This window comes from Triticum urartu, chromosome 4 (genome assembly GCF_003073215.2).
Source record: "Triticum urartu cultivar G1812 chromosome 4, Tu2.1, whole genome shotgun sequence".
Taxonomy (NCBI): domain Eukaryota; kingdom Viridiplantae; phylum Streptophyta; class Magnoliopsida; order Poales; family Poaceae; genus Triticum; species Triticum urartu.
In genome coordinates, this window is record NC_053025.1 from 349,943,519 (window position 1) to 350,015,607 (window position 72,089).

Below are 72,089 nucleotides of genomic sequence, written 5' to 3' on the forward strand. Positions count from 1 at the left end.
ATCATGCATTGGATGGATGCCCGGGCATTGAGAAGGAAGGACACTTTCAGAGGCGGAAGGCCATGGGGAGAGATTTTTCTGTGATCCATGGATCTCCGATCGGGAAACCGTATCCAAGCTCTGTGGCTAGTCTGCGCTCTTTGGACTTTTCAAACTTAGCGAACTGAAACATCTGAGTAGCTAAAGGAAGGAAAACCAACCGAGTCCCCGTTAGTAGCGGCGAGCGAGAGCGGAACAAGGCTTTTCATCAAAAGAAATCTTAAGCGGTTTCATTCGATTTGCTGTGGATTGGATGATGGAAAAACCAGCAAGCAGCAAGCATAGTTAGAAAAGTTGCCGTAGCGCGCCCTACGGAGTTGTACAATGTCAGCAACCATTTTGGGGCGCAAGCATAGGCAACATAGCCCTGCTCATTCATTCCCATGGTTCGATCCTTCCTAGTAAAACGCGGCGTGTTCGAATGATGATCGCTTTTACGCGAGAAAGGGGACCACCCTCTAAGCCTAAGTATTCCTCATTGACCGATAGCGTACAAGTACCGTGAGGGAAAGGTGAAAAGAACCCCAATCGGGGAGTGCAATAGAGAACCTGAGATCCGATGCGAACAATTAGTCGAAGGAGCGGAGCATGGGCGCACTCACTCTAATGATGTACCTTTCGCATGATGGGTCAGCGAGGAAATGGGAACAGCAGCTTAAGCCATTAGGTGTAGGTGCTTTCCAGATGTGGAAGATTTACGTTCTTCCTATTTGACCCAAAATCGATCGATCTAGCCATGAGCAGGTTGAAGAGAGCCCTAATAGGCCTTGGAGGACCGAACCCACGTATGTGGCAAAATACGGGGATGACTTGTGGCTAGGGGTGAAAGGCCAACGAAGATCGGATATAGCTGGTTTTCCGTGAAATCTGTTTCAGTAGAGCGTATGATGTCGATGGCCCGAGGTAGAGCACTCAATGGGCTAGGGTGGCCCCCATTTCGCTTTACCAACCCTAGGGAAACTCTGAATACAGGTCGTCATCCTTAGTACAGACAGACTGATTGGGTGCTCAGATCCAAAGTCGAGAGGGAAACAGCCCAGATCGTACGCTAAGGTCCCTAAGCAATCACTTAGTGGAAAAGGAAGTGATCGAGCGATGACAACTAGGAGGTGGGCTTGGAAGCAGCCATCCTTTGCAGAAAGCGTAATAGCTCACTGGTCTAGCTCCATGGCATCGAAAATGTCTCAGGGCTCAAGTGATTCACCGAAGCGACGAGACCTTGAAAGCAACTTTTTCAAGTGTCAGTAGCGGGACGTTCTGTCAATCGGGGAAGGTTTTTGGTGACAAGACCTGTAGATATCAGAAGTGAGAATGCTGACATGAGTAACGAGAAATCCTGTGAAAAACACGATCGCCTGCCAGTGGAAGGCTTTCTGCGTTTAGTCAATCTACGCAGAGTGAATCGGTCCCTAAGGATACCCCGAAAAGGGCTGCCGTCCGATGGGTACACGAAAGTGATGAAGTTGCTTTGACTACTGAACCATGCCTGGATCGTCGGAGCGAATTGGATGATCGGGCCGAGGGCTGCCCCCTCTTCCCCTCGCTCTCCATAAACCCATGGACGGGCAACCGCTGCTAAACAAGGATCTCCATCTCTTTGAATAAAAGCCATCCTTTCCATCGACCGGCCTACGAGCATCTTCGGTACTATAATGAAGGATGTTGACACTATCCCATTCTACGTAGCAGGGGTAATTCCATAAACATCCTATCTAAAAATCATTTAGAGATAAGTTTATATAGAAAGATAAGCGGGTGTACAAATGAACTTTCTTATGATACTATGATACTCAGATACCACTCATTGGATGGGACCAGTGGACCATTGATCGATAAAAAGTAGTAAATAAGTCCTTTTCTCGCAGGTACGAGAGATTGCACGACCTTGCCTTGAACACTTGAAGCTCTAAATAAATATGAAGAGTAAGGCCAATTATATCATGTCAGCAATGGTACTATCCTGGGCTATAGACTGTCACCTGCTTCAAGGTATCTTGCTTGTGAAAGCCGAACAAAGAAGAAAAGAACGAAATGGCGGTTCATCAGTAGTCAAAGGTGTAGACTTCATTCTTTGTTTCCTTCATCCTCTACCATTACGTTTTGCTTTTTAGGACTACCTAAAGGAAAGGAATAGAATGATCCATAGTCGTACCTACTTGAGGGCACCGAATGCATACAGCTTATGCCAACTTTATATATATGTATATATATATATAATTATTGATTCCATTCACACCCTTTGGGAACAGGAAACGGAGAACTTGTTGCTTTCTTCTATTTTTGCTATAGCTGAGGACAACTTAGATTGAAATGATTGACTTGATCTAGGTACGTGGTCCAAACGGATAGGTAGAATTACCCAAAGGGAGCCCTAGTTTCGAATGTAGTAGTGTTTTTGGCTTTTCAAATGTAGTAGTTAAAAGGAAGAAGTCACGTCCGCGCGGTTCGCCTTTTCGAATGTAGTAGTGTTTTTGGCTTTGGCAATACCAGCTAGCTAGCTACTTACTTGTGTGGGAGTCCTATAAAGAAAATCCTGAGTTATATACTAACTAAAGAAATCCACCTAAGCCGTAAGTTTTTGTTACAGCTGGCACACCTGCTTGCAAACTAGAAAATCTGATTCTAGTAGAAAGTGGACTAAGTCTTCAGAGAGATAAGCCGGTCTTTATACACTGGCCCTACTTTGAATTCAGTCAGTGGCTAGATGCATTGTAAGCAATTCCAGTCCCAGCTGCTGAGGTGGCATAGTCAGCCCTACCTAAGTATTGAACAAAACCAACCATTTGTATAATATTATCCTATGTTGCATATTAATTAAGACCACTTATTAGATCAAGGTTGGCATACATAGCATAGGAAGGTGGAGATCTGAAGTAATCTATATGTCCCTCAGCCAGTCATCCATTTCTCTGGATATGAAGTTTACAACATCAAAAAAATGACCCTTTTCATAATGAAATCCATTACATGCCATCCAAAGAACTCTGATCTGAATTACCAGCTTTGGGGTGGAAGGACAGATCGATCGACCAAGCAACAACGATCCCTTTAGGATGGTCAAGTGCGAAGGTCCCGATCGGATTGCCGATCTGCCAGTGTTGTTTGACTGATTTTTTGCATCTCAAAACCATTGATGCTGACCTGTCACTGCTCAAGTGATTTTCTTGAATGGTTCTAGGAACCAAAAGAAGACTTTGGGTAGGTCAACGATAGATTCTATGTCTATAATGGAACATAGGTTCTTTTTAGGAGGAAAGTTTAGAAGGATTCTTTACAGAGCGTAAGAACCATCGAAGAGCATGGGAATGGTATTGCTGGCAGGGACTTTAAAGTGAGAGCTTGATCACTAAACCCCTGCTGCTTTCGATCATTCCTGCTAAAGTAGTTGGCAATGACTCATTGGAAACTTCTATTGGATCTGGGAGAAGAATAAATCCAATCAATGGGTAGGTAGTCAATTTCTCGCTAAAGCACAAACCTTTTCTCTTACTTAAGGCGATAAAATCCATTCATTTCGATGATAATCTGTTTGAGATGTGTTTTACCGAGAAGGTATATGGTTTACGGTTCTAAGACATTGAGTTCGTGTTTTGGTAGTTGTTGTTTTGAAGGATGGCAGATCCAGAGTTGAAGGATAGTGAGGCATACCAACGCCATGCCAACAAGAGGAACCATCCGGACTTAAAACAGCCGACCTACCCCCTACCACTTCTTCCTCTAAGTCAAGTTGATAGATTTCTGTAGGATTTTTCAAGTGCCATCTCCAGTCTAAGCGGCTGAGTTCAGTGATTGTATCGAACAAAAGCCCCCTCCCGGGGAAGGTACGCGACTATCTCTCTTCCAAAGTGTGATCATCTTCTCCAGTCTCCCGTTTCCACCTATTTAAAATGGTTAGCCTGTGCGACATCATTTGAATTTGAATTCTAAAATAAAGTAGACTTCGGTGAAGGCACCTATTCTCTGGTATCTGCTTCGGCCATCTTATATGGTTTCGGCCTTCTTTGTGAGCAGCTCCTAACTCACTCGACGGGGTATGATCGCTACTGTTGATAGGTCGATCGGAAAAGAATAAGTTCCAGGACTGAACAGAAAGAAAGTACTCTAACACTTTCTTCGCCATTCTTTTCTATGAGGAGCTCTATTTTGCTAATACAAATGTAATGCTACCTCCCTACAGCGATTCATAACTAGAAGAACTCGTTGGCACAACTGGACCTTGTTAAAGGCCTCGGCCGTCTGATCGACTGAAAGATCTTATCTTGGAGTTCTAGTATGGGCCGTCGTCCCTTTCTCCTCGTCAGTAGGTGCAAACCATGGTTCTTTAAATGATTATAACTGCCTTGGAGCTAGATAAGCAAACATTCTTCTGTTTGAGTATGATGGATGTTACACCCACTGCCAGATACAAGCAAAAGCTTTCCAACTAAGCTAGGAGTCAGAACGAACTCATGAAGCTATGCTTCTTCTTGGATCTCAAGATCCAAATGGAATTTTATCACCCCGGATTTTGGCTTTAATTTCCACTTTATACTTGAGTTAAACAAGGCACCAGCATGGGAGAGAAGATAGCCGCTCGGGATTGCTTACGAGACGGCCTGCTTGATTTATTTATGAGGTATACAGATGGCACTGCACCAGCGAGGGAAAGGGAAGCTGATGAGAGGTAAGGGAAAAGTCCATTTAATGAATAGGTTCACTACAGACTGTACTATCTCTAGACCCCCTCTCTATACTCCCTCATAATATATGGATCCCCCGGATAATATTGATCCTCCAACAGCTGACATATCTTATCTAAACTCCCGGAAACCTGGGCATGGATTTTTCGAACTTAGTTGATTTTGCAAGAAGCAACTTGAAAAGCACAAAGACTACATCTAAACAAACCTAATGTCTTTGTTCGGCTCATTCTTCCTTGTCTCATCCTATTTCCTTACTTTAGCTTAGAAGTAGGCATATGGGAAGTTACACAAAGATGACTTATCGGTTGGCCTAAGCTTACTCGATTCCATTATTTCCAATATCATATATGCCTAGTGAAATGCATATATCTCCTATCCTCCCCTTCTTTCTTTTTATCCATTTTATATACCTAGTCGAAGACTACTTTAGATTATAGGGCGGGCTTTTCTACCCACTGACCGGGACCGATCACTTTGTTTGACAGCTCTTGGTATTCAGACCTTGGACTTTTTCGCTAGGAGCTGATCCATTCTTTAAGAGCTCTATACATAAAGAGAAGGCGTATTCACTTAAAGGACTGTGAAATCTACCCTATGCCCCAAAAAGTCTAGGCACCTAAATAAAGTAAAGATGGGATCCCTGACTAATAGATTAAGCTATCCAATGAGTTAGGAACCTTTTTTCTTCCCCCTTCTCTTCTCCGCTTTGCTCGAGGGAATACGCCGAGCACTCATCTCCAGCATTCAGGTGGTCCTATCATCTCTATTTCCTCCCAACATTTCCTTCTCTAGTCAGGGAAGCCATAATCACTCAGTAAGAAGTATATCTATAGGGAGTTTCTAATAAGAGAACTGGATGTGCTAAACTTGTGTCAAGAGGGGTGTATAAAGGAGAAAAAGCATAGTTCAAACTAGCCTCATCACAAAAAAAGCCCATGATCAAATGTCTTCTTTGAGGTGGCACAAAGACGAAAGTAATTAGTTCAACAAGGCCGATGATAGAAGGGCTGGGCCTAATTAATTGTTCTGGTATAGAGATGGATGAGAGGGTGGAGATAGCGCATTGAATGGTTTGAGGAAGTAGTTAAACAATGATAAAATTTTGCACAGATAATGCGGGATGAAAGTTTGATATGTTCCTAAAAATATGCTAATTTGAATGGTAGGAATTTTTATGGTGACCTATGAAATATGAACTCGAAAATGCCAACCTCGAGTGGAGTAGGCGATCTCACTGCGTAATGCGAAAGTGCCTATCTGGTCGAAGTAAGAAATAACATTAGATACTGGTCAAACAGCAGACCCGAGAATATGGAGGACAAGTGGAAAGTGGATTCCAGGTTCGAGAGGTTCCTCCGTCTTCCTCGGCTCCAAGGCGGCTACCAAGCTCGTAAGAAAGCGGTCTGTTAATGATACTTAATGAAAAAGAGATCGGCTCTTGGATGATATATTTGGTTATAATAACACATTCCTTAGGTTAGAAACCGATTCAATCGACTACTTACTAAAATGAAATAAGAACCCTCTTTGGGAGAAGTTCTCATTGTGATTAGAATGACCAGCACGAAAGCAGTGATCTTCTAGGTATGGCTCATAAATAGGCCTTGGCTCCGCGGCAAGTCCTTCTTAAGCATGTGATGGAGCACAAAAACGGCGTTGGGCCATGAGGGCAACTGATGACCATTCGTTCTATTGATAGGGCAGTCACTACCGAAACCCCTTTCTATGTCCTTACGAAGATGGAATAAGATCTTAAACTTAGACGAGTTGCTAACCGAAGGCAAAAACCAGGGATTTTTGGAGTATGCACCTCGATTTCCAACGGGAAATTCATATCTAATAGAGGACTAGATCGATGCTTTAATGCGAGGGCAGGGTATCTACTCGCTTTCTTGCCTTATCACGAGCTATTGAGAACGGATCTAAGGGCATCCCTACCTACAATCCTTCCTTGGTGCCCCATTCCTATCTTCTTTTCCAGCCATCAAACTTGTTCAATTCATTTTCTTGAGATCTGTGGAATAGTGATATCATACTTGAATCCACATTCCCAGTATTTGAGGAAGAAGTAGAATCTTAGTCCTTTCGAATTTCTAAGTTGGGAATTTGATATCAACTAAATCAAGAAACTCGATTTCACTATGATATGACCACTGAACCCTTTGATGCAACATTTCTTGTTTCCAGAAGATCTCGGATGGTTTCTGAAGCTTCCTTGATCTTGTAAAAGAAAGGAACCCTTTCTATAAGTCATGAAGACGTGGACCAAAAGACTAAGAAACTGCACAATCTATTGATTGACTGAACAACTCAAGCTGAGTAACTTGCTTGAATGATCGCTCCGGCTCTGGGCCGTCTGATCTTCGGGATGCAGAATAGGGGATCGCTTGCCAACCGTTAGTTAGGACCAGTAAAAACCCACGCTTGGTGAAGGCGAAGTTCAGTTTGGAGATCTAACAATTCCTTATGTCGTGTATCCTCGATTGATGCAGCCTCAGATGCTTAAATTGTATATTTGAGTATTGAGCGAAAGGTTACACCACCTATAGGTTCTGTATTACAGGCCAATCCTACCGCACTAGTACCAATAGGCAGCATAGGGGAAAAATAACAACACCTAGGAATAGGAATCAACAACACAAAAACTTTCTGAGAAATTACCTAGCAAGAAAACGTTTGCGCGTGGGCGCAACGGATTTTGCTCCCGTGCACTCATCCCTTGCTTGTTCTTTCAGACTAGCACTCTTTCCCTCTCTTTGAAGTAGATTTCTCAGCTCCACGAGTCAAACGAAATAAGGCGAAAGGCCCACTACTACTTCATTCATGGCTTATTGATTTGATTGATCCCCCTTTTGTATTCATTCGACCCGAGGTGAGGTTCGAACAAGAGTTTTCATAAAAAGAATGGTTCTTTTATGCAATTATGAACGGGAAGGCCTCTTGTGGATTCCTCCAACTCTATGAATGAAGGAGGGAGTATGAGGAAGGCCGATTTTCTTTCTATATGAAGATGAAAAAAGGATCCGGGTCAAACATTTCTTAATTTTGTTGAGTATGACTGAATGCGGAAGAGCTCCTTATGTGGTATCACTTTACCACCATCTGAAATGCGCGAAACTCCGATTGGTGGAAGCCAGTCCATGAAGATTCTCCCTTCTCTTACGTGAAATTCCCCTCTTTCGGTAAGCATCCAGTATCTCAGCAAATGAACATTTCTCTAAGCTTATCCTGTAGCTTATACGTCATTTGAAAGATGCTCCAAGGATCCAACGAATAGCTAAGGTTTGTTGACGATCCCTGGTTACAATCCCAGGAACATTATAAATAGTACCTGCGACTCCTACTTTGACCACTTCGCATATTGGCTTTATATTATATACGGCGTCAACCATAACTTTTTATTACATCGCGTTCAGTTCGAGCTAGGCGGTGAAAAGTTTTATGAACAATAGCACAAACTCTCGTTCTTTTACCATCAATCATCCGAAAGTTTACCAATTTCTAGATCAATTCTTTTTGCTCACCATCAAAGTCCCCCATATAGCTGAGAATTTCCAAGCAATTGGAAGCCACTTTCGATGACGAGGCCGATAAATTGATATTACGCGATCTTTACTGTCCATCTTTTTCAGCTCTGCTCCCGAAAAGAGAAAGGAAAGGAGACTGGTCTTGACGTTGGCGTTGGTTTTTCCAACGAAACGAATATTTTTAGAACAGAACTTCACACTCAACAATTAGAAACCTAACTAGATCAACAGTGCCATTCTCGAATGTTTGACATATCTTCCAAAACCAATCTTAAGGATAGGATCATTTAAATGATCGAGATCACGAATCACACCTTTCTGCTAAGCCCCGGCCAAAGCGATTGTAGCAGCACCCGCACCTATTGATTTAGCTCCTTCTAACATGTAGAGTCGCAACATGACATTGTTTCACGAACTTCCATGACAAAATGCTAGTTGCCTTGTAACGCATACACTGGAGCGTTTGTCCCATCGACGAAGGCTGCTATACACGTTTTCTGATGAGCAACATTCTCTTATAACCAAACATCGCAAAGACAGAAAGGAGTATCATGAACGTAAGGCCAATGGCTAGCATACTTCGCTGAACACTCGCGATATTCAGCTAAAGCTAGATGCATATTAGATTAGATTATATTCTATTATATCTTGCCTTGCTAGAGCGAAACTTTGAACCCAACACAAGCAACTCTCCCGGTTTAGTGATATTGATGGGTTCCAGCCTCATTCCACTAGCCATAAAAGCATTCTAAATATATAAAAGAGGGGGAATGGATTCTAATAGAAAAGGCGGGCAAAGGTAGTTCAGGGGTCAATTCTTGGAGCGTAGCTCATTTCTAAGTCCCCAACCCATCTCGTGCTCGTGCTGTACGCGATCGAATCTTGTGGCCGGATAGAGCAATGGAATCACCGAGTCGTATGAAAAGAGGGCTCTTATTTTTAATCTTAACACAAAGGCTAGCTCCCCTGGGGGTTTTCATATTACAATCATTCGTATTACATTCCTACCAATCCTGAACTAGCTATGACCCTTATAGCGAGCCTCGCTTTACCGTTTTAGATAGAAACATATGGCACTCCTAAAGTCGATTGGATACTTTCTTTTTTATTGAATTCAGCCAAGCCGTGGACTTTCTCGCGTGAAGAACTCCTTACGAGCTCATGGACTTGATCAATGCTAGTTCAAGTTCACGTCATATAAGGAAATTAGTTCATTAATTCGTTTATTTGCCAACGAAGAAGCCTTGCGCTACTCGGAAAGTACTGACTAGAGGGGGGCGTGTGGATCCACAGTCCTAGCCATTCTCACAATGGGATAATAAAGCGAACAAAGACCATGAGAAGAGATTACAACATCCAGAACGAAGCCTGTCAAGCCATCCTTCCCTCACTGTGAAAATGCAACATCCGGCGTACTCATTGGCTTTGACCTCAGATTCATTACTAGCTAGAGAAGTAGTTTACATAACTGTCACAACTCCAATGCGATAATCTTGTTAATCAGCAAAGTAGCTAGCCTAAATAAGGAGTTTACAATCGCTTTACTATAAAGTAAAGAGCGGCTAATGGGAGATTGCTTGAGTAGGCTCAGTAAGGCATTACCCGTGGGCAGGGTGAAAGAGCTTTCATTAATAGTATGAACTAGTGGATCAGCAAGATAGCTAGAGCTCCTTAAAGGAAAGCAAAATCCAATTCTATATTATATCAAACTATAAAGCAAAGTTGAGGAAGGTGCGCCTTTACTTGCTCGAATTAGAGGAAAAAGGGGATATGAAGAAATAACAGCTTTTCTTTTAATAGTAAGTAGGAAATACCCATTAAAAAGCAGTATCAGATTTTCTATCATACGCCTGAAAGTACCTGCGGGTTTCGTGTATAGGGAAGAGGGGGGAGGCTAGCTAGGGCTTACCTCTAACTCCCTTTTACTCCAGCAACTCAAGTAATACTATAAAATATGTGCTTGCAATAAACAGAAGCTAAAGGAAGAAAAGCAATAAAACTAATTCACTTGATTCTTGGGATCGATAAATGGCTTTTTTTCATTTGGGACTGCCCTCTTCCAAGAGTTCATCCACGAAAGGAATGGGATTTATTAATGGTAAGGCTATTTAGTTTCCTGTAGTCTATACACAATCGCCAACTCCCACACATCCTACCTACAGGTAAAGGACTTGAAAAGGGCAAAGGGCTTGAGCTTGGCCTAATCACAGCAGCTGCTAACATTTCATCAACCAACTTTTCAATGGTTGCCTTTTGATCGTGCGAGTATCTATACGGCCTGAGATTAATCGTCTCAGCTCCCTCCAGAAGAGGTATTACATGATCATGGGTTTGGTGGTAACTCTTTTGGCTCATTGAAAATGTAAGAGTCTTGGGTAAGTAACTTATTCATACTGTTAGGTATTCTGGTTTCTTTGCTGGTGGCATTCACTGGAAAAGCTTGCACGAGCATACAAATCTCTCCTTGTTGTAACTGCACCCTTCCTCTTTCTACTGACCTCCTTGTCTGATCCTGAATTCCCTTTCAAACTACTTTCTTGCCTTCCTTGACCAATTTTATGGATGGTGCACTGGTTGAGAAAATAATTGGCCCTTCCTTCTTATAGCAACAAAATCGAATCTCCCCCTCATACGAACCTACCTCCATGACTTTCATGTCAAACTAAAACTCCTTCCCTTGCATTACCCATAGCATGCCATCACATTTGTGCTCACAATACATCTTAGCGCCATTTTCTACTATGATTTCCATAGGTTTATACGGAGTTGAGTCATAACCGCCCGCTTCACAATCTTTGGGGTCTACAAAACAGTGCGTGCTGCCACTATCAACCAAGGCAATCACTGGCACTCCATTTACCTGGTATCTCTGTCCATAGTCGTCTCCTATTTTGGAAGACTGAGACTTGCGACACAGAAGCAATATTATTCAAATAACTTGTCATTCAAACGCAGCGCGCCTTGTTAATTGCTCGTCACGTAAGTGAATTTACGAATAGGGAGCCCAGGTGCCCAACAAGTGAACTATTTCCTCCTCCAGGATTGTTGCTTTCCTTCTATAGCCTCACGTATGAAAAACGTGTGCCTTATAGAGGGCTAGGCCACAAATACATAGCATAAATAACAAGTGTTTCGCCAAAGAAGACGCTCAAGCGAAACATTCCACTTATCGAAGAAGGGATACAGGTATTTCAAGTTCAAGAAGTAGGCATTGATCCCAAAGAATGTAGTGAAAATCTAGGCTAGGAGGAATGCGTCAGAGCCGAGGTCAGGCAAACGGTTGCTAGATCTTTATGTTGGTCGGAAGTTATTTCTTTTCAATGAGGTTCAATGTTCTCTACATTGCTTAGAAGTAGCCTGCCTTACTCGAGCCAACTAGGATCAGAAGGTGTTGATAGGGCTATATTGTGATAGCCTGGCTTATTAGGGATGATAGACTACTCATATCAATAAGGAATTCCTTTTTTTCCGGGAGCCCATTCGGATAGAACTCCAAAGTTAAGCGTGCTTAGCTTGGAGTAGTGTCAGGATGGGTGACCGACCGGGAAGTTGCTCCCGGGTGCACATGAGTGAGGACAAAGTGTGAAGAAAAGACTAGTATTGATCTCTGGGGCCAGTCTAGATCCCGCTAGGAGTAACGACCACCGGCAGGTGTGTCCGGGGCGTTACAAGTTGGTATCAGAGCTGACCCTCGCGGTTACACAGATGGTTGCGGACAGGTGCGTGGTCATGTTTTTCATGACGTTTGTGACCCGTCATGGCACCCGGCATGGAACATGTACACGACTGGAAGCACAGACATTTGTGCCAAGAGGGAACGTTCCTGTGGCCCGACGAGGACGTCGATTCCTCTGAGTGGGAGTGTATGTGATAGCCTGGCTTATTAGGGATGATAGACTACTTATATCAATAAGGAATTTCTTCTTTTCCGGGAGCCCATTCGGATAGAACTCCAAAGTTAAGTGTACTCATCTTGGAGTAGTGTCAGTATTGGTGACCTATCGGGAAGTTGCTCCCGGGTGCGCATGAGTGAGGACAAAATGTGCAGAAAAGACTAGTATTGATCTGTGGGGCCAGTCTAGATCCCGCCAGGAGTAACGACCACCGACGGGTGTGTCCGGGGCGTTACATAGACTTTCTCTCATGGGCGTGACCATATTAAATAAAGGGTCTTTTCATCGCTTTGGCCTGGAGCCGAGTAAGTAAGGACTTTGCTAGGTTTGAACTCCAAAGTCATCTATGCCCAGTATTTCCTTTGATTCTTATAGCCTTCGTGTCAAGGAGCGATGCGAGTGGTCCAATTGCACATCAATAGCAGCTGCTTTTATCTCCGCATTCACTAAACGAAGTGCTGAACCCATGTTGGTAATTCCCTCTGTGCTCTACTGTCTTGAACTATTTTCTTTAGTTGACATGGAGGCTTTAGTGCCACGTTCATGCTAAAAGCTGTGAAAGCAAGTCAAGCAGTGCTAGATGATGATAAAATAGCGGCGCATCCTTCTTTTGAAAAGTGACCAAATGGGACTTTTCAGCATAGTATCAGATACCTTATTTTGTTAGTTAGGATCTCCTTCTCACTCCAAAGTATGGTTGGCGTATACTCGGCCTTTCCCACTATAGTTTGGAGCTCACCCTTTATTTACACCGACCCAATCTACAATCAACAAAATGTAACTTTATAAGAAAGAAATCAAGCGAAAGCTAACTGTCAGCTATAAATAAATGCTTTTGATTTCTATCCAGCAGCTGATGCTTTATGTAGAAAAGAAGGAAATTCTTGGAGTTAGCACGGTACTGAGGTCTCTGGAGCGAGTGACGGATTATATCTTTTGGAACATTAGAGGTTGTGGACATCACTCATAGCTCCTCTATTTCTCAAGGATCTATGCTTCCTGTTTGCACTCTTTCTAGGTCCAATGCGATAGAGAAGCACGAAGTGAACGGATTCATCTTGCAAAAGTGGGCATACTAAGAGCTCTGGCTTGTCCTTGCTTCATGAGGTACATACTTCTTCTGGTCTGCTCTATTGCCGAGCTTCCATTCTCGGACACCTACATTCCCAAGAGGCTAGGGCAGGGCAGATACATGAAGTCGGAATGATTCCCACACCTGGATTGAATGCTCTGCCAAAGTAAACCTAAACAATTAATTGAAGGAAGTGTAGCCCGGCATCGATTTCATGTGTCGGTTGCCCAACCCAATAAGTAGTAGTTTTTGAATGATTCGCGTTAGCCGGGAGTTAGAGATGTACTTTCTATTTCAATGAAGTAACCAACCAAAAGAGAGTGCTAAAGGAGTCATTCAGAAGTGAGTGAAGGGGCGCAGAAAAAAGCTGGTGAGCAAAGAAAGCTAAAATTGTTAATTAAACGGGCCTTGTTAATGAAGTATTTCGTTACCTTCCTTTATTCTGATTTTGACCATTTAGTTGAACTGACTCTGTTAATTCGCTCTCACGGTAATTGGATTGTGATTTCCTCTTGATTCAATCTCAATGACTGCTAGGATTTCTTTCTACTTCTATTTGTGGCATATAGAATTTTACGATAGATGAAGCGGAAGAAGGAACAAGGCTTGAAGGCAGATTAGCAAGGGAATGAATCTGATGAAGTTGTTCCTTCGCTAGAATAAGGGGGGCATGATCGCTGATTTGACCGGGCAGACCAGATGAGTGAGATTGATTGAAAGCGCTGTGCCAACTTGCGTACAAGATTTTTAGACTCCAGTAAATCCTCTTCACAAGTTATTTCGTACAGGCTATTCAAGGTCTATTGGCTTTATTGCTTATGTGGTACTTCGACCGCGAAGCCTCGCTTATGCACCGAGAAAGATCTTAGATAGGAAAGATCAGTTATGCACCAACGACGGCCCCTTCTCTTTACCTTTATCGTCTCATACCTCAGTCCATTGCTGGCTTGAATGTTGTCACTCTTCTTCTTTGCTCGCGAGAGTGAATAAGAGGACGACCCACCGGGGGGAGGATGGAATGAGTCGGCAAGGGGATCAACCATCTTCTTTTAGTAAAGGCCCACGCATTATCCTTAATATTAGGATAAAAGGACTCTGAAGAAGAAACTCTCTTCCCGTCTTGCGTAACTGACCACTGCAAATCAAGTCGAAAGTGCTTATATGCTTAACACGTTTTTGTCTCAATGACAGGCCGCTTGAACATTTTCTGATTTTTTTAAGAGACTCGATCTTATGTATCTACTTATTGTGTTTTTGCCTTTGCTCGGTAGTTCCGTAGCCGGTTTTTTCGGACGTTTTCTAGGATCTGAAGGAACCGCTATAATGACCACCACGTGCGTTTCATTTTCTTCGATCTTATCTTTTCTTGCTTTTTATGAAGTCGCACTAGGAGCTAGTGCTTGCTATCTCAGAATAGCTCCATGGATCTCATCGGAAATGTTTGATGCTTCTTGGGGCTTCTTTGGCGCCCGTGAAGTCAACGGATGAATTGCCAAGTAGATAGATCAGATCCGGACGCTGCAGTTGTTCCACGGTGATACAGACTCGACCCGCTCCTACCCACCCTGGGGTATCATAGCATGTCGGGAATCGAGGGGGACATACTGGACGTAACTACTCCCGTCGGTTGGGGGCTCTGCCGCCCTGTGTTTCGATCGATACACAGTTGAGGAGGCCGATCACGAACGTGACAGGTGTGGGAGCGATCCTGGGAAGGCAAGGCTAAGACGGCGCCTTGCATATGGGTAGCAAGAGGGCGCTTATGCCCCGACGGTGGGGCCTTATGGGGAAGGGCCCGGCCCAATAGGGATAGCACACCCCCACTTTAAGCGCATCTCTGTATCGACTGAATAACTCTATCTAAGGGTGACGTCGGTGGAACCGGTGAACCACGCGAGCTGGTTAGATGCGTGGGGCAGAGGGCTTGTAGTACCCCCCTTTTCTTGATCCAGCCTTTTCTTCGCTTCGGTAGTTAATCACCTGAAATCCAAGGGAGGCTGGCCTGCACGACATACCTATACCCATATAGTGCCAGGCAGGCGACAGACTCATTTTTGGATTAGGGAAGGGAAGAAGGGGCCTAAGCACGGCAGATACCGTACACTTCAGTGGCAAAGGAAAGCGAGACCGTACTTCTTTTGCCAGGCCTGTTCTGACATAAGGTTCCCGTAGAAGATCAAGTTGGTGAGCCGTGTGATGGGAAACCATCCCGCACGGTTCGGAGAGCACTGAAGACGAATGAGAGGTTCACCACCACATCACTGCAAGGGGAGCTCGCTCGATTCGCAGATTGGCCTGACTCGTAATTCACTTTTGACTCTGTGTTCGATAGCCTGACCATAGTGATGTTAATTGTGGTTACATTCATAAGTAGCTTGGTCCATCTTTATTCCATTTCATATATGTCTGAGGATCCGCATAGCCCTCGATTTATGTGTTATTTATCCATTTTTACTTTTTTTATGCCAACGTTGGTGACTGGAGATAACTTTCTTCAATTATTCCTGGGATGGGAGGGAGTAGGTCTTGCTTCATATTTATTAATTCATTTCCAGTTTACATGACTTGAGGCGGATAAAGCTACTATAAAAGCTATGCTTGTCAATCGAGTAGGTGATTTTGGAGTAGCTCTTGGGATTTTTGGTTGTTTTACTCTCTTTCAAATAGTAGACTTTTTAACCATTTTTGCTTGTGCTAGTGCTCCAATAAATGAATGGATTTTTTGCAATATGATATTGAATGCTATAACTCTGATTTGTATTTTACTTTTTATTGGTGCTGTTGGGAAATCTGCACAGATAGGATTGCATACTTGGTTACCCGATGCAATGGAGGGCCCCACTCCAGTATCTGCTTTGATTCATGCAGCTACTATGGTAACTGCTGGCGTTTTCATGATAGCAAGGTGCTCCCCTTTATTTGAATACTCACCTATGGCTTTTATTGTTATTAGTTTTGCAGGAGCTATGACGTCATTCCTTGCGGCAACCACTGGAATATTACAGAACGATCTAAAGAGGGTCATAGCTTATTCAACTTGCAGTCAATTAGGCTATATGATCTTTGCTTGCGGCATCTCTAACTATTCGGTTAGCGTCTTTCACTTAATGAATCACGCGTTTTTCAAAGCATTACTCTTCCTGAGTGCGGGTTCGGTGATTCATGCCATGTCGGATGAGCAAGATATGCGGAAGATGGGGGGGCTTGCCTCCTCCTTTCCTTTGACCTATGCCATGATGCTCATGGGCAGCTTATCTCTTATTGGATTTCCTTTTCTAACAGGATTTTATTCTAAAGATGTGATCTTAGAGCTCGCTTACACAAAGTATACCACAAGTGGGAACTTTGCTTTCTGGTTGGGAAGTGTCTCTGTCCTTTTCACTTCTTATTACTCCTTTCGTTTACTATTTCTAACATTTCTAGTACCAACTAATTCATGTTGGATGATGCACCCATTCCTATGGCCATTCCTTTAATACTTTTGGCTCTCGGGAGTCTCTTTGTAGGATACTTGGCCAAAGTGTGACCTGTTAGCCCATAAGTCAGTACTATGATGAAGCGGCTATTGCTCACCCGATACGATCGTATGAGGTCACAATTTACCCAACACGATCATCTAGGGTGAACAAGAATTGGGGATCGGATGTGGGTGAAATTCCCGCCAATGGTTGAGATGTCCAGTCGACTCCCTCCCCCTTTGTGGGGGTCTGGACCCCTACAAGTGAGCAGAAAAGGGAGGAGGAAAGAGGCCCTGGTGAACCGTCATAATAAGTGAACAAGTGTAAGCTTTGCTGCCCGACAGTATGGAGTACTGACCACACCGAGGGAGGCCCTGAAGCGAAGGACAGGGACGAGCGGAATCAATGTGTTCCAATTTCTGGCCTTGCACCGACCATCCAAAGGACCATGGACTAAACGGCCACTGCCTGAAAGGACTATGCTATGTCCAGGGGACCGCCGCCCTCCACAAGGAACATCTTGCGCCTATGGGCCACTATAACTATCCAAGAAGACACTCAAAAAAGGAAGGATAAACAAACCTACTCGGTAGATTGCCGAGCTACAAGTCTTACGACACAGGAGCGGGATTCTCTAAAAAGCCAAGGTCTTAGGTGGCCAAGAGGGCCCACTTGGAGACTTGGGATCTCAGCAGGAAATGTGAAGGTTGTTCAAAGCTGGCCGATAGGCGAAAGAGAATCCAAAAGTTTTGTTCTGATCTGAGTAGACTCAACATAGGGAATACCCTAACCCTGGGATCCAGGGCATATAAATCCGCTTATGGCATTCACCCAAGCATACAGAGATAGATGGAATGAAAGAAAGAAAAAGTAGCTCCACATCTCACCCAGAAGAAGAAAGACCCACCGCTAACGATTTGGAATTCCCTGGTGGGCTGGGCCTGAAAGACAAGTGTGTGTGGATTTCCACATCCTTGTCCTTACTTTAAGACACAACTCTTCTCTTTCTCGGTCAAATGACTTGCGATAGTCTACCTTGAGTAGGACCATAGGGATCTTATGTTTGTGGCGAAAGATAAGTGGTTCTGTCAGAACCAAGAAAGTTTCTATGAGTTAGCGACCCATGATAAATGCCGATTGATACGTGTCAATGTCAATAAGTGGATGAGTGTTGTTAAAGACAATGTTTGTTCCTCTTCTTTGAAACGATTTTCATGAATCTCGAGATGATACTGATTGGCCTGAAATCCTCGACGGTGTTGGCATCTTTTTTCTTTGGGAGGAGAGTGATGGATGCCTGGGTTAGCCTCCAAACATAAAGGCCATTGCTATGAAAGAGCTACAAGAGAGAAAGCAGTTGCGGGTGGATGATGTCCCAGAAGGCTTGGATTGCACAGATTATTTGATGGAGAAGAACTGGAGAGCTCAGCTAGAGCTGGAGGAGGTGGTAGTACCTGTTCCCTACTGGTACCAGTGGTGGCTTGATCACTTAAAATTGGAGAGACTATTGGGCCAAATTCTCATATTGTAAAAAAAGGTTTTCTTTTCTGATATATCGGAGGTTTTTTGTGCAGGGGCCGCCAGGTTGAAGTTGGATGTTGCTTTTGTAGTTCCCAGTGAAGGATGATGCTGGGTCTATGATGCATTTTATTTGGATTTTGGCTGATAGTTTTCGATGAAGCCACATATACTACTCTTGTCTGAGACCTGTTGGCTTCATCCAGAGGGAGATGTGTTCTAGGGTGCCAAAGTACTCTTCAGCTGAAGAACTCTCTTTGGGACAAGGGCATCATCAAAGCAAAGAAATTAGAAGAAGAAGCAGTCAGTAATGCAATGCGAGACAAGTGTCATGTAGCAAGGTGCCTGGAATCTATCGTATATCGTATATAGGGATTTTGTATTGCGATTTCCTTTTGGGGATCAGGCCGATTTGATGATAGGAATTTCCTTGTTTGTTGCAGCCTAAGATTGGGATTGGCCTACTCTTTTTCTATAACCGGGATCTTACGACTCTCGTGCTTAATAAGTTGGCACCTCGCATCCTGCCAAAACCTAATCCTCTTATTCTCTAGCTAGAGTTGGGCTCCTTAAGAAGATATGATACTTCTACTTTTGACACCCTTTTTTCCCTATTTTTAAACTCAAATTGATAAAGCCACCTGGCGAGTAGGAATAGTTTCGAGTTTCTGGTCTGTTTTCTTTTGAGAATCAAACCTCTAATGGGTTTTTGCTACCAAGAGAAGGGAATGGCCATGTTGATGGGGTCTATCTAAATAGAGAGGAACCTACAGGGCTGATTACTCGATCACTCCATTGTGATGACAATCACACCCATATTCTTTATTATTTCTAAATGTAGATAACTGCCATCTCCCGGCATAAGAAGGAGTGACCCTAACGACAGTCCCTATAATAGTAGACAACACGTTTTAAATCAGACTAGACTGAACGAAGAAATATCTTTCCACACAAGAGTAGAAGGGATCCTTTAGAAATAGTTCTTAGCTCCAATCAAGCTTTCTCTGCTGTCTAGGATCGTTAGTGCTATAGTGGAGACACTTTTCTCAAATAAGAATGGTGGTCACATTCCCTTTCTGGTGGTAGTCATTGAGCATCTCAAAAACAGGGATCGCAAAAATGTGTCAATAATGACAACGCTGGGCAAAAAGGCTAAAGAAGAAAACATGTAGATTTGAATGCCACTTCCTTTGCTAAGATAGCTAGATTTGGATGTCCATTCCATAAGGTATAGCTGCATCTGACACTGAGTAGAAGTTACTAGTAGGATAGACAGGAAGCTCTGATGGATGTACAATGCTTGGAGGGACAAAAGTTTTAAGAGAAATGGTCTCTTTTGATGGGCATTTGTAGATGATGGTTGATACTGAAAACAATGCCTTCTTGACAGCTCTAGCATCACCAGTTGTCTATTAAGCATAAAGATACATTCAAGATAACAATTAGCGGAATATAGGAAACAAAGAATAGATATTGAATAAAGAAAAAAAAAGAGCAGAGCCTCATAACCGTCCTAATAGAGATAATACCACGTTCGTCTTGTTCTTTACGCCGATCCAACTAATGCTTTTTTGGATGGATTTCCCACAGAATCAAGGAAGGTGCTGGATATGACCCATATCACATTCCTGTGTCATAGCTTGCAAAATCAAGTAAATCTATCGAAGCTAGGGTGCCAGGCCTATAGAATCAGAAGAACAATCCACACTAATGTAACTGTAAAGAAATGGCAGCTCTAACATAGATTTTTCTCAATATGTCATGTTGTTGAAAAATCCTGTGGTAGCATGGGATGATCGGCACTTTAGTTTTAGTTATTGATTTAAGCATCAGCATTAACTAATATTTATGTGGCTGGAGACTTCGCTAAAGCATGCACATAAATAGATGAATGAGAGATTACAAGGCAAGGAGATACAGATCTGGGGGTTGACTCAGAACTTGTACATAGGTCAGCTCACTAATGCTTAATAACCAATAAATAGTCAATCAAGAGATATGCACCAGCAAACAACATTATACAGAAATAGTGTATTAGGCGGCAAATGGCACAGAAGAGTTTAGACAGTAGATTCTCTACAACAGGTAGGGATCGGGGGTTATACGATCTTTTCTATAAACAAAGTAGGCTTGTTATTGTACGCATTCATCACTCAATCATGCAATTCAAGAAATGGTTTACTTATCTTCTTCTAAAGGATGGAATTGCTAGATCGTCAGTAATATCAATTGAGGAAGAAGCTAGTCCCACTTAAATTCGAAAAGAAGACATCTATTGTGACAGAAGATTCCTCGCCCACCGCATCTCACTTATTGATTGTGACATAGCTCTCTATCCCCGCTCATAAGAAGATAGCATTTCATTCACTCGCTCTAGAAACCATAGGAGCTACTATTCCCAAGTTTATTAAGAATGGGAACTCACTAGATTCAGGCTTCCACCGTTCTAGCTTCTCTTCGTAGTTCACTAGAATGTATTGAGCATGTTTCTCCGGATCAGGAGGCTTTACATAAATTGTTACGATTGCCAAGTCGAAAAAGAACTGGGCATGAAAGTGAAAGTGGAAAGAGAAGGGAGCGTGACTTGTTTCAAGAATTGGATACCCTTGTTAAGGAAATCTAGTATAAAAGGAGAAATTGGGCCTATTTATAACTTTTGGTACCTAACCACCTGAACTGGTAATAATGGCTAAAGATTGAAGGTTCTAAGCCATGTATCAGAGCCGGTTATTTGAGTATCGATGCTGTTGGAGTCTGGCTTCCGACCAATCCACTTCACTTCGGAGGACATAACAGCTTAAGAAGAAATCGAGATCAGGCCCGTGGAAAGCACACACACATGCCTGGGGAATAAATCCACTTTTTCATTCTCAATACTAGGGGGGCTTCTCCGATCGATTGCTTTAACTGTTATTCCCCAAATTGGCGAAATGACCTTTCGTCTTGCTTCCGTAAAATAATAAAATGTGCTTTCACCAGAAGATGAAAAAAGAAGATAGCTCAGTAAATGGCATTCAAGTAAAGTTGAGAAAGAGGCCTTGCTTTCGCACAGGAAGGAAAGAATTGACTCGGGTAAGTAAGCCCTATTGGGGGATTAAGGGATCGAGTACGATTATCGCGCCTTTTTTTCTGCTGTGCAGGCTTACCATTTTAAATAGGGGGAAACAGGAGACTGTAGAAGATGAATATGGCTAGTCTACTGCTACTGTTTGATTGGCAATCCTTAGACTATAGGGATGAAGCAAAGGAGCATAACCTACCTGCAACTATGCTTTAAAGCAAAGAAATCTATCGAAATTCTTATTCCAGTCTAAGGGGATATCTGAAGCTACCGATCTGGGATCTCACTCAAATCTAAACCTAGAACTTTTGTATTTATTGCTTCTCCTTTGAGAAGGTCCGTAGCCGAGTAGAAGAGAAGAAAAGAGATATCCTTATCTACATGCCAGCTTTCATTCCTATTTTGATGAAAGAAAGGTCAGTGGCTGCCGACAAGTCGACTAAACTTTCACAACTGTCACCTATCTTTAAGCACCTTCTAGGCCGCTTCCCAACCTAATGCATTCAAGTCTGCCTTTGGTACTGGTACTTCGGAATCAAGGGCCCAACAAGCGATATAAGGAGTATTTGGCCGAAGAACTCGCGGATAAGAAGGTTATTCCATAACTATATAAAATCCATAGTCAGGCTTAGCATGCGAAAGCTTGTAAAAATGACATCCCCTCCGAAAACCAATAGGATTTGTTGGGCCATCGAACACTAGTTTCTGGTTTCTCAAGACCTTGAGGCAAGGTCAGTTACACAATATTTTCTCAATATTGAATGTGCATTTTTCCCGCATTTTTTTGATTCCACTTATGTATCAGAAATTAGTGTCAAGGGATGGAGTTCCTGTTTCGTTAACTAAGTCTCGCGTTGTTTGCTTGAGGAAGGGACGGCCGTAGCTAAATTTCCATTGCTAATCTTACATGTTCCCATGAACAATAAAGAAAAGAAGAAAAGGCTATTCCTTAGACACAGAGGTGGGATTAAGGCGTCATGCAGAACTCCAACAACATAGACCAGATGACTTATTTATTGAAAATAGGTTTAGGAGCCTGATCCTGGAGCTGAGCAAGCATGGGCGCGATCCACATAGAGTGGAACTACTATAACTATATCTGTGGAAGGAAGGTGGAACCTTCACCGAATCATAGTTAGGTGGCACCCATTCCGTAGTGGGACGACGTCACACTTTCGCTTCAATAGCTAGCGGGTAATAATCAGAAAGTGAATCATCAACTACTCATTTAGAAGCCACTCATGCAACAACGTTTAAGTAAATCCTTCAGCCCTTATTTTCTTTAGTCTAGTTGTTGGACGAAATGTGCCTTGAACACATTACGTATACTAGCTGAGCTTTGTCCCTAATCGTGACTAGTTGTTATTAGTTTTGATCAAATTTCCCCCCAGCGGGCAATGCCTCAGCTTCTCAAAATCTAGGAAGCTCTGAAAAAAGTCATCATTATGAAAAGATACTAGCGCTACTAATAAGGGAAGCTACTTTTTTCTAATAAAGGAATAAAGCAGAAAACTAAAGAAAGAGATCTTAAGTGGGTCCCGCGAGTAGTTTGTCTTGTTTCAGTCCATACAAGAAGATACTTTCAGGGTTGTCCAAGAAGGGATGGGCTATCTATTGGTGGTATTGTTCCGCGGGAGGGGCAGGATTTCGGTGCCGTCAGCATGGGTCCGACTATCGATCACAAGGGTCTAGACACGGGTCTCGAGCGGAAAAGTATGCTACATATTGCTCTGCTCGAGTTCCCTCTGCTTACACCTGGTCAATTCGTTGATCGCCCCTTTTATTTCTGATTTTCAAAAGGGCCCCGCTCTCGTCTCTGCTGACGAAGCCTTTATCTTTGTCTTTGTTATCCTCGTACCTGCTGATCTCTTCGACTGATAGATTCTATGCTATTGGTGAAGTTGGTTCTACCTCAACAACAGGATCTGCAAATGGATTTTCAACTAACAGCCTCTGCTTCAATTTGTGATGAAAGGTCGACTAGTTTTCACCGAATCTTCAATTACACACCGGTAACTTTTTCCATTGTTGAGGTCCAGAGGGGAAGACGGAGTACAGCCTAGTTCAGAGAGTCACGATTGAATCCAGGTTAATTCAGCAGCAGCTAGAGCAATACTCCGATATTGATTTGATTCTCCGCTACCCACCAAGGTAGAAGACTGCTTGATCCGCAAAAGAAGTATGCTTTATTTGCTTATAGAACAAAAGTATACGCTTTTTCAGGGAAAGATAGATGGAATAGGGCATTCAGCAGTTTCAAGAGGTAGAATTTTTCAGTAGCAGTCTTGTAAGCAAGCACCGTACGTTCAATCTATACTGGCGAGAGTCTTTCCTCTTATAAAGCCTGAGCGCGTTGCATGACTTAATGCCAGCTCTTTATCATACATCTTCTGTAGAACCAATAAATATAAGGGATATGTGTTAGCACATCTTGTTCATGCTCTGCACCATGCTTTTCCTGTATACCGGCAGCTAGCATCCCATCAGTAACCAACAGGCGAGATTTCTTGAGGGGGGTTGGCGATGGTTTTTTAACCCACCCTTTTATTCACTTAAGACCCAAAGCAGAAAAGGTTTGCAATCCATAAACTGGAATTTGGTTCCACCGAAGTACAAGGACTAAACTGGTCGACTCCACCGCAGGGTGCGCGATGTTGAGCTTCCTTGACGCCTACTCTGGGTATCAGCAAGTCTATATGGCTGAGGAAGACAAAGAAAAAACTAGTTTTATCGCCCCTTCCTTCTGCTACAAGCGGATGCCCTTCGGTTTGATAAATGCCGGCAGCACATTTAAGCGCCTCATGAGCCTCATCCTTAGGTCTCAGTTGGGTCGTAATGTAGAAGTGTACGTTGACAACGTTGTCATCAAAAGCCGCTTGGCAGGGACTCACCCCAAAAACACCTCTTTCATTTGCATCTGCTGAGCAGAACCAATTAACAGATCCTACTTCTAAGCTCTATGCTCTACTTCAACCTTGCTCTCACTTATGGGTAGGAAGGACAATAAGCAGGAATTCATGTTGGTAACTATTCTATCCAGGCGGAAGTTGTTTTCATAGGAAAGATAGAAGGTTTTGCGCGTTAGTTGTATCGAATTTCCCTTTCTAATAGCATACACAAATAGATAAGAAAGTTACGACGATGATAAGGTAAATGAAAACCTTTGATTTACCTTACCATCAGTTCTGTCTTATCTCTGTGCCTCCTCTAGCCATTTCATAATTGGATATCATCATTCAAATCTGTTATGACAACTGTTTGGTAAGCAGGGATTCGAATCAAACAATAAATACCAACTCTAAGTGTGATGGATAGTACCTGGTGCCTAATTTCATGGTATCTTTCTTGGCGCCTACCACAGGAAAACCCCTCATTCTTTTGGGTGGAAATCAAATGAGTAAAGGTTTCTGCCGACTCCCCTCAAGGAACCACTCACTACTCAACTTGAAACCACGGACCTACCTCCTGCTTTTGACTTTCTTCTTTGTCCCAATTCATATCGAGCATGTCTTTCTCCATCTATAGATAGAGAGAATAGAGGATAGGGGCGCTCAAAGCAGATAGGATTCTGTATCTAATACTAATAGGTACTAATTGCATTCAAGATTGACTTGACCTCTTACTTTGGATAAGCAGAAATGCTTACGCCCTAGGGTTTTAAAGGGCCCACTCCCTTTGGTTGACTCATCAGGCTCACCACCTTTTGGAGCTCATCCAACAGTCAGTCTACTTAATCATAATCATAATCAATCCGTTGCTATTGCTATTTATCGCCATACCCACGAGAGGGTAATTTATTCAACTCCCCGTGCGAAAGCAAGTCCCGCATCAGCAGTGATTCGAGTTGTTCCTTGAGAGCAGGCTTATGGCATTCCAGGTAAACATAACAATATGAGAGAGAACTCCGTTCAGCTTATAAGTACTCGGTTGAACCAATTGTTTTTTCATTTCCTAGTAGGTCACCTTGGGCCAGCTGCTGACTTTCTAGAAAGAGACAAGGAAGTCAATTCAACATAAGGGAAGAAAGCATATTTTAGGTTTACTCCTTCCATGTCTAGTAGGAGTGTGTGCTTCTTATTGCCTTTTGAGCAGTAGTTGTATACATTCCTCACTCAGTCTAATTAATTATCTTTCTCCCTACCCAAATATCAAGGGAGGTTTATGAGTCGTATCCTCCTTACGAGATAGCGGAAGTAGCATTAGCGGGAAAAGTAAGCTCCTTTTCAAGTCTTCTCTTTCGTAACCTTTGGTTAGTTCCTTAGATGCCCTTAGCAAGAATGATGCATGAGCAAGAAAGTCTATTTCCTCCTTCTTTCAAGAATCTCGCTATTCAAATAGCACAGTATAAAATGCAATCCATAAGTCATGCTGGTCAATCAATGACAATGATAAGCTCTATAAAAAAAGAGTCTATAGCTCTTCGACACATTTTATATCTACTTCAGTCATGCTTTATTGGAGTTATCTGACGCCAAGGAGGAAGGAATAGAGATTAGGATCCTAGCTTTGTTCCGTTTGAAGTTCCTAAGAGAGGTTAGAAAAGAAAGGCATGCTCAAACCACGGATTTGGAGTCTTATTAGTGCATCAATCTACAGAAAGGTAGGGGGCATACCTGTGTGAAAATGGAGTGTAAAGCATATTCTAGATATTTCACTTCGAATTTCTTCCTCTTAAAAGAGTCAAATCTGCATGGTTCCCTAAATTCCCCAGGAATCAAGTGGGACCAGGAGATCGTTGTTCATTCGGTGGTTGGCCCTCCCCCTAATAAGTACGTACCAAGAATTGGGCCAGTTAGTTCAAGCGGTAACGAATCACAAAGAACGGTTGAGTTTTCTAATTCATCTATTATTCTATTTTTTGCATTTCTAGAATAGCTTTGGAGCCGGGACACACATTTCTGCCCGAGTTCCAACAGCAAACCAAATACGTTATCGTGGAAAACGAGTTTCGCCAACACAGAATAGTTTGTGTGATTTTTATTTTCACATGAGTTTCGCATATGTGATGGTTGGTTGGGAGGGTACGGCAAATGACTCTAGAATCTTTCTGGATACAACCACTGAACCAGAAAATGGCCACTATCGTCACCGAGAAAATACTATCTTGTGGACTCAGGCCCTATGTTTATGACTCAGGCTCTATGTTTATGTGAGCGGTACTGATAACCCACAAGTATAGGGGATCACAACAGCTTTCGAGGGTAGAGTATTCAACCCATTGATTCGACACAAGGGGAGCCAAAGAATATTCTCAAGTATTAGAGGCTGAGTTGTCAATTCAAACACACCTGGAAACTTAGTATCTGCAGCAAAGTGTTTAGTAGCAAAGTAATATGATAGTGGTGGTAGCGGCAACAAAAGTAAAGACAGCAAAAATAATGTTTTTGGTATTTTGTAGTGATTGTAATAGCAGCAGCGGGAAAGTAAATAAGCGTAAACCAGTGTATGGAAAACTCGTAGGCACCGGATCAGTGATGGATAATTATGCCGGATGCGGTTCATCATGTAACAGTCATAACATAGGGTGACATAGAACTAGCTCCAATTCATCAATGTAATGTAGGCATGTATTCCGTATATAGTCACACGTGCTTATGGAAAAGAACTTGCATGACATCTTTTGTCCTACCCTCCCGTTGCAGCGGGGTCCTATTGGAAACTAAGGGATATTAAGGCCTCCTTTTAATAGAGAACCGGAACAAAGCATTAGCACATAGTGAATACATGAACTCCTCAAACTATGGTCATCACCGGGAGTGGTCCCGATTATTGTCACTTCGGGGTTGCCGGATCATAACACATAGTAGGTGACTATAGACTTGCAAGATAGGATCAAGAACTCACATATATTCGTGAAAACATAATAGGTTCAGATCTGAAATCATGGCACTCGGGCTCTAGTGACAAGCATTAAGCATAGCAAAGTCATAGCAACATCAATCTGAGAACATAGTGGATACTAGGGATCAAACCTAGCAAAACTAACTCGATTACATGATAAATCTCATCCAACCCATCATTGTCCAGCAAGCCTACGATGGAATTAGTCACGCACGGCGATGAGCATCATGAAATTGGTGATGGAGGATGGTTGATGATGACGACGGCGATGAATCCCCCTCTCCGGAGCCCCAAACGGACTCCAGATCAGCCCTCCTGAGAGGTTTTAGGGCTTGGCGGCGGCTCCGTATCGTAAAACGCGATGATTTCTTCTTTGTGATTTTTTTCTCTCCAAAAGCAAATATATAGAGTTGGAGTTGGCGTCGGAGGGCATCCAGGGGGCCCACGAGGTAGGGTGTAGCGACCCGACCCGAATGAATCAAGTCTCTATGTTTAAGTGTCATCCCTGGATCTGTATGCTGACACACATAGTACTCGAGGATTTATAACAGAGGTAAATCACATGTATAAAGTAATGTAAATACTATTACCTCAATCCAAAATAGCGGAAGTAACAAGGTTGTGGATTCCCATCAACACCAACGGCAAAGTTGAGTGTAGAAATCGTAACCCTAACGTATCACTTACTCATTGTAAGAAATCCTGCCACATGAGATGTTGCAGCCACAGAGGGTCAGTACATTGAATGTACTGGCAAATTCACACCATAGAGAAATGATGAACAAACGCTATCACTACATGCATATATGGCTGGTGGAAAGGCTCTATGGTTATAAGGTTTTTGCGAAAAGCCAATTTTTCCCTAGTGCAAAGGAATATAATTTATTTAACTATCATGGTGGTTGTGGAACATTGAGAATGGTTGACAGCATTCTCAATCCCAATTAAATAACATCTTTTAAACCCAACAAAATTAATTTAAAGTAAAATGATGAGATTCACATGATAATCCAAGTACTAGATACTCAAAACGTCCATAACCGGGGACACGGCTAATCATGATTAGTTTATACACTCTGTAGAGGTTTGCGCACTTCTCCCCACAAGACTCGATCGCCTCCGTTTGGTTTCTCACACTACACGGTGTTTGAGAAACGGATGACCGAGACATAGTCTTTCAGAAGCGTTTGCACCTTACGATGGGTAGACCGTTCCACCTACAAACCCTACATCTGCTAGTCTACCACTGTAAGAGTTCACACGACTTAATCAACTATGCTAGAGCCCATAATAGCTTGTGGCTACACACGTAAGTTTCTAGTATGAATAATCTCATGATCCCTTTGAGCCTGGGTGGCGGTCCGTAAAAAAACAGGAAATCCTGGAATACCCAGGTGCCTCAATCCACCCAGATGTGTGTTAAAGCTGCCACCTTAAGTAAACCATTAATTAACAATCTCACATCTGTCATGAAATACTCTCAAACCCAATCCACGTCTACGAGCATAGCATGGCAATATAAGCATAAAGTAATAGTAATTCCCAAGGTTTGAATGCAGGGCAATAGGTTCCTACCTCATCAACTACTTCCCAATACCCACATGTTATCATTCTTACTCATGCAATGTTTGAGGGTGACACTAATGCATAAAAATTGGGTATGAAAGGAATATGAGCAAAGTGTGAACTTTCCCGCAATGTTGATGAAGATGATTTGCACTCAAAACTCTTGATAGCTCTACTCGTCACACTCCGGTCAATCTATCGCAAGCAAGCAATAGGAACCACACATAAGCAATCACTCAAAAGGTCAGAAAGATCGAAGAAGATGATTCGGAAAACTTCCAAACCAAGCAAATAACTCTTGCAACATAAAACAATTTCTAACAGTACCAAAATTATATGAAATTGGCCTTATCAGAAAGTTTAGGTCAAGAGCTTTGATTTGCAAAAAGAATCAACTCAAACGGAGCTACGAAACTCAAGTTATGATCAAACAAAGTTTGAATTCAAATCTGATCTAATTCAAATTTTAAACTTTTTAAAAACATGTTTGAGTTGGATTACTGGCTAGAGGAGATCATAACGAAGAAGTGGGCGTTGGTTTCGTTGGATTTGGACAAACGAGCAAAAAGTTGTGGTAGTTTGAAACCGAGGGACTAATCTGTAAGAAAAACTATCACAGATATGTCCCTGGCGAAAATTAAAAGAAAAAGATAAAAACTAAAGAACGAACGTCGTTACAGAACAGTAACAAACGAAAATCGTTCGCTACCAGACCCGAACTAGCGAACGACCACTAAATAATTCTAACTAAAAAGAAAAATCGGCTAAATGAAAAACCGAAGAAAACCAAATAAAATAAACCGGACCGGGAGGTTTATTACCGGTTCGGTGGTTTTCTTTGAAAACCGGCGATGGCGTTTTCCGGCGGCAGAGGCGGTTACCGCGGCGATCGCCGGAGTCGGGGGAGGACGACGGCGGCGGCTCCGGTGGTCGGGGAGGGCAACGGGGAGGTCGGGGAGGGGCGGCGCGTCGCAGCGAGGAGGATGGTGGCGTCGGCGGCGGTCCACGGCGACGGAACGGAGCGGGGTGGAGGCAGCTCCGGCGAGATGTGTGGCGGCGGTGGCTCAAGATGCGGCACGAGAGAGGGGAGGAGAGAGAGGGGGCGAGGGGCGGTGGGGTTGGCCTTATAAGGGCGAGGGGAGGGGACGTGGTGGCGTGGAGGAGGGGCAAGGGCAAAGGCGGCGGGGCGCGGTGTCCGCGACGGACACGGCGGCGGCGGCGCTGTCGTGGCGGCGACGGTCTCTGAGCGGAGCTCGGGGACGAGCGCGGCTGGGCTGGGCCGCGGCCTATTGGGCCGGCCCAGTTTGGCGGCGGAGGGAGTTTTTTTAACATACCCTTTTTTTAAAACAGAGAGAAAAAGAAAGAAAAAGAAAATAATGTAAGATATTATATAGGCATATAATATATCAAAATTTTCAGAAAAAGATTTTCTACGGCTTGAACATTTTTATAATGTCAAATAAAATCCACACAAATTCATATAATTCAAAGAGTGCTACTGGTCTAATAACATCCAATAAAAATCATTTTAAAAAAATAGCAAAACTAATTCAAATTTATTTCTCTCCAATTTTCTGATGTAGGGAATCATGTTACCCTATTTTCCGTATATTTTCTTTTTGGAGAAAAATAATTTGAATAAAACTCAAATAACTCCAAATTGGAAATAATTCCAAAAGGACTTTGAATTTGATCCTTGAAACTCCCAACTCATATTTCATAATTTGAAGAAGTCATTTTATCTCCTCTCGTGAAAATCAGTGAGTTACTTAACATTTCTGAATTGGAAATATTTTCCAAATAAAATTCAAATATTTTCAACACCCCTTGTCATTTAAATAATGGAAGAAGTCATGTCATCTTCTCTCTAGGGTTTTGTATTTGAAAAGAATTTAAATTCACGAAGATCATAAATGCAAAATGAAAGTTTGGGAAAGTCCTTTTATTCCCTCTCATTTAACTTTCAAAAAGTTTTCGAATTGCACTCAATTTCACACAATCAATCAAGCAATCAATCAAATCTATATATTTATTATAACATTCCAAAATTTAGAATTTTGGGATGTTACATAGGGAGGCGCGCCCTAGGGGGGCGCCCCCCACCCTTGTGGACAGGGTGTGGGCCCCCTGGTCTTCAACCTTGGCGAGGATTTTTTATTATTTTTTCTAAGATGTTCCGTGGAGTTTCAGGTCATTCTGAGAATATTTTTTTTCTGCACATAAAACAACACCATGGCAATTCTGCTGAAAACAGCGTCAGTCTGGGTTAGTTCCATTCAAATCATACAAGTTAGAGTCCAAAATAAGGGCAAAAGTGTTTGGAAAAGTAGATACGACAAAGACGTATCAACTCCCCCAAGCTTAAACCCTTGCTTGTCCTCAAGCAATTCAGTTGACAAACTGAAAGAAAGAAAGAAAGAAAAACTTTTACAAACTCTGTTTGCTCTTGTTGTTGTAACTATGTCAAGCCAGCATTCAAGTTTTCAGCATAGATCATAACTAACCACATTTGCAATAATTCTCAGGTCTCATAATTACTCATATCAATAGCATAATCAACTAGCAAGTCATAATAATAAATCTCGGATGACAACACTCTCTCAAAACAATCATAATATGATATAACAAGATGGTATCTCCCTAGCCCTTTCTGAGACCGCAAAACATAAATGCAAAGCACCATTAAAATCAAGGACTGACTAGACATTGTAATTCATGGTAAAAGAGATCCAATCATAGTCACACCCAACATAGATTAATAGTGATGAATGCAAATGACAGCTGTGCTCTCCAGCTAGTGCTTTTTAATAAGAGGGTGATGACTCAACATAAAAGTAAATGGATAGGCCCTTCGCAGAGGGAAGCAGGGATTTGTAGAGGTGCCAGAGCTCGGTTTTAAAATAGAGATAAATTGTATTTTGAGCGGTATACTTTAATTATCAACATAACAACCAAGAGATGGCAATATCTCCCATGCTACACACATTATAGGCGGTTCCCAAACAGAATGGTAAAGTTTATACTCCCCCTCCACCAACAAACATCAATCCATGGCTTGCTCGAAACAACGAGTGCCTCCAACATACATAAGGTCCTAGGGGGAGTTTTGTTTGCAATTAATTTTGATTTAGTTTGCATAAAGCATGGGACTGGGCATCCCGGTGACTAGCCATTTTCTCGTGAGTGAGGAGCGGAGTCCACTCCTCTTGAGAATAACCCGCCTAACATGGAAGATAAGGATAGCCTTGGTTGATACATGAGCTATTCGAGCATACAAAACAGAATGTTTATTTGAAGGTTTAGAGTTTGGCACATACAAATTTACTTGGAATGGCAGGTAGATACCGCATATAAGAAGGTATAGTGGACTCATCTGGAATAACTTTGGGGTTTAAGGGATTGGATGCACAAGAAGTATTCCCGCTTAGTACAAGTGAAGGCTAGCAAAAGACTGGGAAGCGACCAACTAGAGAGCGACAATAGCCATGTACATGCATTAAAATTAATAAACATTGGATGCAAGCATGAGTAGGATATAATCTACCATGAATATAAATATCGTGAAGGCTACGTTGATTTGTTTCAACTACATGCGTGAACATGTGACAAGTCAAGTCACTTAAATCATTCGAAGGAGGATACCACCCCATCATACCACATGATAATCATCTCAATAGCATGTTGGCACACAAGGTAAATCATTATAACTCATAGCTAATCATGCATGGCATCAGCAACTATGATCTCTAATTGTCATTGCAAACATGTTTATTCATAATAAGCTGAATCAAGAACGAGGGACTCATCATATTTACAAAAACAAAAGAGGTCGAGTTCATACTAGCTTTTCTCATCTCAGTCAGTCCATCATATATCATCATAATTTCCTTTCACTTGCACGACTGAACGGTGTGAATAATAATAAGAGTGTACGTGCATTGGACTAAGCTGGAATCTACGAGTATTCAATAAACAGGAGAAGACAAGGCAATATGGGCTCTTGGTTAAATCAGCAATAATGCATATAAGAGCCACTTCAAAAATTTAATTATGCTCTTCTCCTACTGACCCCAAAGAAAAGAAAAGAAATAAAACTATTTACATGGGAAAGCTCCCAACAAGCAAAAGAAGAACGGGAAATATTTTTGGGTTTTCTTTTTAATTATTACTACTACAGCAGAAAAATAAACTACTATTAATTTTTTTGGTTTTTCTTAAGGTTTGACAAACACACAAGAAGAAAGCAGGAAAAAGAAAATAAACTAGCATGGATATTACAGTGAAAGAGTATGAGCACCGATCTCTAGCAATGCGTGTGTGTGAACATAAATGTAATGTCGGTGAGAAATGCGTACTCCCCCAAGCTTAGGCTTTCGGCCTAAGTTGGTCTATTGACAGGGATAGCCTGGCTGATATCCATAGGTGTAGCTGGGTTCGTACTGCGATGAGGAAGAAGAAGGCTCCGATTGCCACTGGCTGGCAATCATCTCCAGATCCCATTGATAGTTAGACTGCCGTGAAGGATCAAATTATGGTTCCGATTCTGGCTCCTCGGCTGGTGCAGGGTTCCGGAAGGCGTGAATAGCCGTCAACAGAACAAGGTATGTGCCTATAGTCAAATCAAACAAAGAAGGAGCAGGCAGGGTAATAGTCTCAGGATGATGTTTGTTAAAGAACAATTGATATTTAAGCTCTCCTGCCCTATTCTTAACAATAAAATCATGTGCCACCATGCTTTTGTGATCTAGATAAACAAGGGGCAGCACCTTTTCTTCCTTCTCAGCATGCCTAATAGGTATGTTAAAATGTACGGCTAGGCGTGTAGCATAGATGACTCCAAATATGGGGCCTTTGGTACGATTCATACTTAACCGTCTAGCAATAATACTGCCCATACTAAAAGTGTTATCACTGTATAAACCGTGGAGCAGAATAATTATATCAGGGATACTAAGGTTTCCACAGTTTCCGCATCCAATTAAACAATGACTAGCAAATAATGCAAAGTAATGTAAAACAGGAAAACGTATGATAGTGATTCGTGCATAAAAACCTTCCTAGTTTCTACTACAGTGATAGCATCAATAAACCCAACCTCATCATCATGATGTGGTTCTTCTGTCTTGCCCTCAAAAGGGACTAAAAAAATCCGACAAAAATCATAAAGTGACATCTCGTTATGCTCATCATATAAGTGAAACTCCACCGTAGCTGGTGAGTTCCTAGAATGAAAATGAAAGTTTTGCACAAAGGTATTTGTGAGTAAGAGATACTGATCGCGTTGGTCGTGGAGGAAAGCGGTGAGGCCTACATTGTGAGCCAATTCATGAAAATCTTCATAGAGACCGGCTGCTCTCAAGAAATCATCAGAAGGCCATTCACACGCCCGAATCTCTGCGGTGCATGGCAAATTATACTTAGGCTTTGGTGCCTTTTCCTTCGAGCTTTGGCTCGATGAGCCCCTCAATAATCTGCTCATCATTTTCTGAAAAATTCTGAAATTTTTAGTAACTTCAAACAAAAGTGAACCAACTTCAATAAAACTGATAGCAACTACTCCTACAAGTGCCTAGAGCCTAAATCAAGCATTAGAACTACTTGGAACCATATAAATTTGACATGCAAGCTCAAGAACATGGTCACCTAAGCAGCACAAATTTGCAAAGAATAAAGCACTAGAACAAAAACTAATTGGACCAATGGAGGAGTCACATACCAAGGAACAATCTCCCCAAGCAGTTTTGTGAGAGGTGCATTGAGCAAGGAGATCGAAAATCACAGGAAAAGTGGCTGGAACTCGTGCTTGAGTTGGTTTTTCGGGTTTGTGTGAGACAGAGGAAGAAGATGGGTGCTGGGATAAGTGGAGGAGGGCCACCATGGGCCCACGAGGCAGGGGGCGCGCCCTAGAGGGGGGGGGCGCCCACCACCCTCATGGCCAGGTGGCAGCTCCTCCCGCGGTAATTTTTGCTCAGTAAATCCTCAAATATTCTCGAAAAAATCATATTAAATTGGCATGTCATTCTGAGGACTCTTATTTTCGGGATATTTTTATATTGCACGGATAAGTCAGGAAACAGACGGAAAAATACTATTTTTACTTTATTTTACTAATTAACAGAAAATATAGAGAGGGTACAGAAGTTTGTGCTTCTAGTTTCATACATCTCATGCTCATCAAAAAGAATCCACTAACAAGGTTGATCAAGTCTTGTTAACAAACTCATTCCGATAATCATGAAACCGGAGAAGTTTTGAATAACACTAGGTTACCTCAACGGGGATATGCACATCCCCAATAATAAGTATATCATATTTCTTCTTGACAGTAGGAAGAGGAAATTCAAAACCTCCAAATATAATCGATGGAATTTTTCCAATGGAGTTGATACTATGAACTTGAGGTTGATTCCTCGGAAAGTGTACCGTATGCTCATTACCATTAACATGAAAAGTGACATTGCCTTTGTTGCAATCAATAACAACCCCTGCAGTATTAAGAAAAGGTCTTCCGAGAATAATAGACATACTATCGTCCTCGGGAATATCAAGAATAACAAAGTCCGTTAAAATAGTAACGTTTGCAACCACAACAGGCACATCCTCACAAATACCGACAGGTATAGCAGTTGATTTATCAGCCATTTGCAAAGATATTTCGGTAGGTGTCAGCTTATTCAAGTCAAGTCTACTATATAAAGAGAGAGGCATAACACTAACACCGGCTCCAAGATCACATAAAGCAGTTTTAATATAATTTCTTTTAATGGAGCAAGGTATAGTAGGTACTCTGGGGTCTCCAAGTTTCTTTGGTATTCCACCCTTAAAAGTATAATTAGCAAGCATGGTGGAAATTTCAGCTTCCGATATCTTTCTTTTATTAGTAATGATATCCTTCATATATTTAGCATAAGGATTTGTTTTGAGCACATCAGTTAATCGCGTACGCAAAAAGATAGGCCTTATCATTTCAGCAAAGCGCTCGTAATCCTCATCATCCTTTTTCTTGGATGGTTTTGGGGGAAAAGGCATGGGTTTCTGAACCCAAGGTTCCCTTTCTTTACCATGTTTCCTAGCAACAAAGTCTCTTTTATCATAACGTTGATTCTTTGATTGTGGGTTATCAAGATCAACAGCAGGTTCAATTTCTACATCATTGTCATTACTACGTTGAGCATCATCCTGAACATCATCATTAATATTTTCATTAGGTTCATGTTCATTAACAGATTGTGTTTCAGCATCAGACATAGATATATCATTTGGATTATCAGGTGGTTCAGCAATAGGTTCACTAGAAGTTTGCACAGTTCTATCATTTTTCTTCTTCTTCTTTTTAGAAGAACTAGGAACATCAATATTATTTCTTTGAGAATCTTGCTCGATTCTCTTAGGGTGGCCTTCAGGATACAAAGGTTCCTGAGTCATTCTACCAGTTCTAGTAGCCACTCTAACAGCATAACCATTTTTCTTACTATTCATTTCATCAAGCACTTCTTTTTGAGCTTTGAGCACTTGTTCTACTTGAGTGGTAACCATAGAAGCATGTTTGCTAACAAGTTTAAGTTCACCTCTAATATTAGCCATATAATCACCCAAGTATTTAATCATGTCAGCATCTTGTTTTAACTGTCTACCAAAATAAGCATTGAAGCCTTCTTGCTTAAACATAAAATTATCAAACTCATCCAAGCATTGGCTATCAATTTTAGCAGGAGGGATTTCTGCTTTATCATATCTATAGAGAGAATTTACCTTTACTACCTGTGTCGGGATATCAGGATCAGGAGGTTCTTCAATAAATAAAGAATTGAGATCATATGTTTCTTCAACAGGCGGTATGTTAAGACCATGTATTTCTTCAATAGGAGGTAAATTCTTAACATCTTCAGCTTTAATACCTTATTCTTTCATAGATTTCTTTGCCTCTTGCATATCTTCGGGACTGAGGAATAGAACACCTCTCTTCCTCGGAGTTGGTTTAAGAATAGGCTCAGTAATTGGAGCAGGAGTTGGCTCAGGAGCTGGCTCAGGAGGTGCCCAATTATTTTCATTTGTAAACATATTATTCAATAGAATTTCAGCTTCATCCGGTGTTCTTTCCCTGAAAATAGAACCAGCACAACTATCCAGGTAATCTCTGGAAGCATCGATTAGTCCATTATAAAAGATATCAAGTATTTCAGGTTTCTTACGAGGATAATCAGGCAAAGCATTAAGTAACTTGAGAAGCCTCCCCCAAGCTTGTGGGAGACTCTCTTCTTTAATTTCCACAAAGTTGTATATTTCCCTCAAAGCAGCTTGTTTCTTATGAGCAGGGAAATATTTAGCAGAGAAGTAATAAATCATATCCTGGGGACTACGCACACAACCAGGATCAAGAGAATTAAACCATATCTTAGCATCACCCTTTAATGAGAACGGAAATATTTTGAGTATATAAAGGTAACGCGATCTCTCATCATTAGTGAACAGGGCAGCTATATCATTTAACTTAGTAAGATATGCCACAACAGTTTCAGATTCATAGCCACAAAATGGTTCAGATTCAACCAAAGTAATTATATCAGGATTAATAGAGAATTCATAATCCTTATCAGGAACACAAATAGGTGAAGTAGCAAAAGCAGGGTCGGGTTTCATTTTATCTCTAAGTGATTCTTTGTTCCATTTAACTAATAACCTCTTGAGCTCATATCTATCTTTGCAAGCAAAAATAGCAGCAGAAGATTCCATATCAAAAAGATAGCCCTCAGGAATAACAGACATATTTTCATCATCACTTTCATCATCGTATTCGGATTCAATAATTTCTTTTTCTCTAGCCCTAGCAATTTGTTCATCAAGAAATTCACCAAGGGGCATAGTAGTATCAGGCATAGAAGCATTTTCATCATAAGTATCATGCATAGCAGAAGTGGCATCATCAATAACATGCGACATATCAGAACGAATAGCAGAAGCTGGTGTAGGTGTCGCAAACTTACTCATAACAGAAGGTGAATCAAGTGCAGACCTAGAAGGCAGTTCGTTACCTCCCCTCGTAGTTGAGGGATAGATCTTGGTTTTTGGATCTCTCAAGTTCTTCATAGTGTCCAGCAGATATAAATCCCAAGTGACTTAAAGAATAGAGCTATGCTCCCTGGCAACGGCGCCAGAAATTTGTCTTGATAACCCACAAGTATAGGGGATCGCAACAGCTTTCGAGGGTAGAGTATTCAACCCAAATTTATTGATTCGACGCAAGGGGAGCCAAAGAATATTCTCAAGTATTAGCGGCTGAATTGTCAATTCAACCACACTTGGAAACTTAGTATCTGCAGCAAAGTGTTTAGTAGCAAAGTAATATGATAGTGGTGGTAGCGGCAACAAAAGTAAAGACAACAAAAGTAATGTTTTTGGTATTTTGTAGTGATTGTAACAGCAGCAGCGGGAAAGTAAATAAGTGTAAACCAGTATATGGAAAACTCGTAGGAACCGGATCAGTGATGGATAATTATGTCGGATGCGGTTCATCATGTAACAGTCATAACATAGGGTGACACAGAACTAGCTCCAATTCATCAATGTAATGTAGCCATGTATTCCATATATAGTCATACGTGCTTATGGAAAAGAACTTGCATGACATCTTTTGAACTACCCTCCCGTGGCAGCGGGGTCCTATTGGAAACTAAGATATATTAAGGCCTCCTTTTAATAGAGAACCGGAACAAAGCATTAGCACATAGTGAATACATGAACTCCTCAAACTATGGTCATCACCGGGAGTGGTCCCGATTATTGTCACTTTGGGGTTGCCGGATCATAACACATAGTAGGTGACTATAGATTTCAAGATAGGATCAAGAACTCACATATATTTGTGAAAACATAATAGGTTCGGATCTGAAATCATGGCACTCGGGCTCTAGTGACAAGCATTAAGCATAGCAAAGTCATAGCAACATCAATCTCAGAACATAGTGGATACTAGGGATCAAACCCTAAAAAAACTAACTCGATTACATGATAAATGTCATCCAACCCATCACTACTAGGAAAAGGGCTATAGATGATATGGCCACTAATGGCGCACCAGACATGTGGTGCGCCATTACTATATACTAATGGCGCACCATGTGTTGGTGCGCCATTAGTAATATATTACTAATGGCGCACCTGGTATGTGGTGCGCCATTAGTAGTTTTGAAAAAAAATTGTTACTAATGGCGCACCGTGGTACAGTGCGCCATTACTAGTTGACATAGTAATGGCGCACCACACCCACCGTGCGCCATTAGTAGTTTTGAAAAAAAATTAAAAAAATTGTTAGTAATGCCGAGCCCCACCTCCCCTCGCCCCGTCGCCCCACCGTCCCAACCACCCGCCGCCGCCGCCACCCGCCACCGCCCCCTGGCCCCACCGCCCCTCGCCCCGGCGCCCCGTCGCCCGAACGGCGCCCCCCTGGTGCCCCGCCGCCCCCACCACCTGCCCGTCGGCCCCTGTGCCCGCGCCGCCCCCGGAGCCAGGCTCGCCGCTGCCCCTGCGCCCGCGCCACCCCTGGAGCCAGGCTCGTCGCGGGCCCCCATGCATCCGCCTCGTGCCCCCCCCCCCCCGGGGTCGGAGCTAGGCCCGCCGCTGCTGCCCTAACCGCGGCCGTCCACCACCACCCCTGCCCCCGGAGCCAAGGTGAGCATTTTTTGTTTTTTTCTACTGTTTTTCTTTGTTGTTTAGGTTTAATTAGGTTATTGATAGGTTTAGGTTAGTGCTAGATTTAGGTTTAGATAATTAGAAGAAGAAGGAAGTTGAAAAAAAAGAAAAAGAAGTAGAAGAAGAGGAAAAAGTGATAAAAGGAAGAAGAATAAGAAGAAAGTTGAAAAACAGAAAAAGAAAGGAAGAAGGAGAAGAGGAGGAGGAGGAAGGAGAAGAAAGAAAAAGGAGAACAAGAAAAGAAGAGAGTTGGAGAAGAAGAAGATGGAAAGGAAAAGGAAGAATGCATCATTGTTTAATTGTAGAGGCTGATGATCGAAAAGTTGACCTTTCTTAGGAGTAGCATCTTCAAATAAGTAACCCTTCATGTCTTCAAATAAAATAACATAACAACATAACTCAGAATGGTAATATAAACAAGAATGCATCTTCGAGGACGAGAGCTTTTTTCAAGTGTTTATTTGCTGCTTCCTCATAAGCAACAAGACATCTCTGAGGACAGAACATCATTTTAGTAGGATGTAACAATCATTAGTCTTCGAGAAGAATGATATTAAATAACATAGTGGCATGTGATGTATTTTCATACCGAAAATGCATTTGGCACTAGTCCTCACTTAACAACATCATGGGTGGGAAGCGGGAACTTCGGAAGTGCATTGGTGTAGTTGATTATCTTCTGCTTAAAATTTATGTTGCTATAATGTTGTAAGGGTACTAATTGGTCTCTTCTGCTGCTTATCAGAGATGGGGGGAAGCAGCCACCATCGCTCTGCCTCACCGGAGTACGAGTTGGATGCTTTCGAGTTCTTCAGTATCATACTTGGGACTTCAGTATCAGCCACGAGGAAGGTATATAAAACAAGAGATCTCCCCTTCACCCATCTCATTACGATAACTCTGTTGTTTGCTACATCACTCCTTGTCCCAAATTGCAGAGGCTGCCTGACACTTTTATGAACATGCTGGGTGAAGATCTGCCAGATAATGTGAAGCTCCGACAGGCCGGCAGCGGGGTTCGCAGGCTGTGGGACGTGGAGTTGGTGATCGAGGAGGGCCACATGTACCTGTGTCGTTGCTGGGAGAAGTTATAAAGTGCGTACGACCTGCGGACCGGGTACTTTCTTCTCTTCAGGTACGACGATGATGCCACAATGCTCATCGTGAAGGTTTTCAACGCGATTATGTGTCGCATGCGCTACGCTGACGACGAAGATGCCAGTGCGTTCTGCCTCTTCTTATTCCTCTACATTTGGCTTTGTCTCACATCGATTGTTAATGGTCATTGTTGCATTTGGACAGGCAATGGGAGCAGCAGCAGCGACACTGGCTACAACCAAAGCAGCAGCGATTATGGCTGTAGCAAAAGCAACAGTGATTCTGGCTTTAGCGAAAGCAGCAGCGATTCTGGCAGCACCAAAGACAACAAGAAGGATGATCCGGACTGGAGTGTGGGAGAAGAGGAGTAGAGTGGGGATGAGGAGCTGCAGTATGACGATGGGCATCAGGCTAAGGATGACCTAGCGCTGGTGCTGGCTGACCAATGGCAAGAGATGGTGGTGGCTGACCAATGGCAAGAGATGGTGGTGGCTGACCATGGGCAAGAGATGGTGGTGGCTGACCATGGGCAAGAGATGGTGGTGGCTGAGGATGAACTAGCGATGGTCGTGCCCATCCTGCCTGAAGGTGGCTTCGCGATGGTGGTGGTGCCGGACAATGACCACGCACCGGTGGTGGTGCCGGCGATCCCACAGCTGGGCGACATGACCACGCCAATTGTGGTAGAAGACTACATCCCACAACTGCCTCCACCGCCTCGCCGCTCTTGGCGCATCAGGCTGAGGAAGGAGAAGGAGAAGAACAATGAGAACTGAACTATGTCAGGTATGTCAGATCTCCAAAATGATATGTATATTCTTAGTTACCTATGTTATCTCTAATATGCTTAGTTTCCTATAGGTTAGCTCCAAAATTACTTATGTTAGCACAAAATGATCAAGTTTACATAATAAGCTTATAGTCTTCTTCTTATTCTTCTTCTTTCCCAAAATGACATATGTTAGCTTCATTTTACCTAAGTTGGCTCTAATATGCTAACTTAGAGCTTATATGCTTAGTTTCCTATAGGTTAGCTCCAAAATAACTTATGTTAGCACAAAATGATCAAGTTTACATAATAAGCTTATAGTCTTCTTCTTATTCTTCTTCTTTTCCAAAATGACATAGGTTAGCTTCCTTTTACCTAAGTTGGCTCTAATATGCTAACTTAGAGAGCTTATATGCTTAGTTTCCTATAGGTTAGCTCCAAAATTACTTATGTTAGCACAAAATGATCAAGTTTACATAATAAGCTTATAGTCTTCTTCTTATTCTTCTTATTCTTCTTCTTATTCTTCTTCTAGTATTCTTCTAGTGTTCTTCTTCTTCTAGTATTCTTCTAGTCTTCTTCTTCTTCTCTTCTTCTTCTTCTTCTTCTTCTTCTTCTAACTTCTTGTTTATCATTTTGCAAATTTGATTTAGTTCACGGAAGCTTGCATGGATGGAGTGCTTCTTTTCCATTTGTCTTTTTATTTTGTATCAATGTGAAACTTTTATGAATTGATGGATAACGGTGTTGGATGAACAATGTGAAACTTTTGTAATATGTAACGATGGAACTATGTGTTGGCCATGTATGTATATATAATGAAACTTGTGTGTTGGATATGATTGTTATATGGATGCTTGTTGTATATATATGTGTTGGATATCTCATATGTGAAATAGTGACCTGAGATTAAGAAAAAACGAATTTTTTTTAAAAAAATGTTACTAATGGCGCACTTCCATGAGGTACGCCATTAGTATACCAGATACTAATGGCGCACCTGTGGTGCGCCATACTAAAATATTCTAGTGGCATGGTACTAATGGCGCACCTGTAGTGCGCCATTAGTAGCCAAAACAGGTGCGCCATTAGTAGGCCTTTTCCTAGTAGTGCATCACCGTCCAGCAAGCCTACGATGGAATTACTCACGCACGGCGGTGAGCATCATGAAATTGGTGATGGAGGATGGTTGATGATGACGACGGAGATGAATCCCCGTCTTCGGAGCCCCGAACGGACTCCAGATCAGCACTCCCGAGAGGTTTTAGGGCTTGGCGGCGGCTCCGTATCGTAAAACGCGATGATTTCTTCTCTCTGGTTTTTTTTTCTCCAAAAGCAAATATATAGAGTTGGAGTTGGCGTCGGAGGGCATCCAGGGGTCCCACGAGGTAGGGAGGCGCCGGGGGGGGGGGCGCCCCCCACCCTCGTGGACAGGGTGTGGGCCCCCTGGTCTTCATCTTGGCGAGGAATTTTTATTTTTTTTCTAAGATGTTCCATGGAGTTTCAGGTCATTCCAAGAATATTTGTTTTCTGCATATAATACAACACCATGGCAATTCTGCTGAAAACAACGTCAGTCCGTGTTAGTTCCATTCAAATCATACAAGTTAGACTCCAAAACAAGGGCAAAAGTGTTTGGAAAAGTAGATACGGCGGAGACGTATCAGGTACCACTTGCGTGATTCTAGAGAAGAAGGCGGTGTCCCGACCACAAGGCGGTTAAATTCCACTGGTGCTTATTAGCCAGTCAAGAACAACTCGAAGACCGTGGGAAGGTCTTCACGCTACGCCGAAGACGACGATGGCTCCATACCGGGTGGTAATACACGGGTATAGGATTTCCTGTAATGATGTGCAACTGTATATTTCAGAGAAATAGCTCAGTTCAAGAGGAAGGCGGAAACAGTTCTGGTTTTATTAACCTGATTCCTATTCATTTACCGGTAAAGGAAGGAATTATTATCTATTTCTCGAGGCAATTATACTCATATCGACAATATGAACTGCATGAGAATTAGCATATAGAAAGAAAGCTTTACCGAATACAGGTCTAGTAGGTATAGAGCCGTAAGCGTGGTGGGGGTGCCGGTGCTTAGGCAGATGCCCCATTGTTCATGATGTTGCAATGAATCCAATGGATCATCCTCATGGAGGAGGTGAGGGGCGCACGAAAGGAGGTAGACCTTCGGTGTCACCTTGGGGAAAGCTCACCAAAGCAGGATTTCAGGCAGTAGTAGGGGTGGTGAAACTTTAGATGTCAAATGCCATCAATTTTTCTGCTCAAGTTAGAACGTAGTTTTTCGAAGTGAATTCGCCAGTTCCTTTCAAAAGGAGACTGGTTTATTTTTATAAGCGATTTTCTTCACTTTAGATTTGTTATCGTAATTTCTCTTTTATTTATGGGTTGTTATTTATTATTTCGATTTTTGATAAATGAAACGAATCCAAGCACGACAAGTAGAATTCCATTCGGTACCTTTGGGGTTTCCTTTTTCCTTCTGGATGACGAAGTCACCGCGTCTCCTTATTGTTATTGCGATGGTGACGAGGAACAAAGGGCCGGGAAGATCATCGAAATTACCTCTAGCCCGGAGCCAGAGGGGGTCATCGACACAACGCCAACCCTGGTGGTGGGGCACTTCGAAGGTCTGGAGACCCTCCTTGAGATTCCCCATTTACTGGAAACGCCACCCGCAGGTCCTTCCTTAGCTACATAAGAAAGGGAGCAAGCCCCCTAGCCTAAACCTCGATCCATCCCAGAGTAGCCACCGGCTGTACGGCGGCGAACGGGGGGCAAACTCCTCAAAACGAAGTTCTACTTTGTCTTTGGAAGAATTGGAAGAATCGTACTCTAAGTTTAAAGTAGGAGTAGAGTCTTTACAGGCTCACTTAGAAGGAATAAAGAGAAAAAAAGCAACTGCAAGCGTTCGGGGCTTCTCCTTTTGAGACCGCGAAAGCAAAGCTGGTTACGTCCATTGGGGAAAATTTCCAGTTTCGTGTGGGACTGCTTTTGTCTCTAGATGTCAAATGCCCCTTGACGGGCAAACGAGGCTCTCAAAAAGACGATAGAGGCCATCTTGAAATGCCAAGGAAAGCCCACAGACTCCCTAGCGTCTCTACTTGACCTAAAATGCGATCTCGATGACCCGAAAAACTCGAGACCGCTCTCCGTCCATATTTAGGACGGTTAGGGCGAGTTTTGAAGAAATAAAAATCTTCTGTCGATTTATCCACACTTCCATGACTTCTAGAGGAAAGCTAACTGCTTGCTGGCTGGGAGCTGTATGAGCGGTAACGTCCACGTACGGCTCCGTCAGAAGGTGGACGGAAATGGCCTTGTTGTACCTCACTCCCGTCTTCAATGGGGTGTGCTCTTTTTTTAGGAGAGTATGCCAATATGATCTTAATGAGGTGTGGGGCTTTGCATCTGACATTCGTTGGGATTTCCTCTACGGGAGCCCGCGTCCGGCCTTTTTGTGCAATAAACCCCTCCGGCCCAAGACTAGTGATAGGTGGTCCCACGGAGCTTTCGGAGAAGGGTAGCCTAGTGTGAGCACAACAATGAACCGCGGCGAACCCTTAGACGACCCTTCTAAGATAAGGGGGGAGATCCTCAGTAGTGGTGACCCTTTGACTCTTCCACTGACTTATATATGTACCGAATGCTCATATGGGAAAGTGAACTCCTGGGTATGGAACCTGGGGGGTTGCTCCAAGAAAAAATCCTTCTTTCTCGTCCACTCTAGGGGGTGCGGACACACCTGCGCAGATTACAGGTGACGGTTACAAGAATGGCGGGGAAGTGAAGAGTACCCGACGACATTCAGCGATGAATGTAGACCCATCGGGCGGGGATAATCATTCCGGTCCTGGGAGAGGTGGCGACACCAGTCTGAGCTGAGGGAAGCCAGGCAATTGAGTCACTGAAACAACCGCAGGAGGCGCACCCTAAGCCCAGCTTCTCGGAGCTGCTATTGCGAAATACGGCTTCCCTAATATCCAAATTTCAACAAGGGGGCTGGGCTGCCCGCCTTCATAGAAAGGCGACCGAGCCTAGATTAGATGTTCGCCGTTTTATAGAATAGAAAGAGAAGGTAAAGGGGGGGGGGTTTGGAGATTCTTGAAAGAATGCATGGCTTCCTCCTATTCCGCTTCAACAGAAGCCCTTAAAATCCTGCTGCTATGGCAGCAAGGGTTATCCATTTCATAGGCGAGGGTGGGGGAGAAGCAAGCCGAACCTCTGATCGACCCGGACACGTAAAAAATTCTCGGCGCCGAGAGAAAGACGAGATTCAGTAAGTAATTCAGTGAGTGCTTTCTTTTATAAGAAGAGCGTCGGCTTGGAAGGAGAAAATGAAATACGAACAACCACGCTGGTTGTAATAGATTGACTTGAATGTGTCTTCTTGCTCCAGCATTCAAGTTCCATTTCAAGGGAGGATGACGTACCATGATACTTTCTGTTTTGTCGAGCCCTACTTTGGTATCTGGTTTGATGGTTGTACGTGCTAAAAATCCGGTACATTCCGTTTTGTTTCCCATCCTAGTCTTTTGCGACACTTCTAGTTTACTTATTTTGTTAGGTCTCGACTTCTCCGCTATGATCTCCCCAGTAGTTCAGATAGGATCTATTGCCATTTCATTCCTATTCATGGTTATGATGTTCAATATTCAAATATCGGAGATTCACGAAGAAGTATTGCGCTATTTACCAGTGAGTGGTATTATTCGATTGATCTTTTGGTGGGAAATGTTCTTCATTTTAGATAATGAAACCATTCCATTACTACCAACCCACAAAAATATGACCTCTCAGAGATATACGGTTTATGCCGGAAAGGTACGAAGTTGGACTAATTTGGAAACATTGGGCAATTTGCTTTATACCTACTATTCCGTCTGGTTTTTGGTTTCTAGTCTGATTTTATTAGTAGCTATGATTGGGGCTATAGTACTTAGTATGCATAGGACTACAAAGGTGAAAAGACAGGATGTACTCTGACGAAATGCCTTGGATTCTAGGAGGAATATAATGAACAGGACTATTTCTCCTTTTGGCCATAGCCATAGAAGAAGCTTCTCCTCCAAAGCGGAGGGAGGGGAATCTCAGGATTCCTATGACCCTCCTTATATCGCATTTTTAAGAACTCATTTAGGGTTTTTCCTGGGTTTGGTACCAAATCTAGATAAACTCCTTTCAGTTCATAAACCTGAGGAAATTCTATTTCTGGCTTTTCACTTCCCGTGGGATGCCAACATGTTTAAATTGCCCCTAAAGAATATCAAAAATATGATTAAAGAAGCAATGGCTAAGGAGGAAAAAAACAGAAACAAGCCTCCGGTGGAAGGTTGTGAAGATCGTCGTATGACTGCGGAAGAAAGTCAAAAATTGCTAGAAGCATTTCATTTCCTATGGGATAAAAAAAGATTTGGAACTATTCAGTGGTGTAGGTATCCATCTTAGCAAATAGAGATACCGAGGCCCACCAACCTACTACTTGTTGGTTTGGTGGGGAAAGAGGAGTGGATATGATGGCTTCTTTCACTTTTTTAGGCTAGTTTACATCATTCCACATGATGATTTGGTTGATAGAGTTATATCGATATATCGAAATAAGTACTCCTTTTGTAATATACTTTCGCAGAGTGAATACGCGCTCAATGATGAACCTTCAAAAATGCATTATGCCGCAATAGGTACTAGTATCACTATAGCAAGTTATTTGACTTTGAATGCAATAATTCCGCTAACAGCCTCTATAATACAATGATAAATAAATGATCAATTCTATTCCACGATGTATTCCTAGTTTGAAAAGAGATGAATGAAGGGCATGATCATTATAAAGTATCCCCTTTTTCTATTTATCCCAGCTGGGTTCTTGTTGAATACCCATAGAGCTTGGATTCCGACGATACGAGCAAAAGCTATAAAAGCATTAGGAAAGGGACACCCGCCTCCATTTTGGATTCGGTCTGTTCCATCTTTTACCTTTGGAAAAATAAAGGGATTGGAGCCGCAAATCCTTGTTGAAGAGGATATCGAGCACAAGAGTGATGAGTAAAGAGTAGAGGGTGCATTGGATGTGCGCTCCCTAGGAACGATGTCCCACTAGAAATGGATCTTCAGAAAGAAGAGTGTTTCTCTTGATATTTCTATTCGATTCTATTTCTATAAGTGAATTATTGATCAAGATCAAATGGAGAAAATGTAGATGTGAAACTATGTTCTTTGAACACCTTCCATGCTATTGAAGCTGGCAAACAGGGGAGTGAGTGAAGAGAGAATCCATGCCTCTTTCGATGTGAGGCAAGCGATGAACGAGTAGATACTTCCCTTAGACCAATTTTCTCTTTCGGTTGCTGACACCGAGATGGGCTAGGCTAGGAAACCTTATTCCAGAAGGTAGGGATGGTAAAGAAAGCGATGGATTATACGTATGAATTGGAATACAAATGAAATCATTGCCTATAAAGATGAACCCATTAGCGTATAGGAACTACAACATATGAAAGTAGGGTGGATACTCCTATTTAATTGGTTTAACCAGAAACAGAGGATAGGATTCAAAAAGTCAATCGGAAACCATGCCCTAATCTTTAATTGAGTTCAATACCCCTACTACTAGTATTGGCGTGGGTTTGTATGTATACATTCGTATTGGCTTAGCGGTCCACTTCGTATCCCGCCACATCTGATCCTTTGCTTTGTTTCCTTCTTACTTTTATGATTTTATTGACTACTCTTGTGCAGTTGGGATATAGTGAGTTGAGAAAGGAGATAGTGAAACTTAACTAGTCTTTGTCATGGAAGGGAGCAACTTCTCTCGAGTACGTACAGTACTGAGGATTTACAAATAGGCTAACATTACGAGTACATAGTGGATCTATGATAGTGATGTATGGACCACACCAACCTCTCTTTCTAGCCGTAATCGATAAGAAAGGAAGAAATCTCATGGCATGTGAAAGCAATAAATCTATAATAAAATAGGTAAAGAAAGGAAAATACTCCGGGGTAATTGGCTTATACCACAATGTTACTCTGACAGGATCCTTGACAAAATAGTCTTGGCTTGTAACCCAGTATTTATTGGACAATATAACTGGCTGCTGAATACGCGCTGCTATCCTGCTAATACTGGCAACCAAAGACATGAGGTTCTTCATACCAGCATAATCATTCTCCCAGTATTGGAAACATACTTTTGTAATAACATGAATGTCTTTAATCTCTGTGTACCTTCCTATTTGCTCTGTCAGCTCATTAGCTGCTACAAATATTTCTTAGCTATTAGATCCTCTTTCTTCATGGTAGAACTCCAAGACAGATGATAGCTCTTGCTTGTCGTCATGAAAAAGTGCAGAAGCCTGTATCAATGAAGAGTAGGCCAGTACCAGCAGAAGATAGTAAATAGTGTTTTTGTTAGCCACTTCACTCACACTGTTTGTTCGGAAAGTAAGTCCTCCTAAAGATTGTTCTCCCCAACCGAAGTTCAATACGACCTACCTAAGAGTACAAAAGATGGACAACCAAAAAGCGAGTAACGAGTAAGAGAGCGGCGGGTGACTAGCCCTACCCTCTGTCTTCCTTAGAAAGATAGGTTGGTACCTCTGCCTGTGAAAAGAAGAGAGAGAGCACTTTAAGAAAGGCTGTCCACAAAAGAAGTTGCTCAAGCAAAGACTGTTCGTAAGTTCGTTACCAAAAGCAGAGTGAAAGGGGTTAGTAGCTAAGGGATAATAAAGAACTTTTGAAGGAAAGCGAGACAAACGCGTATACTGTGTTCCGATAGCTGGTAACCAATACGCGACCCCTACTGATTCTTACAGAAATCCTGTGAAAAGAAGTGTTCTCTTTCTCCAGCGAAAAGAACAGTCTCGCGGGAAGATCAAAATACTTACTATATGTGCGTTTATGTATCAACTCTTATATAGTCTAGTTTTCCCGCCCTATCTAGAGAAGGAATCAATTCCCCTTTTTGAATGTACAAAAATTGGTAGAGCTCAGCATGTATGGAAGCACGGGAGAAAGCTCTTCTTCTTATATTATTACCAGTTTTTGATATTGGGTTATTCATAGCATTACTATACCTTCCTTATTCATTGCGGGTTGGTTATTCGTCAGCCCGGCTTTCACTTGGAAAAATAAGAGATTTAGTTCCATGCTTTGATTGGTAGCAGAAGGGAGGGCGCGTTGCCAACCTTCATTTTTCTTGGATATTCAACACTAAATGAAATGCAAATGCAACAGCAAGCTGAATAATAGAATAAATAAGCAAGGAAGGAAAGAAAGAATAGGGTTGTCGCTGATACGCTGTTTGGATTGGATGTCGCAATATCGGTTGTATTATTTCCGCTCTTTCTATCAGCTAAGAGAAATGTCACATAATCGGTTGTTCATCATCTTATAATTCATGGACCAAAGTCGCAAATCTCTTGTTCTCATTCAAGCATGAGTTCGTTCAAAGTCGGCATGGGGAATCAGAGAAAGGGCTATTTAGTCAACAATCATGACCATAGGAACATTTGTTCGCTTTCTAGGTACCCCCGGATCTAATAGTCATCGCCTTTGACCTGGGAAAAGCATTTACCCTGAGTCGGCTATTCCTAATTCAGAAAGGAAAGGTATGTGGGAAGACATTGAGTTAGAGATTGATGAAGGGGCACACTAGAGAAAAGCAAGGACAGGTAGCTAGTTGACTAATGCTTTCGAGCACGTACGCTGGCACTGTTTGATAGAGCATTATCTACAACCCTGAAGCAAACTATGAAAAAGAAATCTAGCAGTCTCTTCCAACAATGAATTGTAGCAGGGCTTGGTCTCGAAAGGTATAGATACCACCAGAAGCTTGGAAAGAAGAAGGAATGTCAACCTACCGCTCCGTGGGCTTTGAACCTTGCTTTTCTGTAAAATTCTCAGATGCTATAGCTGTGAAAAAACAATACTCGATTTCTCACTAGAAAAAACAACAGTCTTTATTGGTGTGTGCATATTAGTCACTGATTATAGCTTTGAATAGGACAAACTACTTTAGTAACTCTTGACTATTGCTTGAAACAAGCGTTGAAGCAATGGAAAGAAGTGAACGGTTAAGCTAATGCAACAAGAAAAGGGATGCAGCAAGTGTCCAAAAATCGGATATGCCTAGTGAAAATTATAAACAAGGCTGAGGAAGGATTTCGTACTGCCACAATGCTCTTGAGAGAAGGAAGCATGAATACCGAAGGCCTACCTAGTTGAAATAGGAACATCTATGGAAGTCCTCGGCCAAATGAATATTTCACGGAAAGACGACAAGGGATTTTCTTAATAACTGGGCGCTTTGATTCTTTGGAACAACTCGATGAATTTAGTAGATCTTTTTAGGAGGCCTTCCATGACCATAGATCGAACCTATCCCATTTTGACAGTACGATGGTTAGCTGTTCACGGATTAGTTGTACCGGAATGACAACACATATGAGAATCTGTACACGATACAGAATAACGACACGACACGCAATCTTCTGACTACAGTATGGCCTTCATCTTTGACAGCAATCATGACAGGCCGCGGTATTAGCATTAGATAAAGGAAAGGACTTGAGGTCCATCCACCTACAACTAATAAAGCTCCGCCTTTGGGGGCTACTACAACAGATAGGCATTTGAAGGACCAACCCAGCTACTGAGGACTTTGACACCCAGCCCTTAAGAAGCAGAATCTACAACTTTGGGATACGTATTTACAGACTGCAAAAGATAGATACAATCATGTTACCCACCATGCATTCAAATCTTAGTTCTATGGACTACTAGTACGAGGAACGTCATCTACTACTGTGAAACTCCCGGGGGACGCTTTTCTAACTGGTTTAGCCTCTAGAGTGGGGAGGAAGAACACCCTCTAGACCAGGATAACTTACTAATTCAAATGACAAAGCGTCCTATTTGCTAGATTTCTAGTCGTTAGCTTTTAGTGAAGATGAATTGCTATCATCTGCGGGCAGCCCTCATTATTGAATTTATCCGCCTTCGATGCAACCAAATTCACTATTGACTTACGAGTTTATGCATGCTTCATTCCTATATTGGCATGTATTATTCGTAGGCTAGTTGTGATACATCTTCCTCTTAGTGCTACAAATGGCTTCTTCCTTAGTTCTTTATAGCTCTTTCACCTCCTTTAGACTCTTTGCAATGTTTATTGTGGGGAACTCTACACTATTGTACTCAGATGCTATTCCTTCAAGAAAGTATCAGAAAGCAAAAGGGACTCGTTCACCGTATCGCGTCCAATACAGCTATGCCACAAGTTGACCTAACCAACTGGTAAACAAAACCCAAGTTAACGGATCGACCTAGGAATAGGATGAATAGAACCATTGAATCTTCACCCAATGGAGCAGACAGCCTTCCTTTAAGAAAGAAATAACTCCCTACAACAACCGTGTTTCGAAACTCGATTCATTATCATATGAGAAATGTCATGACAAGAACCTTCATTCCTACAGAGAGGTTGAAGCTAAGTTTCAAGACCTAGTACGGGCAAAGCGCGGTTCAAAACCGAAAGGATCAAAGAAAAGGGAATATCACGAAGGTAAGCACATTCCATTTTTCTTAATTGACAAAGCAAATGGAGTTATCAACCCCTTTTTCCAAAACCCTATAACGGCTAGTTCCCAATGCTCGGCTTCCTACCTCCTCTAACAAAATCAAAGGTAATATCCTGCATTTTCCAAGAAGATAAGTTCTATGGCAAAGGATGTCAACGGAATAGTTTCGGCAAAGGCAAAGCCCGAGAGATATCCAATAGCGTATGGCGATAATGTCATCCCCACTGAATCCTCATCTTCAAAGCATTTTCTTGCACGATCCTATCACGAAAGAACTCAAGCCAATACTTTTTAATTGTCATGTAGTAGATCCTAGGAAACATATGTACGAGATATTTACAGCCCTTCTTCGGCAAGGGTATCCGGTAAAAGGAGGACGGTTCCTAATCTTTTGATCGGCAAAGTTTTCGATGCATTAGTTTTCGACTATGAACGAGTCAATCATCTAGATCTACTTGCGGCAAACGGCAGCTTCCTTTCCCAGCCAATGGAACATAAGGCAATGGTTGTTATTGAAGTTCAGATCAGGGAATACCCTAGGACTCAGCTTTTTCCCCGGTTCCGTAATGGTAGGTTTCGGCTCCTCGCTACATCCCTTCCGCTCCTACTAAGGACGCTGCTGAACCGATAGAATTTGCTCAGCGAGCACTACCATAACTTATGGTATCTGACCAGTGTTAAGAATTAGCCATCCAGGGAATGAAACTATGCGACTACTTGCGCTCTCACACGGCTCCATTTATCGAAGAAAGGGATAAGACTGCTGCCATTAAGGCAATGAAATTGACGAGGAAGAGTCGGGAGTTTGGCTGCGCCAAAGCAGAGGAACGGAGGGAAGCAGCCGCCGCTGCACGGGGCCTGCGCATTATCAAAACCAGGCAATGTAGTCAATGAACAAAAGTTTCGTTTACCACTGGGGTTCTTCATATGCACAGTCAGCTCAGGTAACATCCAGAGGTGTTAATACAAAGCAAGAATTGGATTCTAAGTATTGCCATTTCCTGTTCAGAAGTCTGAAGCACATCATTTGCGGGAAGCAGCGAGGAAGAAAAGCGTACCATATTGACGGTAGTGCAGAATGATCTCCGTCACGATATCGTACGTATCTCCAAAGCACAAACATACGGTATACAACCGAGTTGCCCAACGTCGGACACAACAAACTTTCGAGCACCCTATTCATTTGGCCTCTTAATCGATGGAAAGAAAATAGAGGTCTGCAGCAAACAAGAGCAAGCGACACTAAACTACAGTAGTGATAAATTGGCGGAACCTTCTGATAAAATGATAGATTGGAAACCAACACCAACACATCCAGAAAGTCTGAAGGATAAGGCTTCTCTCGTCCAAAGAATGGTACTGAAGGCGGAAGATACTCCAAAATATGTCATTGGATCCAGCTGCAACAATGAAGAGCGCTGTCTTGAAGAAATCACTTGCTGCTTCCTCCACCATGTTCTCCAGTATCTGGTCTTTTCGAAGTACCTTATTAGCTGATAAGCACTAGCTGAGGCATCTAGCTGATGAGGTAATCTCTGCATATAATACCAACCAAGTTGGTTGTTGTTACTACATGCTGCGAGCATTTGGGAAAATGACAGAAACAGAAAATGGGTTTCTAGGTGCATAAGCACAATTATACAGAAAGCAGTCTCCTTTATTCGTATCTAGGGAAAGGGTAGGTTCTCAAAATTCTCTTTAAAGAATGTTAAAGCAGTACTGTAATTTTCTGGTGAAATGGGAAGTGGTTTCTACCATATTGTTTGTAGTGATTACATCATAATCCCCATCTTCAAAGCAAGGCTATGCACCAGGGCTTCAAATGCTAGGCTAACCTCGGCAGAGAACCCAAGGGATTTGCAAATTCTTGAATCGATAGACTTTCATACAACGGCAAACAAACAGACGCGATAGAGGGTTTTACGCTACTTCACAGTCAGCAGCAAGAGTGGATGGTATAACTCTAGCCAGTAGGCGGGAGGGAACGAAGCTCTTTCCTGATCTTGAGCTAGAATCCCTGACGTTGGTTGATTTAGCTGTGGTGTAGCTTAGGATCTTAAAGCTATGTAGCTGGGTTGATCCCTATCGATGGAATGGAGCTTATCAACTCATGAATAGCATGGATCGCCTTCTACTATACCAGGATAAGGTGCAACAATGGAAGCATACCATGGATAATCCAGAGATACATCCTACCTATGCCGAGAGCACGAAGGTCAAGCTAAGTAAACAGGTCTAGTTAATGCCCACTGGAGTAAGGAAAATACAAGAGGTTGCTTTTTTCCCACCATACCTGGCAATGATTGGTAACCCTTGATATGTTAACACAAACTAACCAGTTGTCCCTTCCCCTAGAGGGGTTTCCTATATGGATTCGTTCCCCTGAGCATCCTCCATGAATTGACGTATATGAGTGTAGTTATCAGGTACGCTGGGAGCTGGATTCTATCCCCGGGGATAGTGATTGATGGCATAGAGTTTTGATAGAAAACTCGTATCAAAATCATACCAAAAGAAAGTCTCGATTCAAGGAACGGAATACAGGTCCATGATAGAACATAGACCGGTAAGAGAAAGGAAAGTAAGCATAGTCTTCATTGAACCGGAAGAACAATTAGATTTTCCATCAACAAAGTAACGCTATGCAAACTCATCTGATCCCTGTTTGGGACTTCTTCTTCATGTCATGAGCCGGAATCGAACCGGCGCTTTCCAGATGCATGGTCCGGATAGATACCTATCATATTGCGACTTTGATTTCTCAGTTCAAGAGGAGACCTCCCTATATCTGTGGGCTGGCGGTCCTGCGGGCTGGCCGTCCTACCGGCTAGCCGACACAAAATCAAATTAGAGTTTGAAATACGGAGCCAGAAAGAGTAGAGTTTGAAATACGGAGCTAGAAAGAGTAGAGTTTGAAATACAGAGCCAGAAAGAGTAGAGTTTGAAAAATAAGGAGCCAGAAAGAGTAGAGTTTGAAATATGGAGCTTATACTAGTTCAATTAAAGAGAAAATGGCGAAGAATAGTTTGCTTAGAAGGGAAAATACCAAAACCGCATATAAAAAGACATCAAAAAATGAACATACATAGGTACCCATGTAATAGGCAAAAGTGGCTGGCCGCTCAAATAATTAAAATTAATTAGGAAATACATCTGCATTTGATAAAAAATCTGCATTTGAGAGAAGTGAAAGTAATCCATATTTGCATTTGCGGCGACAAAATCCGGAATCTGAGAATAAGGGTTTGGATTAGGGGGGCGAGGGGAATTTATTCTTCCTCCAACTCCATGTAGTTAGAACTCACACTTTCCATGCTCAAAGCCGGCCCATTGACAGAATTTGGGTATGACGATGAAGGGTTAAATTCCACAATCATTCCGTCCATGGAATCCGGGATAAAAAAGGATCCGTCGTGACTCCCCATCTTTTTCAGCTCTGCTCCCGAAAAGAGAAAGGAAAGGAGACTGATCTTGACGTCGGTGTCGGTTTTTCCAACGAAACGAAGAAGTTTTGGATTGAGATTTCACATAAGCATTGCACAATGATCCGCATTAGGCGGGGAGTAGCAATGATACCGTCGGCCAGCAATAAGTACCTATCGCTCTTATAATTAAGAAAAGAGAAGATAAGCTGGCGGGGAGTAGAAATGAGAAGTCGGCTAATTCTTGCATTAGGCGGGGACTTTTTAAAAGCAGCTGAAAGGAAATGCTGCTTCCTTTCTATACGCTAATTCTTGCGTTGAAGAGATGCTCCAGACAAGGCATTCTTAAGTCCCACCTCACCTATATCCAACTTGAGGTATTCCATTGTTTCTAGTATAATAAGCAGGTTTAAGCCATGGAAGACATGAGTCACTAAAGTGTTGTTAACTAGATCGCGAAAGATGTGCCAAAGAGGTTTTCCAGCACATGGAATAGCACTCGCAGGGGCATCCTGTCAGTCGCTGGGCCATGCACATTTGAAAGAATTCCCACACACAATGTGAGCCGTTTCAACCATTTCTGCTCTACATTACAAACTAGGGGGCATAAGCTACCAAACCCCTGGCTAAGAATCCATATGATACCGAGCAATCATTCCGTCTTCTTGAGAAGAAAGAACGCATGAATCCTCGCTTTGAGCTCACCTACGAGTGCACCTAACAAGGTTTTCTAGACCTAATAAACGTTCATTGCAAATAAATGTTGACCTCTGATTTAGAGAGGATCAACCACAGTTTGAGAAAAGAAAAGTGCACACCAGCATTATGCCTCGTAAAGCTACCCCCATTCATAGCTTTATTCACTATCTGCTCGAATAGCTTCATTTCAATATTAGGATGACCCGCAAGGGCGTCTAAAATAGCTTCCACCTATCTAGTTTTGATGTGGCACGCCAACCACAATCACTTCATCCCTTGGCTTCTTTAACATAGCTGCCTACCTCTTAAGATCAAGGATCAAAGACTACAGGAGCTCAAAGTTATTGTCGCACACTTCCATCTAGGAGATGCATGTTAAGCTATCCCTTGGATTATAGCCTAGGAGATCGATTGGCAGGCCTTGTTCTATGAAAAGAGTATCCTTATGGTTTAGGAACCCCAACATCAATTGAAAAGTATGATGCACCCCTCGGTTTACCAACATTTCCATTCAATCTCATTTAGATTCTATTAACTAACAAGCCGGGATCCAATTCCATTTCTACCGCTGAGGTCATTAACGAACTAGAAAAGAGCTAAGGAACTATTTCCAGATACCTAATCGGGTGTTGAACGAACTACTACTTCAATATGTCATTGCAATTTCAAATGGGTTTCGATGGCACTCAAGCAGCCTCACTACTTCGATCTCATTAACCTAATGATCTCCCCAAACCAACTCATTCTCAGAAGGAGACATGGCCAAGGGTGAACAAGATATGATGGCTGAGAAAATCTCTATTCCTAGAAAATAACATGATTCACATGCTCAATACCCAGGACGGTGGTTCCTCCTGCCTAGCAGGTCTAAGAATACAACCCCTACAACACAGTTGAAACCAATTGTCTCTCACTTCAAAGATGGACCCTCTGTTCCTTTGAAGTGCCTTTGATACATCAATTCTTCACTTTTGAAAGTGAAGATCTAGGTCCAAGAGGAATGAAATGAGCATACCAGGAGTTGCCTATTCACATGTCATATGAAGAATACTTATTTTCAGAGAGTGCCTCCAGGCTCTCTAGTAGCAATATCAAACCACAACTCTGTACTAGCCAAGAGGCTTCGGTACTAACCAACACACCAGGATTCAAAGATGCAAAAAGAAAAAGGAAGATAATACCACTGCTGTAGATGCACGCCCTTCTCTTAGTTGAGAAGAACACAGGTAAGAAAGTCTAGAAAGTTCTGAGACTGGGGTAGGTGAATCCATTGACCTTGACGTAGGGCTTTCCCCTCCACCCGATGGTGATTGACTTACTGAAGACCAGCCCTAAGCTATTAATGAATTAAGCCTGGTGAACCATTGATATAGCACTCTGCGGGGCGAAGGCTATGCTTATCACGATAGTTTACAGAAGCTCTTTCCTGACCTGTAATAGACGAATCCTAACAAGATTCTAGACATACGCGGGATGAAACAACATCTACTCGAATTTCATTCACAAAGCCATCAAGGCGGCGCTCAAGAGAGGTTGTTGTCTACCTAATGTCATCCCTTCGATCAGATTGTAATGGCAGTAGCCCGGGTTTCACGGGTTTCGACACCCCAACAATGTGCAAGAACATCCTCGAAAACGTCTGATGTGACTTCACCTGAAAATGCATCTGGAACCGCTCCCAGTGCTGATTTAGATACTGTAGGAACGAACAAAGATTGTGGTGCTGAAACAAACGGACAACAGGATCTGTCCTCTATTGGCGTTTGATAGCTCATTGCTACCTCGCTGGAGGGATGGGGAGATAGACTCTGACCCAGATCTCGCTATAGACGCCAACGGATCAATTCATTAAGGGCACACCCAGGCAGGGAAGAATTCTCAATTAGTTCATTGAGTTTAGGAAAGGTTGCCAGTTTGGAACAGTTGGTGGAGCATGGTGAAACGCGCTCATTTGGAGTGGCTGAAACAGAAATGTACTCGAGAGCTACCCGTCTTCCTAAAAGCTCTAGCAATGCAAGGCCTATCCTAATGCAATAAATACCGGTGCTCTTGAACTCAATCAACACAGGTACAGGGCCATGTGCTTCTCCAGCTCTTGGTACTGTCTCTTGTGCCCCACCTGCATAGCTAGGGTCAAGTAACCCATTCAGGAGAAGATAAGAGAAACACCATCTGGTAAGGTTGGATCTATAAAACAACGTTGGTTGACAGAGCTATCTTGACATTATAGGTGGGGTCTTTGGATAGCAGGTATGCTGTGTTAGAGAGCATTGGTGAGATTATCCATCTTATAAACCCCGTTAGATCGACAGATGACAGATTCCCTTCCAAGCTATTGAAACCTCACTTTTCTTATCTGCTTCCCTTCATTATCCGTGTGCTTGTGAATTTATTAGAATCCATTTTAGTAGGACAATAGGGCTCTCGCCTAGCTGATTCTAAAGTGGAAGCAATTCAGGTATCAGCAGATACGGGTACTAATTCACATTTCTGTCGCTACCCCGTGGTATTGGAGCTTGTAGTGATAAGGATTTTTTATAGATAGTTTGTTTTATCCTTGAAGTAAGAGCACTAAGAATAGCTTAGCTTTCTAGCCGAAAGAAAGGATAGAGAACCATCAAACAAATACTGTATGCAGAATGCACTCTTCGTTGCCTAAAGGAAGACGGAGGGAAATGGCCCTTTCTCAGGATGGATTTATTGATTCAACTCATCTAGATGATGATTTGTACCTAGTAACCTATAAAAACAAAGTGAGTGATGATTTGTTTAAGGAAATGGAGGAGACAACAAAGCAGTCAGCTAATATAGCAGTTCAGCTCTCAGCTGCTATTGCTGCCTATGCCAGGATAGTGTTATACCCTTTTATTAAAAGGGATGATTGCTATTATACGGACATGGACTCTATTGTTGTTCAGAAAGAACTTCCAGAAGAAATGGTATCACCTAGCGAAATAGGAAAGTTTAAGAAGGAGCACTATGTAAAAGAGGGAATCTTTTTGGCTCCCAAGTCATACTGCACACATGCATTACATGAAGATAAGGAAGAAATAATCATGAAGCATAAAGGACCGGTTAGAAAGGTAATCACTAAAGATTCTTACATAAACCAGCTAGCAGACCCAACATTAAAACAACAATTTTCATGTTCAACTGACTTTCATCGTGATTTTTAAAATTTATGTGTAGAGAAAAAAATCAATACATACGTAGTTGGGATAGGAAATAGTACGAAGGAGAAATAGTATACGATGAGGATGGAACGTGGATAGGAACTAAAGCTCCTCATCTAGGAGAGGATTCTATTGATGATATCCATCCTACTGCCCATAAAGTCATAATCGACATATTAGGAAAAATGAATAATCTAATGAAAAAAATGCAATCTAAAAGATCATAAATCTGATGATGATGATAAGAAGATCAAAGATTATAAGAAGAGAGAATCTCATCAGACAAAGAAGAAGAAAGCAGATAAGAAGAAGCTAGTGAATAAGAAGAAGAAGAAGAAGAAGCGGTAAGATCATTTAGGATGGATAGTGGGCGAAGGACGAGAGAAAAATGTTGATGTCAGTGAAACAGGTCATAATACTCCCGATGTCTTTACTACAGGGAGAGTGAGAAAAGACCATCTTCCAGTTAATGTGCCTGTGGTGCTTTCTGTAGGGATGACTTATGGCATGCGGGAATGTCAAGTAAGTAAGGCTTTTGATAGCTAATACGAGTTGGGATGACCAGCAACGTCAAAGAGGGGTCAAGAAAAACTAGCTCTATAAGCTCTTTAAAACGAGCTAGAACCGCATCAATCGAATTCAAGGTAATAAATCCCACTGATAAGAAATACATAGGCCTTACGCCCACTTACCACTTGAATGACGGACTTCTCCGATACCGATACCAAACCTAGCTTGAGAGAGATCACAGGCATGTGGTGAACCATACTGAGTGAATGAGTACTAAAATGAACCATATCGAGCTGTGGTCTTACTCTACAACTCAAGTTCGATGAGCTCTTAGCGGAGTTGTGTGCCTACTATCTACTATGTTGTGTGCTAGGGATGGAAAGAAAGCAAGAAGCATGCCAGACAGTTTCCACTTTCTTACCGGGCGAAGGCAGTGAATGGTTAGCTATTCGAATGGTTTACTTTACTTTGATACTGGCATTCTTCTTTAATGAATTCTATTTCATAGGTGGAATGAGGAGAGAAAGAGGTGAGATCCGATTGCACGACAAAGTAGATCTGCACGTGGCGAAAAACAAAAAATCTCATAGATAGACAGAGATTTTAGGAAGGATTCAGCAGTTGAGTGATCTGGTTATCCTGGGGAATCCGGAACGGTACCCGCATTCTAGGTCTAGGACTTCGAGTTCCCTTTAGAAGCAGTTTTCCTCTTCTTCAATCTCGAATCCCAAAGGGGAGGCTCTAGTTGCCAAGTAAGAAAAGAGCTCGGTTGTTCCATTCATGCATGTGAAAGCTTATCTGCCAGATACAGATGATACTTGCCACTACTTGACCGAAACTGGGACTTGAGGAGGAATGAAACTCTAAGGGAAATCAATCAGCTAATTGAAATAGTGATATCGGTATCGGAACTCTGGAGAAGGGTCCAGCCTAAGCGCCCTCTTGAGACTTGGACTCGAAAGAGGGAAAGATTAGTGGGTCAATAACCAAGTTCCCCGATTGGATTAATGTATCTGATCAAGCCGAATTAAGCAAGTTCCGGATTCGACTTTCCTTTTCTGACTGGAATTCAAGTAGGATTCCACATCCACTCGGTATTCTAGCTGTACCAAGTATTTTTCTTCACTCTTTAGAGGGAAAGTATGCTTTGGATTTTCTCAGTGATACAGGTATGCTTGCCAGCCCTGCTGCATTGTCTTGATCTCTCCCTAGGATTCGGAACTTGGATCTGGGAAAGGAGGCTTAAGAAGAATATGACTCCATATTAGTAGTAGTATGTTGCACTAGACTCATATGATTAGGAAGCGATAGAAGTTATCGAAAGCAAAAAGGATAGGGGCAAGAAAAGGGTCTGAAAGTTCATTCTCACCCCTACAAACTTTCTTTTCTTCTTGGCGTACAGAATTCTCTGCCTTTGTCACCCTTAGCGCGAACCATCTTCTTTTCGAAGGACAGAGTCGAGACTCCTATCTATTCGTAACACTTGCACGATGAACTATTCGTCCCACTATCTCCCTTTCCATGAGACCTACTATACCCCTTTTCTACCTATACCTGGCTAGACTCGTGTACCTCGATTTACGCACATTCACCTAATTTACTAATGTTATTGCCTGCAATCGAGAAAATACCAATAAGACATTGATCTCTAAGGAGCTTTTACGAAGTGTCACAGTCGCTGCTAACAGTAGGATTTTCTATCACATTTTTTTTCATTATCGTGCTTGCATCCACTAGATCATAGTGCTTTCGAATAATATTCCCCCAGAGAAAGAAGCTTCCTATCATACGACTAGCCCATCTCGTACTGCCTTAACACAAGATGTTACCTGCTTATTATTAGATAAGATGTTACAAGGCGTATGATGGCAACTATCTTTGTTTCAGAAGGTGACCCTAAGTTCCGAATCTTGCCCTGAATAAGTAAGGTTTCGGGGAAGTTAGAAGCCTTTCGGGATGAATAGGGGCGATGAGAGGGTGTAGTGTAGTAAAGGAGGTGGGCTTAGAGCCAGCAAGCAAAGTAAGGCAAAGCTTTATCGCGAAGAGGGCAGATGAATGAATTGGTTCCAGGGTATGCCTTCCGAGGTATGCCGGGCAATAAGGGCAAGGAAGGCTGCGGGAAGAGTTTCAGGACTAGGCCAGAGGACTCCTGTCCATAAGGCTAGGAAGGCAGGAGCAAAAAGATTGAACTAGCCCACGCATCTGCTCCCCTCTCAATCCACCAATAACTCCCATCTCCCAGCATCTCATTCCCCCACCCCGTCGTCGAGAGCAGCCAGCCCTTCTCAATAGAATCCATGTGCCATTGCCTGAATGTCAATCTGCCCCTCCTGTCCGAAAAGAAGCATATCCGAATAAAGCTACCAAGGTAACCCTTAGAGTCAAAGCATTTTTAGCTATTAGGGACTTACTGAAAAAGGCTAAAAAAACAAGAATCAGTTGGAGGAAACTAAGGACCAGGTTCACATTATCAGTGAGCGCGGATAAGAATGTTTCCTGGAATTCCACATCCTATATTGACTCTACCATCCCTAACGTTGTCCACTAAGTACAATCTGACCTATCTCAAATAAGATCTTTTAGGATCAATTGGTTAGGCATCCCTCTTCTTTGTTTGCATAAGGCCACTAGCCATCTATTGTTCGCTATCCTTCATCTTTTGATTAGCGAGATGATCTTATGAACTACAGGCCTGAAATTTGCCTTTCTTAAGACCCCGTTGAACATATTTTCAAAATGTTCCATCATTGGGTATAAGTAGAATCTTCATAGCCCAAAAAAAACACAGTCAAAGTCAAACGTTTGTTGGTGGCACAGGGTTGTGTTTGAACAAATGGAGTTCCGTTGCTCGTCACATGAAACTCTGCACTTAGGGATCAACCTCACAAATATGCTCTTCGAGCTTTGAAACCGTCTTCTTTGTGGACTCGGCTGTAGGCTATATATCCATGGCTTGTTGAGATCCCCTTCCTCCTTCCTTTCTCACTTGAAAAATCAGTAGTTGTCAATCGACGACCAGTTATCAATCAATCTGATGAAGGTAACAATATCCTCCTTGAAATCCATATAATCATTCCCTGGAAAATCCACCAGATTCTCCCTCCTCTTATGGCTCAAAGGCTCAACCTGACTAGTAAGTCGGCATAGGAGAGGAGCACTCATTCATCTTGTGGTGGGCTGGCTTACTACTCCCCGATATTAGCTCTCAGCAGTTAAGCAATTCCGAAATCAGTTTGTTGCCCTAGAAAGTCTTTGACCTTGGGTATATGAGTAGGAGACTTAGAACGGTAGCGTCGATAGGCAGTAGGGCAAGCTGCTGGATTGACAGACAGTTATTAGGACAGTGGGTAAGCTACTTAGGCTAGGGAATAGGTACACATTGGTCAGATACACGGCAAGTTGTGACGCCCCAAGACCGGAGCTTCAGTTGCCTTCCAGGGTTTCCAGGGTTTCGTCGTGTGTTTTGTTTGGTTCTTTGCATTCATCTTTGCATCATGTGCATTGCATCATGTCATCATGCAACCCGTTTTAAAACTCACTTAAATAAAATTGCATGGATCTTTGATCCATTTAAATCGAGGGAATTCACATGGTGATTCTCTTTATAACATATCCTCCCGATAGTAGGGAGATATATTCAATATTTCTTTAATTTTAAATTCACTATAACACACTTGCAAATCCTAATGGCTTTGTTATCACAACCCTTGGCCTCGAACTTAGTCCGTAAATTCTTTCGTCATTTTCGGAGCTCTCCCAAAAATCCGAACATTTTTGGACACCTTCACTTCCTAGCCCTTGTTCAAACCTTTTGGATTAAATTCAAATGATTTTGAATTTAGATCTTGCATTCTTGCCCACTCCATTTTCCTGGGTTTAAGCTCATTTTTATGAGACCGGGAGAAATTACCCCATGCATAAATCTTTTCCTAACCTCTCTTTTTTTCTCTCTTTTCTTTTCTGCAAAAGGAAACATGAGGGAGAGAGAGAGCATGCAGTGCTGGCCATTTGGGCCACCCACCAAGCTGGCCCACCCAGGCCATCGTTCCCCACAAGCCCATTAGCCAGGCCGGCCCCTCCTGCTTCATGGCCTGCTAGGCACAGCCGCCTCCCACTAGTGCCTGCAACCCTAGGCCCGACTGAACCCCACTCCCCTCGATTGCTCGTTCCCTCGTTCCCTCACCGCCGCCAGAAGCCATCTCCCTCGCTCGACCTCCTCCTTCCCTCGATCTCTCTCTCTCGTGCCCGACCCCATCTTTCTCTCGTAGTCCGATCCCCATCCCCAGCTGCTCGAACCCCCTCTCGATCTCCCTCCGGCTCCCCACATCCTCCCTCCTCCTTCGATCCAGGGAACCAGGTCGGAGCCACGTCGGCCTCCTCGCCGCCGTTGCGCCCACGGGGCCATCAGCATGCGCGAGCCCGCACCCCCGCCTCCTTCTCCCACCAGTGTCGCCGCCTTCCCCACTCCGGTGAGGCCGCCGCCCGGCGACGTCAAGCACTGCCCATCCCGGCCTTCTCCTTGCTGCTCTCGGCGTAGGCCGCTGGCCCCAGTCATCATGGCGCCGGCCACAAGAGCCTCCAAGCCAGCAAGCCCCTTCCTCATCGGGCCTCCTCTGCTTCTCCTCGTGCTCGAGCTGCACCGTGTCGTGCCACTCGGCGCCCTGCTCCGTACCTCGACCTCGTCCAGCGATCTTGCCTCCACCGCGTCGTCCCTCCTTCTCTTGCTCGTCTCTGTTTTGCTGCCAAGTACATGCTTCACCACCGAACCAGAACGCCAAGTACCACTACAAACTCGAAGAATTCGGATGCATCAAGTCCCCGAGGAGACCCGTTTTTCGTCAAGTTCGACTACCCGTATCATCAAGAACCACTACGGCCGGAGACCTCGGACCCACCAAGTACCCCTTCGAGCTATCAATACCACAAGCGCCAAGTTCCACGACGACCCAAGTACCGCGAGAACGTTTGTACCTCTACCATCGCCTTTGGAATCGCGAAGACCGTCTAGCACCCCTTCGAGATGACGAGACCAACAAGTCCGAAGATGCAAGTACCACTCCGAACCATGTACGACGACCGTCGCCGAAGACCCGTGTAACGCAAACGTCAAGTTCAACTACCGTCGCGTGAACCGCTACTTTCCACGACGACCTCATGAACGTCTACTTCCTCTTCGACTCGTGAACCTCTACTTCCACTACGATCCGCGAGTACCACTACTTCCACTACGAACCCGAACCGTTCCGATAACGCACGCTTCGAAGGTATAACCCTGAGACGACCGCCCGTGGACGAATGTTTGTGTGATGTATGAGATGCCCGTGTGTTGCTCCGTGTCCGTAGTGTCTCTCGCTTCCATGCCATCGACTCATGGGACACCCGGAATTCGGGAGCGCCCCACCATCTTTTGCACGCATCCGCACACTTCTCCTTTGCATTGGTATCTCAATCGAGTTACCAGGAACCGGAATGTTGTCGTGGCACCATTTTCCGTTGTCGTTGCCGTGGCACCGTTTTCCGTTATCGTTGCCGTGGCACCCCTTTTGTTTCTGCCACGATGACAAATGCTTCTTAATGCTCTTGTCAACTTTTAATAAAATTGCATAAACTTGAACATGGCATCCGCATCATGTTAACAACATTAATATGGTTGAAATTGTTGTTTGCATTAATTTACTAATGCATATGGGGATTTACCGGATTTGTTGTTTGTTATGTCCGGCCCCATTTAAATTGTTTAGATGATATAGTTTTGTTATGCTTCACCTCTTGCCATGTTTACACAACATTTAATATTGTTGAGTACCTAACGAGAGAGAACTAAATAATTGATGTGGTGTTCCGTCAACATGCAACTCGTTGCATATTGAGCTCCACTTAATTTGTAGGGTTGCTTGTGCACTTTGCCATGCCATGCCATGCATATTTAAACCGGACATGCATCATACTTGGTTGTGCATCATGCCATGCTTATGTGGTGGTTGTTTACTATGTTGTTTGCTTCTTTCCGGTGTTGCTTCTTCGGGTTGGTTCCGATAACATCGTGTTTGTGAGGACCCGTTCGACTACTTCCGTTTGTCTTCTTCATGGACTCGTTCCTCTTCCTTGCGGTATTTCAGGCAAGATGACCATACCCTCGAAATCACTTCTATCTTTGCTTGCTAGTTGCTCGCTCTTTTGCTATGCCTATGCTGCGATACCTACCACTTGCTTATCATGCCTCCTATATTGTTTAACCAAGCCTCTAACCCACCTTGTCCTAGCAAACCGTTGCTTGGCTATGTTACCGCTTTGCTCAGCCCCTCTTATAGCGTTGTTAGTTGCAGGTGAAGATTGAAGTTTGTTCCTTGTTGGAACATGGAGATGTTGTTCCTTGTTGGAACATGTTTACTTGTTGGGATATCACTATATATCTTATTTAATTAATGCATCTATATACTTGGTAAAGGGTGGAAGGCTCGGCCTTATGCCTGGTGTTTTGTTCCACTCTTGCCGCCCTAGTTTCCGTCATATCGGTGTTATGTTCCCGGATTTTGCGTTCCTCACGCGGTTGGGTTATAATGGGAACCCCTTGACAGTTTGCTTTGAATAAAACTCCTCCAGCAAGGCCTAACCTTGGTTTTACCATTCGCCACCTAGCCTTTTTCCCTTGGGAGTCACCATCCCGAGGGTCATCTTTATTTTAACCCCCCCGGGCGAGTGCTTGTCTAAGTGTTGGTCCAAACTAGAGCCACTTGCGGAGCCACCTCGGGGAAACTTGAGGGCTGGTTTTAGCTGTACGTAGTGTTCATCCGGTGTTGCCCTGAGAACGAGATGTGTGCAGCTCCTATCAGGATGTCGGCGCATCGGGCGGTCTTGCTGGTCTTGTTTTTTTTACCATTGTCGAGGATGTCTTGAAGAACCGGGATATCGAGTCTGATCGGAATGTCTCGGGAGGAGGTCTATTCTTTGTTGACCATGAGAGCTTGTCATGGGCTAAGTTGGGACACCCCTGCAGTGATTTGAACTTTCGAAAGCCGTTCCCGCGGTTATGGGAAGATGGGAATTTGTTAACGTCTGGTTGTAGAAAACCTGAAGTTAACCTTAATTAAAATATATCAACCGCGTGTGTTACTTTGATGGTCTCTTTCTGGCGGAGTCCAGGAAGTGAACACGGTGTTGGAGTTATGCTTGACGTAGGTTGTTTGAGGATCACTTCTTGATCATACTTTTATCGATCGTGCTTTGGCTTCTCTTCTCGCTCTCATTTACGTATGTTAGCCACCATATATGCTAGTCACTTGCTGCAGCTCCACCTCATACCTTTTACCTTACCCATAAGCTTAAATAGTCTTGATCGTGAGGGTGCGAGATTGCTGAGTCCCCGTGGCTCACAGATACTTCCAAAACCAGTTTGCAGGTGCCGATGTTACCGAGCAGGTGAGCAACCAAGCTCAAGGAGGAGCTCGTTGAAGATCTTGTCCTTTGTGTTGCTTCGTTCTAGTTGATTAGTAGTGGAGCCCAGTTGGGGTCGATCGGGGACCTTTGTCGCATTTGGGGTTCTTCTTTTATTTTGGTTCCGTAGTCGGACCTTGAGTGTATTTGGATGATGTAATGCTTTATTCATGTAATTGTGTGAAGTGGCGATTGTAAGCCAACTATGTATCTTTTCCCCTATTGTATTACATGGGTTGTTTGCGAAGATTACCTCACTTGCGACATTGCTTTCAATGCGGTTATGCCTCTAAGTCGTGCTTCGACACGTGGGAGATATAGCCGCATCGAGGGCGTTACAAGTTGGTAATCAGAGCCTTCCCCGACCTTAGGAGCCCCATTGCTTGATCGTTATTAGCGGCCGAGTTGTGTCTAGAAAAATGTTTTGAGTCAATTAGGAATTATATATCGGAGAGTTTAGGAATTATTTTTACTTCCCAGTTTCCTCATCGCTCTGGTAAGCATCCTGACGTAGAGTTTTGACTCTTCTCTTCTCAAATTTCACTAATTTTTTTTAGGATCACGCGGGTATCTTGGAATCGTTCCGATGGTTTTGTGACGAGAACATTGTCTTGGTGCCTCCTGTCAGGGGTTTTGTGGAAGTGTCCCGGGGAGTTGAGCTCCGAGGTGTTGTCGTCATAATTTTATCGTTGCAGTTCTGGAATACCTGAGTTTAGTACGCCGACATCGAAAATCTCTTTTATGTAGTTCGTTGGTGAGATAACCTCGACGCCACCCAGTACTGGGGCGGGAGTTCGGGAGTATTGCCATAACTTGTATAACGGATGCTTTTCGAAGGTGGAGGTAGATGATTTCCGAAGGTTTCTTGGTTATGTGTTGAAGGATGGATACAGCTGGATGTAGGATTTGCTAGTTTGGGTGAGATATTATGCTTCCCCTGTATCCCCAACACCTGATTGCATAACTGGAAAGGTTCGGGAGTTCCATAGGTGGTAATTCAAGTAGCTCTTAGGATACCTTTCCGACGGATGTATGATATGAAATTGGGGTTCGACGTCTAGTGGTCCGCCTATTCATGGTTGGTTTTACAGTGGTCTCATTGTGTCTTAAAGAGTCCTTGGCTATGCCGACTCGGGGACGCTTCGTATGTCATGTGCACTGCCTTGTACATGATAGTGCTGTACGATCGAGCCCGTGTAGGCCCCACCATGAAAACTTTGGACGAAATCTCTATCATATGTTTGTTCCGGCTTATTCTGCAAGCCAACCCTTTGTTTTTGTTTTGAGTTGTGGTATTCGAGTTGCTTCAAAGTCAAGTGTTGATTCCATACCTTTCCCCAAATGGTGTTCTCATACTCCGATGTGAATACCAATCCTTCTTGATCATCGAGATTGTCTTGTCAATCCTTTTCAACCGGTGTGTTTCTCTTCAAGTGAATCCGTTCGTTTCAACATCCGCTTGATCAAGTATCAGTTCTTCTCAACGGTGTTTGTTTCATCCGTCTCCAAGTTGTCTTTGTTTTCCCACCCACCCACCCTTTTTCTTCGAGGGCTCAGTTTTCTTAATCAAGTATCCATCTTATTGATGTGAAGTCTTTCCATTCTTTTCCGTCAATGTTCTTATCCGGTGATTCTCACGAAGATGCTAAGGGAGCTTCAAGTTCATCTTTCTTCATTCTTGTCTTCTGTGATGGTTTCAAATCAAGCTTTTGGTGTTGATCATATCCGTTTTCCTCGTTTCAAATGCCTTCTCTTGCCGGTGCACCTCATAACCATTCATTTCTTGCTATTCATTTATTCCGGAGTGCTCAAGATATCTCGAAGATTCGTGCTTACATTCTGTTTTCGTTCAAACTCTTTTGAGGATGTTCCCTCATTCAAGTCATTTAATTCAACCGGTGCTTTCTCTCTTTTGAATCGTTCAACGGTGTTTCTTTTCAGTGGGCCCTAACCCACAGGTCTTTTCGAGGATCTTACCTGACTATTCTTATTTTCCCGGAGCTATCCTAAATTCTTTTGAAGTTTGACGTAAGAATGAATTATCATCAGTCATATGTATTTCTCCAAGATCTGTCAATTTTTTTTTTCATTGTTGGCTCAACCTCTTCGTTTTGATTCTTCCGGAGTGTCTAAATAATTCTTGGTGGTGCTTCTCGTCGTCATTCTCAACATTTGAAGACCGAAGAAGAATTTTTCCTCCATATTCTATCCACTCTCTCAGAGATTCATGGTTCTAGCTACATGTCATCCCCTCATAATTGTTTTGAATGTGGCAATTCTTCTCACCTATCCGGAACAATTCGAGATTCTGCTAAGTTTGATTCTCCGAAGGCCATCATTTCGGGATTATTCATTCTCAGCTTTCAGCTCTCGTTCCCCAAATCTTACCGGTACATCATTCAAATATTCTCTATTAAGCTTGTGACCTATTCGTCCTCTTGTATCTAAATTCTCTCAAGCCTCTTCGTTTAATTGCTAATTCTTCCCGGTGTGTCTTCATGTTTTAATCGTTCTTTTCAATTCTTATGGTGGTTCATTCAAGAGTTTTCTTCCTTCGTGTATCATATCTATGCATTCGTGCTTTTCAAATTCTACCGGTGGATCGTTGAAGACTTTCTCAAGTTTGCGCTACATCTATCTTAATCTTTCTACGAGGATAAGTAGTATGCCAAATCCGTTGCTTGTCAGCAATTAAATTGTTGAAGGATACGCATAACATAATTCTTATTCTTGTTTCATCCTAATGATTAATTCTTTATTCTAGAGGCCCTTCAAATTCTCGGTTTCATTTGTTTCATTTTATCTTTTTCCCGGAGTTCCAAGTTCTCTCAATTATATCTTCACGGAGATCCATCTAAATCATTACAAGGTTTTACCTTGTGTTTTCAACTTCCCTTTCTTCTCGTTATCCTTTGGTTACCGGAGTTCTTCATGGAGGTTCTACTTGTTGGTTCATAGAGGATTTATTTCCTTTTCGAAGTGTTCATCGAGATTCTTTTCAGATGAGTTCAAGCATTCTTCATCTTGCAATCCGGAGTGTAATTCTTCCGTCCGTATCAATAGAGGTGGTATTATGTCATTCTCGATAATTTGAGTTCTTGTTTTCATGATTCACAAGTTATCAAGTATGAGATATTTTAAACCCATCACCTTCTTCCTTGGAGTTATCTTGGGTTATACTTCACCAAAAGCCTTCCCTAAGGATTGTTGTTTTATGGTGCTTATAATTGACCCAAGTTCTTCATCTACCCCCCCGGTGAAATAAGCTTCTCATCTCCTTGTTGTTATCAATCTAATATATCGTTTCCGTTAGTGGCACAATTTCACCTCATAGTTTGAGATGTTCTCCATAAGCCCACTACAACCTTGTTCTTTTCGTTGTTGGTTTTTCCAATAACTCCGTTCGACCCTTCTCCTAAGGATGCCTTCTCAAACTCTTTTTGTGACAGAAGTTGGCATTTGCTTCTCCATTCTTTTATTTCAATTATTTATCGTCTATTCTTTTGTTCCGGAGGCATGGTGATGTTGCTCTCTTCAATCCATCATCTGGTGTGTCAAGATCATGTTCTTTTCATGCCTACCCATTTAACCGGAGTGTGGTGCCATTCTGCTCAAGTTCTTTTTGTCTTATCAAGCCTTGCATCTCTTTTCAACCGGAGTGCTGTCTGAGATTTTTCTTACCCTTTGTTCCATTCATTCAATAGTTCCAGAGGCAGTGTGTTGTGATTTCATAAAGTATCTTCTCATCTTACCAAGTTCTTATTCAATTCCTTTTCTTTTCAGTCGAAGTGCTGCCCGAAGTTGTTCTTCCTTGTTCCTCTTTTCTAACGGAGTGTTTTCAACTTCGTTCATCTCCGTTGTATTCTTTTCTCGAAATGGCTTAACCTTTTCAAGGTTCTTTGGTCTCACTCGTTTTTCAAAGAAGCAACTTAGTTTTACCTCTTCTCGTTCTCTTCCATTTTCCCTCCGGTGCCATTCTAGATCTCGGGACGAGATCCTCTCGTAGTGGTGGAGTGTTGTGACGCCCCAAGACCGGAGCTTCAGTTGCCTTCCAGGGTTTCCAGGGTTTCGTCGTGTGTTTTGTTTGGTTCTTTGCATTCATCTTTGCATCATGTGCATTGCATCATGTCATCATGCAACCCGTTTTAAAACTCACTTAAATAAAATTGCATGGATCTTTGATCCATTTAAATCGAGGGAATTCACATGGTGATTCTCTTTATAACATATCCTCCCGATAGTAGGGAGATATATTCAATATTTCTTTAATTTTAAATTCACTATAACACACTTGCAAATCCTAATGGCTTTGTTATCACAACCCTTGGCCTCGAACTTAGTCCGTAAATTCTTTCGTCATTTTCGGAGCTCTCCCAAAAATCCGAACATTTTTGGACACCTTCATTTCCTAGCCCTTGTTCAAACCTTTTGGATTAAATTCAAATGATTTTGAATTTAGATCTTGCATTCTTGCCCACTCCATTTTTCTGGGTTTAAGCTCATTTTTATGAGACCGGGAGAAATTACCCCATGCATAAATCTTTTCCTAACCTCTCTTTTTTTCTCTCTTTTCTTTTCTGCAAAAGGAAACGTGAGGGAGAGAGATAGCGTGCACTGCTGGCCATTTGGGCCTCCCACCAAGCTGGCCCACCCAGGCCATCATTCCCCACAAGCCCATTAGCCAGGCCGGCCCCTCCTGCTTCATGGCCTGCTAGGCCCAGCCGCCTCCCACTAGTGCCTGCAACCCTAGGCCCGACTGAACCCCACTCCCCTCGATTGCTCGTTCCCTCGTTCCCTCACCGCCGCCAGAAGCCATCTCCCTCGCTCGACCTCCTCCTTCCCTCGATCTCTCTCTCTCGTGCCCGACCCCATCTTTCCCTCGCAGTCCGATCCCCATCCCCAGCTGCTCGAACCCCCTCTCGATCTCCCTCCAGCTCCCCTCATCCTCCCTCCTCCTTCGATCCAGGGAACCAGGTTGGAGCCATGTCGGCCTCCTCGCCGCCGTTGCGCCCACGGGGCCATCAGCATGCGCGAGCCCGCAC

General features: G+C 42.8%; 1 protein-coding gene and 3 pseudogenes across 1 annotated transcript; 2 read left to right on the forward strand and 2 right to left on the reverse strand.

Moving 5' to 3' along the window:
• Positions 1–7,798: 7,798 nt before the first annotated feature.
• Positions 7,799–8,261, reverse strand: LOC125553843 (annotated as a pseudogene).
• A 6,196-nt stretch (positions 8,262–14,457) lies between these two features.
• On the forward strand, positions 14,458–16,739 carry LOC125554750 (annotated as a pseudogene).
• A 27,599-nt stretch (positions 16,740–44,338) lies between these two features.
• On the reverse strand, positions 44,339–45,036 carry LOC125554751 (annotated as a pseudogene).
• A 627-nt stretch (positions 45,037–45,663) lies between these two features.
• On the forward strand, positions 45,664–46,372 carry LOC125553844 (NADH-ubiquinone oxidoreductase chain 6). The gene has a single exon (XM_048717519.1). The coding sequence runs from the start codon at positions 45,664–45,666 to the stop codon at positions 46,213–46,215; it is 552 nt and encodes a 183-aa protein (XP_048573476.1). The 3' UTR covers positions 46,216–46,372.
• Positions 46,373–72,089: the final 25,717 nt, after the last annotated feature.

Coding starts and splice junctions, on each gene's coding strand:
- LOC125553844 (XM_048717519.1), top strand. CDS start 45,664: ATGATACTTTCTGTTTTGTCGAGCCCTACTTTGGTATCTGGTTTGATG.